This window comes from Tubulanus polymorphus, chromosome 12 (genome assembly GCF_964204645.1).
Source record: "Tubulanus polymorphus chromosome 12, tnTubPoly1.2, whole genome shotgun sequence".
Taxonomy (NCBI): Eukaryota; Metazoa; Nemertea; class Palaeonemertea; order Tubulaniformes; family Tubulanidae; genus Tubulanus; species Tubulanus polymorphus.
In genome coordinates, this window is record NC_134036.1 from 9,841,756 (window position 1) to 9,907,192 (window position 65,437).

Sequence of the window (65,437 nt, forward strand, 5' to 3'; positions counted from 1 at the left end):
TTGATTGGTTTGGTTCATCTGATTCCATCGCGCTCTTGTCTTCGTTCGAAAAAGAAGATAAACATTGTCGATTGAAGCAGCCGCTTTGAATTGAAAGCTGTCATTGATCGAATGAGAAGTCACTTACCGCTGCGGGCTCGCTGGAGGCATCACCCTCGACTTCCATCGCACTCTTGTGTTCGTTCATAACCGTCTGAAAAAGAAGATAAACATTGTCGATTGAAGCAGCCGATTTGAATAGAAAGCTGTCATTGATCGAATGAGAAGTCACTTACCGCTGCGGGCTTGCTGGAGGCTTTGCCCGTCGATTCCATCGCGTTGCCTCTTTGTTTCGATTCCAATACGCCGCAGTCCAACTACAGAAAAAAGTGAAATGTCATGCTTGCCAGAACCATTAAATCCAAGTTGTATTGAGTCGATATACACAATCCAAATGTTCTTGTGTGAAGGTGACCGTCATCCAGGTTGTAGAACCTTTCTGCTGTTTGGGGGCGATACAACATATAACAGCTTAGTTTGGTTCACGTGGCACCATCTTTGTTGCACATAGCCGTCATTATGCTCCTACGTATCAAAGTCGGCGTAATGCCTTTTTTCCAATGGTGGAACTGACATAGCTGGCTAACGGTCTAAGAAAAGAAAACATTAAATATTTTCCATTGAATTTGTAAATAAAATGTATATTTATCTTACTTGTTGATATATAATGTGTTAATCTAAAACTATGTGTAATATCTTCTGTTCGATGTAAGCAACTAATTATAGCCCATAGAAAACATTTATCATCTTCATTTTGTACATTTATAATAGCATTAGTTTTAAATGGTAATTTGATATAACTCGATGCTTCAATATCTGGTTCTTTATAATATGATACATTATTTTCATCAATTGGTTTCGATTAAGTTAACTTATTATATTTTGTGTTCTAAACATGTATAGTCATAAATATTATTTCATCAAATATTAAACCAGATCCTTCAAAATATTTCTCTTCTATTTTAGTTTTTACTTCATTATAACATTTATTTAATTTTTCATCTATATGTTGTTTAGATATAATATGTTGTGAATGAGAATTTATATTATATATTGGTTTATCTTCAGATTTTATGAATTTAACTTTAGAAGATATACTAATTTTAGGGTATTCAACATCAGTTATTATTTTTATAATATTTTTCATATTTTCTAAATGTTTTTTATTTTCTTCTAATGTTTTTCTTTTATGAAATTTAAACTCGATAGCAGCTGGGCCAATATCACTTTTAAATGCTTCGGTTATCTCTATATCTTTTTTATTATCTAATGAATTAATATAATTTCTTACATCTTCCATGTATGGTCTTTTATTGTTTAATTTATTTCTTATTCTTTTAATTGTCTTATGTTTCTTATCATTGTCATTATCAAAATAATCTTCACCTAAAATATCATTGTTCATATTTCTAATACGGCTTTTAGATTTTAAATGTTCATTATAATATCTTTTATCACTGAATGATTGATTACATGTATCACATTTGTATGTTTCTTTTTCATTCTTTAATTCATCTAATTTAGTTTCTAATATATCATCTTTATATTCTAGTTTCAATTTATTCTCTAAATGTGTTTTAGTTTTATTGTGTCTTGATTTTTGGGATTTATCTATATTGATTTTACATGTTGAACAGTAGTACTTATTTGCTTCCATTTTAATATCAAATTTTTTATTAAAATTGAACATAACACTTACCTCTCAACGCGTCCCGCCGCCACGTGTGAGTCCAACCACGTGTGAGTCCCGCCTATTTATACTACTCAACAGTGGGGAAACCCAGCTGCGTGTTGAGACTTGTAAATTATGAGGCTTGTGATTGGTTAGTGTAATAGGGAATACTCAACTGTGATTGGATAGAGTAATACTCAACTGTGATTGGATAGATTAATAGTAAAATACTCAACTGTGATTGGCTGGGAATACTCAACTGTGATTGGCTAATGTAATACTCAACTGTGATTGGCTAATGTAGTTTTCTAGATGGGCGGTTCTAGAACCAACATGTAATACGCAATACTCAACGTGTTGAGACTTGTAAATTATGAGACTTGTGATTAGATAGAGTAATAGGGGTAATAGGCTTTCATATCAAAGGTTGAGAGTTCGATAAATTTTCCAAATGTGAAATAATAATAATTTCTACTTGAATTAGGAGTGTACGCGACTAATTCAAGTAGAAATTATTGTTATTTTCACATTTGGAAAATTTCTCGACCTCTCGACCTTTGGTATGAAAGCCTATTACCCCTATTACTTACCTTGTTCGTGGTGTCGGAGATCTTCTCTGTATTTCCGCCCTCAGAGGTGTACAACCAAGAAATGTAATTGCTTTGGAAGCAGTCACCCAAAGTGAATATAAATAGCGCTGAGAACAGGTGACGGGAAATACTCATTGCGTTTGAAGAGAACTACGTGAGAATTGTTCTAACGAGTCTTGATAGGAACTGCTAACAGTGCTAGTAAGAATTTCTGAAGTCTCTCATCTCGCCATTGTTACCTATTGACTGTACATCTTCAGCCTTGAGAATTGCCGTCAATGATCGAATGATAGATTCAGTCGTTCAGTGCAGTCGTTTTAGCAAAACAGCTGTTCTATACATTTTCCAACAAGGTTATATTTTACACCTAACACGCGATAGAATTTCAATCTTGGTTAGTATTTTGACACAGCCAAAGCGATTAAACTAAAACATGAAGCAATGAACGCTTAGGGGGAATTATATCGTTACTTAGAGAATATGAAAAAAATATACGTTTTTACGCCGTCAAACTGTTCACTTTTTCAATTTTGTGCATTCGTCCAGTTTAAGCACACTGAGTGCACAAGGCAAACACAAATTATAATCCCTGCGAAACATCAAGGGCCTTTTACTCAATCCCTTCGGCCATTCGTGGTAATCGATGTATCAAGCTCATCCAGCCAATTCTTAAAGTGTGGAGTGACACAACAATCAGACAGTTCTTTGTCATATTTGGTTAGTTATCTCCACGTTAATTACCAACATCAAATTTACGCCGATGATCATCAGATCTATGAGGTGGTTCCACCAAAAACGTTACAATGTTATGTCTGAACTGCCATACCTGGCAAACAGAGGTGAAACTGACTTTATAATGACCAATTACTGATTTTTCAGAAATCGCTGGAACGAATTCTGTGCAACGTTTAGAATCTAGAAATAATTTATGATTTGTTTTAGTTAATTAACTGTGTAAATGATATACTACGCAAAATCTGATCCTAAAAATGAAACATATGAGACGCAATCCTAGCAAAAACTCTCCATCGAATTTTAACATCGTTCTCACAATTGTACATCCAACTCAAAATCGAACTTTAAGCGACCGATCCTCACCCGTCAAGGGATTCGAACCCACTACGCTAAAGCTGTTCTCCGAACCCCTTGACCTCTCGAGTCGCTGGAGTCGTAACTTGTCGACCTGAATCCGGTTGTACCAATCACAGCGCTTGTAACAAACTAAATAAGGCTTCTGTTGGTTTGTCCGTTGAATGGACCAATCAGCGAACGTTTTACCGAACAAGAAAGTATTTAGCAAATCGATATATGACGTCATGCGCAACAGCGCCAGCAATGAAATCACGCTTCATGGGGCCAGGGGCCGGTGGAAGCGAGTTCGGGAGTGATACCGGACCCCTGGCAAGCGAGGACGAAGGGACCAGGATGGAGTTTAAGACAAATTTATGGTGCCGAAACCCGGGAACGAAGTGTTGATTGTGGTGTTAGAAAAAGTTGAATACTAGAATTTGAAGAAATCGAGAGGAAAAAATGAACACGTGAGTTTTTCGAGTTAGTCTGTACTACATCCTCCCAGTCCCACTTTGTGAAAGTGAAGGAGTAAAAAAAAACAGAAAAAAAAATATCAGTCTCTTCTAAGAAAGGTAGTAGAGCAAGGTGAACCTCACAAAGAAAGCGGTCGCTGTTGGCTGAAGCTGAGGCGAAATAGGAAGACGTGAGTAAGCTACGGAAAAAGAGTTGCCACACTCACAATATTAATAGAATATTATCTTCTAAATTTGGAAAGAGCCTTGGATGAATTGCCAGAGTCTGTTCGTTCAATCGTTGACGATGCTGAAAGAAAAAAAGAAGAAATAGCGTTGGGGTTTTCCGACGAGGTTTTTGCTATGGCAACGGAAGCTATGGCTCAAAAGCACTGAATAAGTATGAATCATTCGTGACTTTTTTTCTAAAAAAAAATTTAAAATATAAAGAATAAATTGATAAATGTTATGATTATTACGATTATCATTATGATTATTATTATGATTATTATTTTGATTATTATTATGATTGTTGTTATCATTATTGTTATCATTATTATCATTATTACTATTGTTACAACTACCTACTCAATTCGCTGCACTTGCACTCTTGCACTCTAGGCACCTAGGTGCAGTGACCTGTACAGCCCCTAAGGCTCTCACTGTTACCTTCATTTAACTTAACTCGGTAACATTTTTCTGTATTGTCATTATTCAGAGAAATGTAGTTAAATGAAAAATAAAATTATTATTATTGAAAATTTTGAATCATTTTTAAACAATGTATTACTTTTTGATGCTTTATTCCTTTTTGTATCATAAATATTCAGATCTAAAATATGATTTCATTCAATGTTAGACCAGAACCCTCAAAATATCTTCCTTCAATATGACGTTTAATTCATTAAATATTTTTTTCTCTTTTATTTGTGTTTTTTAAATTATTTCGTCAAAATATGTTTGAATATTATACTCCATTTTTTCTTCTGATTTTATAAAACTTACTTTTCCAGAAATACTAATTTTTGGATATTCAACTCTGTAGCAAAGTCCATTATTTGTTCTATTATTTCGATATATTTGCTATAAACTTATATTGTTGTGCCTTAAAAAAATCTAAATATAATGGCTGCAGGACCAATTTTACAACGTAATGTTTCTAAAATTTCTATTGTATCTTTTATTTCTAGTGAATCGATATAATTTCTTACATTTTCTATATAAGGTTTATTTGAAATAGATTTAGTTTTTGAAGCTGGTTTTTTTACTTGTTGAGGTTTATCATCAAAATATTCTGTTGCTAAAATATTTTTATTTAAATTGTGTTGGTGTTTTTGTGATTCGAGATGTCTTTCATAATTCCTTTTTGCTAGAAACTTCATTACAAACATTACATTTAATTTTATCTTTTTTTCATATTTTTTAATTGTTCTTTTCTTTCATTTGAATTTTCTGGTGTTTCAAAATCTATAACATTTTTTTATGATTTGCAGTTTTTTCGTGATGAGATTTATTAGATTTATCGATGTACTTTTTACAGTATGGACAATAATATTGATTTTTATTAACATCAATTTTTCTGTCTGGTACTCACAGTCTCCCATTTGTAAGGAAAAATTACTAGTGGTGATGAGTGATTTGTCGTACTCTCGTGCTCTGGTGTGAAAACGCTATTTTTCAATTACTGCTGCTTCTTGCCAAAAGTTGAGTGGAAAATCGGACTTTAAAGAATGCCACTTCTTTCTACAACAAGGTCCGCAGTCTTGGGGGAGCAGAGTTCTATCCGAGATCTCGATTTCCATACATAACAAGTTAGTGTTATTTTTTAGTAAATTGTCAAGGTTTTAATATGATATAAGATTTGATGAGGCGGGCCACTAAAAACATGTCCTTTTCGCCGCCGAAATTCATCCAAACTTACTTGGATTTGAAGTGGATTGGGATGTTGATTTCTGTACGGTATTTCGAGAACTTAGGTGTCTAGTTTATCATAAGCTATTGGGCCCGAGTCACACTATAACCGTTGTGGTGCGGCATACGAAAAAGTGCCGGGCAAATTCGGGAGGTTTGAGGAGTATTAGTCTGGGCGGATACGGATGGCTTGAGTGCTAACGGGTTTATAATGTTTTCAGTCAGATTTCTGAGAATTTGTTTTTCATTTGATGCGAACGAACAAAAATAAATTGTGTGCGTAAATGAATATATGTCATGGCTTGCACGTAGCGTCAGTCTATTGATTCAATCAGTCCACATACCTCTGACACTTAATCGAATAATGAATTCAACTCAGATGCAGTTTATCAGTTACATTGCTATAATGCCTGTAGTGAACAGGTCTAGAGCGTACCGAACAGAGTTAATTCTCGTGAATCATGAATTCAACTAAGATACGAATTGGTCGAACGTATAGCAGTTACATCATTCTAATGTCGGTGGAGAACAGGTCTGGAACTTACCGTACTGTTTCGTTGGTCATTCTGCCTATCGTGTTTCTGTTTGGAGTCTTTGGAAATTCAGCTACTTTTCTAATAATGACGAGTCGCAGATTCCGCAGTTTATCTTACGCTAACTATCTTGTCATTTTATCAGTCTGTGATTTCCTGTTCTGTATACATTTTACACTGATGCCTGTTTTACAGTTAGTTCTCTTGAATCTAAACACTAGTCTTATATTCATCATGAATTCACTGATCAGTTGTAAGATATATGAAATATTGATGGCAGGTGCCAATTCTAGCAGTTCCTGGTTATTGGTAGCTATATCTCTAGAACGTGCGGCAGTTGTTCTCTTTCCGTTCACTTCTCGTTTGATATGCACGCCTAGATTCGCTAGATTTGCTATATTGATAATTACTACAGTGACTGTACTGATTCAACTTCCCGCTACTTTGTCGATACAATTTTCCGACCAATTTTTCGGATGTTACTATGAATTAATTGTCCAAATGAAATTTCTTACTCCACTTGGTGTCTACGCTTTTGTTTTGCCTTTATCGTTGATTCTAATATCAAATTCTATCACAATTATTCAGTTATTCAGAGGTTCAAAAATGGTTTCGTCTGATAAGAAAACTACAAAATCGAAACGTACAACAATGATGCTTGTAACTGTTTCACTCGCATTTGCAATATTCACACTTCCAACCACTGTTGTTGTATTTTTACCAATCCTTACGGAACAGAAAGAATTTCTATATGATATTTTGACACAATTCTTTATGAGTAACTATGTGGTAAACTTCTACATATATCTTTTACTTGGACGAGAAATTCGTGAATATTTCTGTATGAAAATCTGCTGTAGAAATTCAATCAAATAACCACTGATTTAAAATTTTATTCACATCGATTTACAGTAGGACATTTTGTTTGAGAATTGGAAATTAATCAAGGAATCACTGCCCTTGAAAATCGTGTCAATGAACCTATTAGTGTAAAATGGTTACTATGAACCGCAGCCTTTTAATCATTAAATATACTCCCCTTCCCCCTTATCCCCACCCCACGTAGTCATACAACTTGAAACCGTATTTACTGTGGCCTGGTAAGAGTGTGATATTCAGTTAATGAAATTCGATTGTTATACAGCTGCAAATATATAATAAAACAGTTTGGAAAATCTAAATTTTCATTCTTCGAATTGTTGAATCTTTTCATTTTCGTTGATCATTTTTGTATACAACACACAAATACAAACAGTAGTTTATCAAAGCTTTATTGTAGCTGGACGAGACATATTTCTGTGAAAATCCGCTGTAGAAATGAAGTCATGTAATCAATCATTAATCATTGATTCATAGTTTGATTGACTTCATACAACTTAAATCCGCATATTCCGGTAACACTTCAGTAAAATACAATTACCGTTAATGTGTATAACACTCCAGAACAAAAAGACATTGGAGCCATAGTTTGATCTTGCGCCTAGCCTTCACTTGTGGTTGCGTGTCACGACCGAATGCGTTTCATATAACCCGGTAGGGTAGGTAGTTTGTGTCCTTCACTCTGCCGATATCTTTCATATTCTATGAACCGTTACAATAACGGGTATTATATATTTCTATGGTTCATTTTGTAACACGCATTTCGCCATAAGCCTGCGTTTGAACACTCATGCAATGACGAGCGTGGTTGTGGTCGCGTCGTGGGGTAAGTTCGATATTTTTCTTACACTATTTCCTTGATAGTTTGAGGGTTTTCCTCCAATATCTTTCTCGTGTTTTATATTCTAGAATATTCGACGATGATATGGAAAAAGTAGATATTAAATATTCAGACGGAGTTGTAGTTGAATAGTTCTATCTGGACTGGTGAGAATGGATCAACTTGTTTGGATGCGCCTGGTGCTGAGCTGTGGACAGGACTAGCGAAATAAACTACGACCGGCGAGATGAACTTAACGTATATACATAGTTTATTTTCAGTACAGCACTATGGCATCTGATAAACAGCGGCGATTCAAATCTACAAATACACATGTTGTAAACACACTAAATATATGTTTTTGAACTGATTTTACATAATATTCCGGTACTTCTAACAGATGATTTTGACACTTAACAGGTTAACATAAGTAATAGGGAATATGGGGGTTCATACCAAAGGTCGAACGGTCGAGCTCATAAAAAAATAAATTCTCGCACACTCGAATTTACTTTTTATTTTTTACTCGCCCGCCCCTTCAACCTTTGATATGAACCCCCATATTCCCTATTACTCTTAAAATATTCATATATATGAATAACATATAAATGGATAAATTCTAAAATCAATTTAGTAACAAATATTTGATATTAAAATGGAACCAGAACAATCACAATTTATCAATATTACAAATAACACTGGTGTTATAAATATATACTACAAGCAATGTTCTAAATGTGAATTAGATAAATTAGCTATAACAGAATTTAGTAAGCGTAAGATTAGCAAAGATGGTTTTCAATATTGCTGCAAAACTTGTATTAAACTATATACCAAGCAATATCGAGCAGATAATAGAGAACATTATAATGATTATATGACAGAATATATGAGAGGAAGATATAAAACAGATCTTAATTTTAAAATGAAACAATGTTTAAGGTCTAGATTAACACAATTATTCAACAAAGAAACGCATTCAGAAACACTATCTAATTTGTTGGGTTGTACAGATGAATTTCTCAAATCATGGATAATATATCAATTCGACGATAAAATGAATATAGATAATTATGGTGAATACTTTCATATTGATCACGTGTTGCCGATTTTAAATTTGATATGAGCGGTGAATACGTTAAAAAACTAATTTTGAATTGCAAAAATTTAAGACCCTTGAAAAGAAAGAAAATATAATTGAATCTAATAAACTAGATTTACAGTTATATTTAGATCAAGTGGTTAAAGCAAAGACATTTGTTGAATTATGGAATTCAACACAGAATGAAAAACACGTTGAATCTTAAGCGTTTATAATAAGAACTCTACTCGAGTCGCTCGTGTATGTGTGTATATAGTTATCCATTATAACTGCCTATATGCAATTATACTAACATCTGTGCCACATTTTATATTCAGTTGAATGGGATGTACCTCATTTGAATATTGATCGAATGTGCTATTTCAGTTGAAAAGGATTAATCAATTACATCACAAAGGAACATCTGTTGCTTAGACAGACAGTGCCTGGGTATATTGAGCGCAGTCGCATTACAACAGCCGAACTGAACAGACGGAATATATAGAACGTATAAGATTTTTCTCTAGAAACACAATTAGGAGTTTACAGTTATAAATGTAAGTACTGTTTTTGTTGTTATTAAGACGCAGGGAAACGTTAAACATGTTTAAGTGCTGTAATTGATATTTGACAACTACAACTTCAAGTTAGTTTTATTCTACATTCTAGATATTTGGTAAAAAAATGTCATACAGATCAAGTACTCCATCTACTCCAAAACTGACGCAAGAAAGGGAGGAGCCAGAATGTATGGATGTCAACACACCATCACAAGAGACTGTAATAGATATAGAAGACAAAAATATCGAAAAACTCAGGAAACAAATGGATTATTATAAACAATTAGTGTCAACTTTGGACGAAGTAATGACAACCATACAAGAATTACCAAAAATACCAACACCAAGTTTAAAAACATTATTAGGACTTAAAGAAAATAGAATCAAATTGAACGGTTATGAACTACACGAATATTTAAAATCAAAATTAATGGATCATAGAGATTTATCGAACATTAGTGAAATAGACGCGCATTTATTTTCAGAAATTAGTGGATTACTGATAAGCGAGTATGAAAAATTGTTAACGAAACAAACAAATCATATTTGGAATTTTATAATTTTTGGGAATTCCTTGAATAAAGGGTTTGTTCTTTTCCACTCGACTCAAACTATAAATATTTCATGGGCTAATTGGGGTTAAGAAAATATACATATTAGTGTCGGGTATGAAAGAAAACTTAGATGGATTGGGAAATTATATTCATTTAAAAAATTTCAATTATTGGGTTTACCATTTGATACCGTTATTAATCATTTGACAGAAATCGAAAAAATGTTTGAAAATTACCCCGAAATCAAAGAATTCTGGTCGGAATTATATGATCCCAATGATGATTTATAACAGCAGTTGTTTTTCATACAATATAGATTTTTTGTATTAGTATTATATTTACCCTAATTGCATTTTCTATTATTCTATGTTCAGCTATTGTTAATGTCGCAGTGACAGATGTTGTATTATACTTTATTGATTCCTGCATTCCACGCATACCTTACCGCTCGGCTCCCGAGCGGCTTGGAATGTGGAAATCGATAATGATTGTAGAATAAAATATATGTGTTTATGAAATAGTAATTCCACCAGTCGTTTCTCTAATTGAATAATACGACAACGTTTTGAGATGATGACGAAGATGATGTCGATTTAATATTTATCTTATATATCTGTCTATCAATATCATTCAAAACTACAAAATAAACGAAACAGAAATTAATACATGTACATTGACCTTCACAAAGTATCACTTATGTAATATAGAAAAAATATAATCAGGAACTTACTCGTTGCCTATATATGTATTACATGATGTCTTGACCAGCATGGTTAGGAGAGTGTCTACATAATGCCCAGATCTATATATTGTAAGCCTTACATAGAAATATTGTTGACCAATGAAATGCCCAAGGCTGCGTTTTTCAAAGCGGTGATAAGCCCTATCCCGGTGATAAATCGCTATCCCGGTGTTAAATATTTTTATCACTGTGATAGTGTTTTTCAAACCTGTGTTAACTTTATCACCGGGATAAAATCAGCTATCCCAGTGATAAAGTTAACACACCTCCGACGTGGTGATAGCAACACTATCACCAGGATAAATTATCAAAATGGCTGCCATTTTTTATGATGATATCTATCAAGAACGAATTTATAGACACCCACGCCGCTATCGATATCACGAAACAGTTAAATTTGTAATTAATGATTATTTAGAAAATGAAGTGAGACAGAAATATAGCTTTAGTTCGGAAAATATCACACGAATAATAGATTTAATTCGAGAAGATATAACGTATGATACACAACGTTCCAAAGCACTTTCTGCTGAGTTACAAGTGAAGGTTGCTCTCCGATATTACGCAACGGATAGTTATTTGGATGCACTTGGTGACACATTTGGTCTTGTTAAATCAGTAATTGGAAGATGTGGGTTTCATACCAGAGGGCGAGAGGGCGAGACACCACTCATCACCGCAAGTAATTTTTTTTCCTAATAAATGGGAGAGAATGAACACCAGCCAGAAAACAATAATGTTAATAAAAATCAATATTATTGCCAATATTGTAAAAAATACATCGATACATCTCCTAAAACACGACATGAAAAAACTGCAAATCATATAAAAAATGTAATAGATTTTGAAACTCCAGAAAATTCCAATGAAAGAAAAGAAAGATTAGAAAATATGAATGTGGATGAAATAAAATGTGAAGTTTGTAATGAATTTATAGTAAAAAGGAATTATAATAGACATCTCGAATCACAAAAACACCGCCAAAATTTGAGTAATAATGTTTTAGGAAAAGATTATTTTGACGATAAACCTCAAAAAGTAAAAAACCAAATTCAAAAACTAAATCCATTTCAAATAAACCTTACATGGAAAATGTTAGAAATTATATTGATTCACTAGAAATAAAAGATACAATTGAAATCTTAGAAACATTACATAGTAAAATTGGTCCTGCAGCTATTATATTTAGATTTTTTAAAGGAACAACAATAGAAGATTATAGTAAATTTAATGAAATAATAGAAAAAATACTAGATTTGATAACAGATGTTGAATATCCAAAAATTAGTATCTCTGGGAAAGTAAGTTTTATAAAGTCAGAAGAATAAATGAATTATAATATTCAAACACACTCTGAAGAAATAATTTCAAAAACACATAAAAGAGAAGTTAGAAAAAATATTTAATGAATTTAAACGTCATATTGAAGAAAGATATTTTGAGGGTTCTGGCTTAACATTGAATGAAATTATATATTTAGATTTAAATGTTTATAATATAAAAAGAAATAAAACATCAAAAAGTAATAAAATGTTTAAAAATGATTCAAACTTTACAACAGAAAAGGATATTAAAGCATCATCTTATATTAAATTACCATTTACAACAAAAGCAGTAATAAATGTTCAAAATGAAGATAATAAATGTTTTCTATGGTCAAATATTAGTTGCTTACACCCAACAGAAGATATTACGCATAGTTTTAGAATAACAAATTACCGGAAATATGAAACATTATATAAAATTGATCAATATCCAGTAACTATAAAAATGATTCTTAAAATAGAAAAAGTTAATAATTTAAAAATAAATGTATTTGAATTAATGCAATTACCAAAGACAAAAGGTGAAAATATTAAAGATTATACATTGGAAGCTTTATATTTAACAGAACATTATGATGATGAAAATGTTATAGATTTGTTATATTACAAAAAAGATGAAAATGAACATTATATGTGGTTAAAACAAATTGATTTATTCTTTAGAACAGAAAGTGATCATCATCGTAATAATAGTAGTTGATCTATATTTGTTAACAAATCCATTTTTATATCTGTAAATTTTAATCCACAATCCCATGTTAATCCTGGTGATGAATAACAATGACAAGGATCAATATTGAAATATTTTAGGTTTACATATCTAAACCTTTCGAATATATCGGTTAATAATAATACATCTGATTTTAAATATAAATCTACTAATTGCCCATGATTTTCTATTTTGAAATGATTCCAAATATTCAATGTTCTATTATAAACTTCATCTTTAACATATTCAATTTTTAATTCATCATAAAATTGTTCTTTCAATAATTCAGTTATTTCAAAATCATTATGATTTTTATGGAAAGAATATGGAATCGCTCCTTTATATCTCATTAATTTAAAATCATCATTATTTGGGTAATATTCTTTTAATATCTTTAATTCATCATCAACTAATGATTTTGATAAGTTATCTAATGAACTATTTAAAAATCTATATGAATCTATAAATCTTAGACAACCAAATTGGAATGATATATAATTCTCAGATGTTTTAGCTAACATTCTAAATTTATAAGTTGGTATTTTATCTTTTGATCTATTTGAATTTAATATTTCTATTTCATTATTGATTTCTTCTATTTTATAACATAACTGTTTGATAAATGAATGTGCATCATATCCTGATAGATAATGAAATATAACTGGTACAAAGTTAATTTTCTTAGCTTGTAAGTTACAATTCTCATGTGCAGCGCCTCTAAACTTTCCATTCAAATGATCATGGTCTCTTACTTTTTTATCTTTATAATTAAATATCTTTTCACAATAATAACATTTATCTGCAAACGCAAATACTTCTTTATCTTCTTCTGTCATTATAATTTCTATATTTGTATTCAATAATTTACTAAATCTTATTTCATATTCAATTAATAAGTCACAAAAATGATTAATAACATTTTCATTTCTATAATCATAATATTCACTTTCAATTAGTTCTGGATAATCAGATTTAATATATAACCCGAAAGCAGCAGCTGATTGATGAACCTTTTTAATAGTATTTGTTTTTGGTGGTTCATCTGAAAAATCATTTTCATTAGAATTTAATTTCTTTCTTTTATAATTTATTTCTTTTCTATCTTGATCAGTTAGTTCTTTATTTAATGATTCAAAATCTCCATATATTACAAATGGTACTTTATTTTTGTAATCATATTTTTTGAATTCTAATATTTTATCTTTTTCATTTGGTAAAACTAATTTACAATAATCATGATTATCACATAATTGTTTATGATTTAATAATGTACTTTCATTACTAAATTTATGTAAACATTTTCTACATAGATATATTTTATTATGGTGATCACTTTCTGATTTAAAAAATAAATCGATTTGTTTAATCCACATATAATGATTCTCATAATATAATATATCTATAACATCGTTTGAATCATAATCTTTTGATAGATATAAAGGTTCTAATGTATAATGTTTTATATTGTTACCTTTTGTATTTGGTAATTTGATTAAATCAAATACATTTATCTTTATATTATTATCTCTTTCTATTTTTGGGATGTTTTTAATTCTAACAGGATACTTATCTATCTTATAATTACTTTCAAATGGTTTATAATGAGTTAATCTAAAACTATGTGTAATATCTTCTGTTGGATGTAAACAACTTATTATAGCCCATAGAAAACATTTATCATCTTCATTTTGTATATTTATTACAGCATTAGTTTTAAATGGTAGTTTAATATAACTTGATGCTTCAATATCTGGTTCTTTATAATATGATAAATTATTTTCATCAATTGGTTTTGATTTAGTTAACTTATTATATTTTGTGTTATAAACATGTAAAGTTATAAATATTATCTCATCAAATATTAAACCAGATCCTTCAAAATATTTATCTTCTATTTTAGTTTTTATTTCATTATAACATTTATTTAATTTATCATCTATATGTTGTTTAGATATAATATGTTGTGAATGAGAATTTATATTATATATTGGTTTATCTTCAGATTTTATAAACTTTACTTTAACTGATATACTAATTTTAGGATATTCAACATCTGTAATTATTTTTATAATATTTTTCATATTTTCTAAATATTTTTTATTTTCTTCTAATGTTTTACCTTTATGAAATTTAAACTCGATAGCTGCTGGACCAATATCACTTTTAAATGCTTCGGTTATCTCTATATCTTTTTTATTATCTAATGAATTAATATAATTTCTTACATCTTCAATGTATGGTCTTTTATTGTTTAATTTATTTTTTATGCTTTTAATTGTCTTCTGTTTCTTATCGTTATCATTATCAAAATAATCTTCACCTAAAATATCATTATTCTTATTTCTAATATGACTTATAGATTTTAAATGTTCTTTATAATATCTTTTATCACTGAATGATTGATTACATGTATCACATTTGTATGTTTCTTTTTCATTCTTTAATTCATCTAATTTAGTTTCTAATATATTATCTTTATATTCTAGTTTTAATTTATTCTCTAAATGTGTTCTAGTTTTATTGTGTCTTGCTTTTTGAGACTTATCTATACTTATCTTACATGTTGGGCAGTAGTATTTATTTGCTTCCATTTTAATACTAAATTTTTTATTAAAATTGATTTTAGAAGTTCAATGATTTAAATGTTATTCATTTATATGAATATTTTAAGAGTAATAGGGATAATAGGCTTTTATATCAAAGGTTGAATGGTCGAGTTTCATTAAAAACATATATTAAAAGTAATTAAAAACTATAATATATTTTCATAACCGCGTGTATTTCAGTTGAATAATAGAATAATTATTATCATTTGAATATATTTGATTATTTGAATTTGTGTATTGTAATTAAATCAATTGGTCGCGGAGCGGAGCGGTGGCGAAGCGGAGCGACCAATTGATTTAATACAATATGCATTTAAAATTATTGATATCTTAGAATAAATATTTAGTTTTGATATAAAATGCACGCGGTTATGAAAATATATTGTAGTTTTTTAATTACTTTTAATATTTTGTTTTTTAATGAGCTCGACCTTTCGACCTTTGGTATGAAAGCCTATTATCCCTATTACTAGTGCTCATGAGTGTCAAAGACATGAATGAGCGAGATGTTTTCCGTGAGGAATTACCACAGATTAAACTCATGTTGTGTCTATTCCATGTGGTGCGCAGTTTCCGGAGAGAATTTTCTACGGAGAAGATGGGGCTCTCTTCGGCGCAGCATACAGTTATTCTCGAAATTCTATCGAAATTGGCATTAGCGAAAAGTGAGGAAGAATATGATCACAGTTACAATTCGTTGTATGAACTTGGAATCAGGACTGTTAATGACTATTACAATGTCAACTGGCACCCCATACGCAGCGAATGGGTGGAATTCCACAAGAATCAGTATTCGAATTATATACTTAGAAACCATCAACCAAAAGCTTAAGTCGGTAATTACCAAAGGTTTAAGTATGGTTATGTTTTGGCGGGATTTGATGCACTGTCTGAGCACCCTTAAAATAGAACGTGACCATCATGCTGTTGCTATTGAAACCAAGGACACGGTTAGAAGCTACACATCAGATAGTGTTCTGGCAAAGTATGAAGATCTCCTCACTCCGTATGCTTTTAGATATTTGAAGAAACATATAGAATTGGCCAGTGATGAAAATATACGGTTGCCACTGATGATGACACAGTTTACAAGTTGTATTATAAGTCTGGGCATGAAACCAAAGGAGTTACAATCAGTACCTGTTCGTGTAGTTTTTACTATAGTATGTCACTGCCTTGTAGGCATATTTTAGCCTGTCGTTCTAACGTTAAGTTGAATGTCTTTGACGAAACTCTTTGTGCAATTCGATGGACTAAGAACTTTTATCGACAAAACCAGAGGGTTTTCATAACCCAACGAACAACAACTGTGCAACAGGCAAATGTTGTATGTCATACTAGTACTCAACGCAGAGTGATGTCCCAGCACGAGAAATACAGGAAAATTTCAAGTGTGATGCATAGTATTGCTGGGGTCATAACAGATATGGGAATGCGTGATTTTCATCAAGCACACAGACTTATGAAGGAAATCGAAGGCCACCTTTTATAGGGTAGAAGATTTTCTGTCACTCTGATGACTGAAGAGGGTAAGGCATTTGAGGAATTTGTCTCATTCGTGGACAGGCGGTTTTTATTTCATAAAAAATGAAAAGAATTAATTTTCAGATGCATCAAGCGGTCATGAACATGAAGACATTGATTCTCCGGTTTCTGAAGATAACAATCCTGATACAGATGCTTCTTCTGTAAGGGAACCGGTATTTAAACAGTTGTTGAAAGGTATCAGTCTTTTGATGTAAATATTTTTTAAGAACAAATAACCGTGTGCAGTGAGTGAATGAATAATTCAACTTTCTCCCATGAATCAATTCAGTAAATATACTATAGGTAAAATTGAATTTGTTTTGAGGAATACTCCTAGCCCATAGACTGTAGGATAGAGCTCTCACAAAAGAATTCGAAATTAACTGCATGTGCGTGTTTGTTCCTTATTATGCTTATTCTTCCAAGTAACAAATAAATATTATTTCAGACCGGTCTCTTCGTTATTTTGGAGGAGGTGGGAAACAAAAAAATTCTTGCAAATTTGGCTGAGGTTGCAGAGACTAAACGTCACGTTGGTAGAGAAATGCTTCGATATCGGTCACCAGATGAGAAAATGTATCAAGTGTCGAAGTGCCATGTTGCCATTGTAGAAATGATGGGTGCAACCATAGAGGATTTTGTACCAGTAGTCTTGCGACATGTGCCGGATCTAAAAGACTGCTATCCCTAATTTCCAATATAACATACTTCTATATAACAGAGAGTCCCAGACTCAGCAGTTTGGTAGACAACGGTCCATTCTAAGAGACTTGTGGGTAAAACCAGGACTAACTATACTGCAACGCCCCCTATATGTTATCCCGTAACGCGACTTTTTTGCATTTTTGGTCTTTGCGCACATTTTAGTTACCAAAATTTTCTTTCAGTATGGAAGACGATAATCTTCTTCTAACCGGCATGGATCCAGTAGAAATGCTGGAACGGATCGACTGTAAGTTATCATCGATTATTTACCATTTCGATTTTTATACATTTTCATATGCAATTTTTCTCCACTTTAGTCAAGTGAATTTTCAAACGCTCCATCAAATTGGAATAAACATATGAATACAAAGGTACATATTACTAATGTTATAGAACGTGTTGGTTTAAAAAAATTTATAGAACACCCATTTAGATATGTTAAAAAGTTTGTTTCAAATCAAAAAGTAAATGGTAAAGAATTATATAAAGATTTATTATTAGCAACACCTAATAAAGATGAATTAGATCTAACCGATGCTAATGAAATATTAGAATCAAACACTGTAAATGAAATATTAGGAGCAAACACTAATAAAGATTCTATGAAACATAAAGTAGAAAATAATGATAACTTTGATTGGATGAATAAGCATAACAATGAAACAACTATTGATGATGCGGTAAAAAGGGCGAAGAATAAGTATAAAAATAAAACAACTATTGATGTAGATTCGGTAGAGCATTTGAATAAATTGTTAGGGCCTGATAGTGAATTGGAGAGTGATAGTGAAAGTGATTAAGATATTAATTATATTTAACTCAAATAATAATATTAGTTGAAAATTGTATTAAATAATAGTAAATAAAAAAGGGGGTTTTAAGTATTTAAGGTATCTAATAGGGTATCGGGTATTAGGGTATCAGGTATTAGGGTATCTAATGGGGTATCAGGTATTAGGGTATCTAATACATAGTCATATAAATAGTTATTTTATAAATTTATATTCATAGGGAAATTGTAGCCTCAGTAATAATTTTGAACCTTTATTATTCTTTAATTTATTCATATATTCATCGTGTAATTCAGTAGGTATAATTTGATTTTCTTCCAATGATTGTTGCATAGATTTTTTATCTTTGTTATAAAATAAAACTAGAAATCTAATGTTTTCTCTAAAGTCTTTAACAATTGAATTATATTTTTGATTTAAAACCCATGTTGTTATCCCAAAATGTCTCCCAGAGAAAGCTAAATAACATAACTCACTTTCTCTCACTTTTGAATCATGTAAATTTGCGCAATCATCTACAATGAATAATGTATTTGATCCTTTATAAGTATCAATTGCTATTTTAATACAATTATCTAAATTTTCTTTTACTGTTTTAGGATTTAATATAATTAACTTTTTTATCTTAACTATATCTCTATTATATGTTTTATTCATTTCATAAGTAGGACAGAATAATATTATATTATCAAAATGATTCTTATAAATAGTTTCTAACAAGTCTAATATGAAATGTGTTTTACCACAATTGGTTACTCCAGTAACTAACATATTATGCGGTTCAAATATAAATAGATCTTTATTCATTTATTCTTTTAATTTTACTAGATAAAATCCATTCATTAAATTTATCATCGTATCATTTATATTTCACCAAAGAATACTTTTTTCCTTTAAGAGTTTTTGTTTTCAATACTTTTTCTATTTTGTATTCTATTTCATCTGGATTTGGTACAAGTGATAATTCTTGTTCATAGAAATAACCTAATATTTCTTCATCTTTTAGATCTTCTAATTTATAAACAAAAGGTTTAGTTAATATTATCTTTTTAATCTTGAATATTTCTTCTGTAAAATTTGGGGTATAACCTTTATAAAAGGTTTTTCTATATTTAGATATTCTAACGTGTTGTCCTATTTTAAATTTAGGTTCTCCGAAATCATGTGTAACAAATGCTCCATATAAATTATTCCAAACTATTTCCGAATTATCTTCTTTTCTAGCTTGTATAGGTTTCATATTTATAGAACTATGTTTAGAATTATTATAACCTTTCACTAAATCATCTAACACATCGATATATTTATATGTTTCATTAGTAGTAAAATATTTCCACATTCTAGTTTTCAATGTTTTATTAAGTCTTTCTATAATAGATGCTTTTTTATCTGAGTGAGTTGAAAAATATTTTACATCGTTATCAGATAATAGTTTTTTGAAATGTTTGTTATAAAATTCCTTACCTTCATCAAATTGTATCTTATCTGGAATAGCTTCTTTAAATATAGATTTAAAAGCATTTGTCACTTCTATACCAGTTTTATTTTTGATTGGAATTGACCATGCGTATCTACTGAATATGTCTATAACATTTAATATCCAGAAATATCCTTTGTTGTATTCTTCTAAGTTCTTCATGTCAATTAAATCTGCTTGCCATTGTTGATCGATATATGAAACCATAACTTTTCTTGTTAAATAAGTTTTATCCATTTTCTTGTGGATTTGATATGTTGGTTGATTTTGTAACCATGATTTTAATTCACTATATTTTATATCACCATTTTCTTTATCAGATTTAATTTTATTCCATAATTCTGAAACGCTAGAATATGATACTTCACTTTCTGGGTTATAATATAAATCTCTTAAATATTGTTCTTTTTTCATCTTATTTTAATCCATTAATAATAATTTAGATTTAGTTTCAATGGCTTTATGATTTGACTTATTTTCTGGTATGATAGGTTTACTGTCTGTACACGGATACTAAGTTTCCGATTGTCATTGGAATCATCTTTATCATCAGATTTGAATTTTGATTTATATATTACACCAGATAATATAATAACTGTTACTAATCCAATTGTAATATATAATTTATAATTACTTCCAGCATTAGAAGAATTAGATGGATTATCATTCGAATCAATATCAGATAAAGTCTGTGATTCATTCATATCAGTTAATTTCTTTTTCTTAGCTTTTTTTAATTCTGAAGATCTTTTACCTAATTCTCTTGCCCATTTAATTTATTCTCTGATCTAGCCTTTTTCTTAACTGCATCACTCATTTATTTTAGTTAATTTTTGTTCTGATTCATTTTCTGTTTCGACGTTTGGTTGTAGTACATCTGTTTCGTTCTTACCTGATTTATTTTCCATAGGCTTGATGTTCGAAAATGTTATGACACCAGTAGAAATTAATGTCATAACCGATCCTAATTGAAATGAAGCATAACCAACCCGTTTTTGTAATTCAGTCATAAATAAGTAGTCATTTTTCAAATCACTATATAATTTATTTTCATCATCAATTGGTATTAACTGATTACATAACTTAGAATAACATTTGACAATACCATTCGAAATAGAATCATTTATTTTAGCTAATCTTGCCTCTTCATAAATCTTAAAATATTTTATTACTTTATCTGGTTTCATAGAGTCTAATTCTTGAAAAGTAATTATTTTCCCGATAAACTGATTACATTTCCCGCCAGCAATTAATAATTCTAGATGGTGTTTACATGTTAAATAGTATTCATAATCTATATTGTTATTAACTTGAATAGAATTAGAAACAACTGTATCTTTATTATCACTTATACCTAAATCATCTAATGTCTTTTCAATATCAATACTATTCTTATTAGATTTCTTTGACATTTATATTAGAGAAAAAAAGCAAAAAAAATATTATAAGTATTCTTCAAATGATACCAGTATCTCTTTAGATTAATACTAGCTTAGTTAAAGGTAAAGAATTTTAGTATTAGTTATTGTTTTTTTAGTATTTTTTATTTGTGATATAAAGTATTCTCTTTTGAAAAGAATTGTAAAAGAAAATATTAAAAATTAAAATAGAAATAATGGCTAGTTGAAGTTATTGTTTTTTAAATACTTTTTATTAAAAATCTATTTGATATCTCACTACTTTTGTTTATCTATTAGGAGCAGTAGTTATAACTGTCCAGATAAGTCATTTCGGATCCTTGATATCAAATTCCTCAACGTATTGTTCATTATTTGGATTATTGTTCCATTGATCAATAAATGTCTTTGCCTTTGTTAACTGTTCTAAATATAACTGTAAATCTAGTTTATTAGATTTGATTTGATTTTCTTTCTTTTCTAAAGGCCTTAAATTTTTCCAACCCCAAATAAATTTTTTATTGTATTCATCATTCATGTTAAATTTAGATATTGGTAACACGTGATCAATCAGTCAGGAACACTTTCCAAAAACGGCTTATTCTGCCAATTTCGGCGTTTTCCGCCAATAACGGCAGAATAAGCCGTTTTTGGATCACTCAGTTTTAAACTGCTACTGCCAATTTAGCCGAAATCGGCGTTTTCTGCCATTTTTGGCTTGTTCTTAAAAAACGCCATTTCCGCCGTTTTCGGCTGTAACAGTTTTTAAAACTACATCGCCAGAAACGGCGTTTTTGCGTAGATAGTTTTACAGTGTGCTATTTATAGTGCATAGTTCAATGGGAATCCCTATTATGACATCATCGCTTTCTGCTGGCATACATTTGTGTATCTGCACCGAAAAATTCATCTATTGTTCCATTCCAGGCCACAAGAAAGAATTGGATATAAATGTACAGAATTTCTGATGGCAACAGTATAAATTATGTTCTTTCTGTATACCTGTACTTTATGTAATAAATATATACATACAATGTATCACAAATTGTTTCGAAAATGTTTGTTGTTTGTTGCAAATTTCGATGATATCTTACACGTGCTACAGGCTAGAGTTTACTAGAAACTACATAGAAAACTGCAAGGAAACTACAAACTTAAGTTTTCACGAAAATGTGGAAACTGGTAAACTATTGTGTGATGTGTGGTATAAAAGAAGAGCTCGCGGCGAACGCTGGAGCAGATACTATCCAGATATCACGATGTCAGTAATTAGAGTAAAATGGTCAGTGAAAGGGTATCACCACTTCAAAGTTCGACCGTCGTCGGAAACTCCTATGGACGTAATGAAGGATCACGGAAATGTATTTGACCCGTATGCGATGATAGTAAAAATGCCAAGCTTAGACAATATTCCAGCATTTTTACGCGAGACAGTAACGCGAGAAGGCGATGGGAGAAGACCATCCCAAACCGTTCGTTCAATCGCGGGCAAAACCGTCGGCAGAGTTCCCGCCAATTTATGTAAAGTTTTTTGGCGAGCCATCGATGCTGGTTACGCGGGAAAAATATACTGGTAAGTTTTGTAACTTGGATTTTCATTGAATCTTTGAAAAACTATTTGCCGTGTTCCATTGTTGAACAACCGAGATAAGTTGTAGTACTTTCGAATGTTAACTTCCGCACGAAACTTCATCTGTAAAGAATGTGTCTTAAATAGCTTGATTTCAATTAAATTTTCAGTTTTTATACGGAGAATGTAGTTTCTACAGGTCCAGCTCGATTCAGAAAGATTCCGCATGGCCGTGACGTTGCCGGTGGTGGAGTGGAGTTGGCCTGCGAGTACGTGGTGCATTTAAGAAGGGGATGCAAGGACGAAATAAGGCACTTGGCCCGACAGTATTTACGTGATGGTGACCTAGATCGAATAGGTAATATCCGCATAATAAATTCGCCTAATTGATATTCAATTTTATTGGCGTGATAATCGGACCGTGATAATCACCGTTGATCGTATAGTTTAGATTATTCGTGTACTTCAACCAAACAATTTAATTTTTAAAAGAACGTATGCTTGTTTCGAAGGTTTAATGTTATCCGTAGATATTAAGTAATTTTGTAATTAATACACAGTTCTAGCCACAACATATATAATATTTGTCCATAAATATATTTTTTTATTTGCATACTTCCTTTCAGATTTCTGAGCTTTTGGAAAATCAGACATATGGAATTTGTATATTGATAATTTTATAATGGAGAAACAGTCTATGTGAAAAATTATTAAATAAAAACCAGGTATTTGTACGTTAAATCGATGAATATATTGATTGGCTTTTTATTTTCTTATCGAAAAAGGATGTATACCTCGGTCAGTTGGTACATGTGGATGGTTAATGTAGGTCAGATCTTGCACCTTGAGATAAAACTAAAAATAAATTTTAGCATTAATGATCCTATATAAGGCAGGTGCTCAAAAAGTTGCGTAATCATGGTAATAAGCAACAAGTGAACTTTTGGCCGAGCGTGTCTGGTCAGTTAGAGATGAGAGATCAGTTACCGATAGATGTTCAGTTACCAATGGAGGATCAAGATATAGTAAATTTTTTGACGGAGGTGGACGATATTATTGCAATGCAAGCTAACGCGAACAATAATCCCGCAACAAATCTTGGGGAAAATTTTATGACATATCTCCAAGAAAGAGAAGAGGCAACGACAGTAGATACAGTTGCCGTAGAACAAATTGTGCACGACGAAAGAGAAGTAGTTGTAAGTTTTTTAATAATTGATATATTCATTAGGACGCAAGATTTAAATGAATGCGAATACGCTATTATACATCACAAGCCGAGACATATATGAACTGAGTACAATTCAATCATCAAGTTAAAAACCCTGTTAATTGCATGTGTTTGGCAATTGCATGTGTAATTAGTCTCTACATGTAAGTGAGCTAATTCTCAGCTGTACGGGAAAGGTTTAAGCGATAACGACAAAAACCTTAGTAACAGCGACTTATTAATAATTCATATGTATGAGAGTTGAGAAATTATGCTTAGCATTTAATAACCCTCAGTTATATAGTTTCAAGTTTATCCAGTGGGATATCGAACATCATTAAATGGACATGTGCCAAAATGAAATGTCAATTTCTATCTATTCACAAAAAAATATTTCTACTTTTTCCAGGCCAACATTGTAGAACCAGTCGTTAAGCTCGTCCAAAAGCCCAAGAGGACCGAAAACATAAAAGTCACGGAACTGTTAACAAAGAGGACCAACACATTAATTAAAAAGGTAAAGACACGAGCGAATTTTGCGTACGGATTTTGCGCTGCGCAAAGTTCGTATTTAACGAATTTAGCAGAAATACGGTCCCGCAGTCAAGCCATGTGTTTATCACGTGACCTCTACTCCTTTCATCATCTAGAATTGCGTCACTGACGAACTTTCTGGACGCCGCGACTATGCAGTAGTGAGTAATGGCGCATGCGCATTGACGACGAATGAAACAAAAATAGCGCCGAGTAACGCGTCCACGGAGTGCAGTTTTCGGCTGCGTCGAAAAATATCAAACATTCGGCGAACGACAAAATGCGCTCGAAACACTGGCGCACACGAGGCGAAAACTGCGCTGCGCACTTTGCTTAACTTCAACTTAATCAGCGTTTGTTGTATCGTCGGTTGTCTCCACGTTGAAACTGTTAATCACCTCCCTATCCAATAATTCATGGTAAAATTCTATGTATTTAGCCTTCGTTTTTTTTGCAACATTTTTAGCGAAGTGTTCAGCGTAGATTCCCTTAGTGTAATCATCAATTTTGTCAATTAATTCACAAATTCTCAGCTTGATTTGCGCCTTAGTAGCGTTTTCGATATTTTGTCTCGCGGCCTCTTCGCTTTTAGTCGCACAAATTATATATTGTTGCGTAGACTTATGATCTAAACAGTTCTGATAATAATTCTTTTGAGCTTTGCGTGATAATTCCGTGAAACTGTGTAGATCATCACTAAGTTGAGTGCACTTAAGTATATCCATATGATCATCAACACGCTTGTTATCCAAATAATTGTTATTTCTGAACAACATCTTGACTGAAGTAACTTCGTAGTTTGAGGTGACGTAATGTGTGCCGATGTCTTTTGTCTCGTCCGATTGGAAATTAATGCCTGCATCTTGAAAAGCCGATTTTCGTATCTTCAAAGAAATGAAATGAGAAATGTATTGTTATCATTGTTATATTAATTCGTGAAGACTATGAATATTTGATATCATATATATTGAGTGGCATTTATATTGTTTTTTAGGCTCAAGAGGTTCACGACCTTACCGGTGCAAAGGTGTCCGTGAAGGTTGAATACAAAAAGATCACCCCAAAGAAACCCGAAAAGAATAAATTCAGGGAATACAAGTCGTTTAGCGTGGAAGGCAAAGCTGTGCAAACTGACAATGTGGGAAATATAGCTACAAAGAAAAACGTTACGCCTAGACCGAAGAAAACCTCAACACCGGCACAATTGAAAAGGAAGGCCACGCATTTGCCGATAATAAATTTACCAAGCAAACGTAGAATTCTAACGGATGAAACAGTGGATATCCCGAAAAACCCGGTGAACAATCGCTGTGGTGTGTGCAACGTTATTTACTTGTCGGCAGAAGACAAGGCTCTTCAAAAAAAACACGGAAAACGTCAATGCACCTGGCTCGAATGTGACTTGCGCGGTTCGGGATGCGATTATTCGGTACACGCTATTTGCGCGGGAATTAAAGTCCCGGCTCGAGGGCCTTTGGCGTTATCATCCATCTCGGTGAAGTGTAATTTACATAAATAAATCAGGTAAAACAAACGCGAAAGAAGAGTGAAATATAAGTCCCACAATCACGAAGCCGAAAAACTTGAAATAGTTTAATTTTAAAAATGTATTAAAAATAGGATTTTAATATATCTTTAACGTAACTCTATTTCAATTTTTTCGGCTTCGTGATTGTGAGCTTATATTTCAGTGATTTGGATATTAATCATCAGGTCCCAGTTCCATAGTTGTGAGTTAACTCAGAGTTGAAATCAATTTATTTTCACTGTTTTAACTGCAGAGTCAGATTTATCTCAGAACTGTGTAACTGGATCCTGATGATCAAAACGTTTATGTGTAAATATTTGGTACGATTAGAAGACAGTTTTGATGGTGTAATTAGGGTGATAAACACATTCGCTTATGAGTTTGATTATGGCTTGTTATGTGGTGAACAAAATAAACTGATTTTATATAAATATGTACATACCTCTTCTAGTTTGTCGAGATTACGAAAAATATTTCGCCACTGTGTGCAGTTGGGTACTCCAGCAGGGGTCCAGGCTTTGGCTTTTTTGTTGACTTCTTCTAAGAGGGCATCACCTCCCTGATAGTGCCCGTGGTTGTTTAGCCTTGAGTGCGAAAAGCAAGTACCGATGATGGACTTGATTTCATGTGGCATTGTTTCGAGAACTAGTGCATTGTTGAACATAATCCAACTGTACTTTGGGTTATTACGAGCGTAGAACATGGGTAGAAACCGTTCATATCCCGCAGTCATAAATTTAGCATTCCCTTTTCTGACTCCTCTTCGAAATAGCATGATTCCGTGTAAAAATGTGTATGTCATTTGCAACATGTAATTATAATTTACGTTTTCCATGTTTTCCTGCCACTGCCAAAACATGTCTGCAGTGGGAACAGTGCCATTTTCAACGCACTCGGAGACAAAAGGTAAAAGCAGTTCATCCCTCAGTGCAAATTAAGTAATTTCTAGCACACTAAACAGCTTGTGGTGGTCCGATCCCTTTTTGATGAATTCTTTTGCTTTTGCCGATACGAAACCAAGTTTTGTCACCACCTCCGACATCATTACGTCCCAATTTAATTTGATGAAAGCCTTGCATGCTGCCATTTCTAAATGCAAGAGTCCAGGTAACAAGAGAATCCAGTCGAACTCATGCGTCGGTACAATATCATACATGGCTGAACACGGATGTTCCGTGAAATTATTTTCACCGTAAAACGAATTCTTGCATCTATCGCAATGCAATACATTCTTAATTAAATGACTTACGATCCAAAATATGGCACCGTCCACTTCTAGGATCAGCCACGAGCGCACGTTCCCGCCATATCGTCGAATCCCCGCTCGAAAGCCGATGTTACGTATCAGCTCCGCTATACTTTCAAAGCTGTTTGGATTCAACATTTCGGGTTCGCCGGTCACAACAGTTACAGAACGCTCAATCAGTGGAATGCTAGTCGTAAACTCGTCATTTGGCGAGACTGCGAAATCGAGTTCTTCGACTAACTTTTTGTCTATCGTTAAACGAATGAGTTCGCCACCGCAATTCGTGCAGCTTCTCACAGTTGCATCATTTTCCGCTCCACATCCAGAACAACGTCTTGTACTTTCGCTCACGCGTACTGCCTCGGTTAATCGTTCCACATTGTCCAGTCCTGCTTTAATTTCCGAAAACAACTTTTCAAGTCGAGCAGTAATTACACAATCCTGCGAATATCTGAACTCGTCGCCTGTTTCGTCAGCGCGATTTTTTATTCGCTCTTTGACGTCATCTTTGACTTCCGAGAAGAGCCAATTTCCAGGTTTCAAGTCTTCCCGCTATTGGATGTCGCATTTCTCATCCATTACAATGTATATACTGGACGTTATGACACTAACCGGCGTTTTATTCCCAGCTTTTACAGCATACATTTTTCCGACAACTTGTTCGTTGTCGAACACAAATTTAACGAGTCCACGGGGTACCGGTGGCTCGGTATCAGCCTGGCGTTTTATCCATGTATTCATATACGTATATGAGCCACCGCCGGATGCCGAGCGCAATTGCATTAATGTTTTACTCTGAGACAAGCTAAATGCCACGAGATTTTCGCGAAAAGACGCGGGAAGCACCATCCGAGAGTTAATCTGCGCATATATCCCCTCGATCATGCGTGTCAAGGTTAAACATTGTTTCGTTGTTGGTTCCCCAGTAAAACCACATAATCCTGAGCATAAACGTAGTCCGGTGGCCTTGCTTCAAGCCATTTTCGCGGGTTATAATCTCTGAGTTTGTTGATATCTGAACACAATTTCTCTTTGTAGAGTTTTGTACAGTTTTGTACAGTCCTTGGCAATATCTGTCTCTAGTAATTTAACTGTTTCGGAAACCGGATTAGAGAAAACTTCATCGGTTTGAGGGGAACCTTTTCCTCCGACACTTCGAACTCTCTTCACGCCAACACCTTTGTCGAAATACTTAACGCATGTCTCGCATATGAACGAACTTTTTCCGCGAAAATTTTCACTGTCTCTGATCGAATCCGTCACACTTTTTTTCAACTTTTTTCCGTCCAATTTTATCAACGCAGCTTCTTCGTTACTGTCGTGGAGAGTGCAGCCACAATATCCGTGCTTACGCTTCGGCATTTTGAAATGAGTCTAAATATGGCTCTATTGATTTTGAGTGGTTTAACATCATGGGCCACCAATTCATTCAATCACTATCCATCACATGTCCAATTTGCTAGGAGGCATCAAAGATGTTAATCACCTTCAATTAACAGTCTACTAATATACCAATCAACCCTTCCATGCTTTATTAGACCACACACACATATATATATATATATATATATATATATATATATATATATATATATATATATATATTTTGACATTACCCGAGATACGCGCCTGCATCTTAAAACCGACATAGGGGGTTTTGATTTGAGGCCCAGTTATGCGTCGTATACATATATATACATATATGACGCATTCTCGAATATGACCCATTTCAAAATGGCGCAAGGATATCACTATCACTGACGCGGAGGGCTATACTTGAAGATCGCATCAGTATTCATTTCCGACAAGATTTAACAGAAATTAGCCAAAATTCAGTACAATGATAATATTAAATTATTTTTTCATTTTACTACATTACAAAATTATTTTCACAATCAAAATATGTTTTATTTATCGGTTTTATGTGTTTTTAAAGAAGACTTCGAGATTTTCGTGGTGGTTTAAATTGAGGGCCCGACTGTCTCTGTGATCAGTGAAGCAAGGGCTTTATGCTTGACATTCACGGTCTTGTTAGTTAACCGAAGTAATAGTAGACATTTCCGATTGAATCACACGTAGACGTAGCGCATTCGTCTAGATAATATTGGCTTGTGCGATAAGTGATGTTGTAACATATTCAACGAAAACATTCTACATGATCTACTCAAAAGAAGACTTCAATCCATTCGGAATACGCAGATGTACCAGCATACACGTGAAAACGAATACGAAAGAAAGTATGATAATTATTTCTGCACTTCGATTTCATAGACATGGACATCTTTTATGTACTTGCATTTCCGATTTCAAAATTCAAATCCCTTGTTTATCTTCTGGCGTGTAGTGGATATCAAAAGGGATGCAGCCAATACATGAACCACCTGTTCTATTTCATATTTTCAGCTTCATGATATTTTGATCTTAAAATGGGGATTCATCCTGTTATTCATTTGATTGGTAGATATCATTTGATTTGTTGGATTTGGTGTCCCTTACAAACCTACCAAGGTTTGATTTTGATATCGGTTGTTGTGTGATTGTGTCGGGCAATTTTGAGATTGAAAGTTGATTAACTATATATTTATCTCACGCCTATACGGCCTACCAAGGTTGAACTCAAGCGTTAGTCGAAAACTCACGCCCCCATGTACTTTACGGTAAATGATCGCAAAAAAGTTCCGTCATGTTTGGAAACAGGTATCATTTCTAGCCTAAAATAAGACATGAATCATAAAATGTGGCCAACATGTGGTGTACTGCAGAATAGCATGATTATTGCTTCTTTTGCTCTACATATTCCTTATAACAAATGTTCTTCTAGTAAAACAATACAACTAAAACAGGTATGCAGATCTTCCTGCTCAATTATAATTGTTCACAGACCTAAGTTTGTCCATTTGAAAAAAAAATATAGAATATTTATGCTTAAATTGAATATCTTCAAAAGCGAAAATCCATTGATGATTATAGGACTCCTGAACTGACCCACAGTCAAGTATATATGTATATATATATATTTAAATATATATATGAGCTCGAATAATATACAGAAATCATGTCAGTTCACTCAAGGTGAATACCGGTATACACAATGATTCCTAGAACATAATTATCCATTTGAGTGCAACACTTTTTCACAAGAATTTCTCCAAAAATTAAAGAAAATCCATTTGGGTAAAAAAACCAATGGCTCCTAGTATATAATGACGCACGGAAACATATCTGTTCATGCTCAAAAATGTATAAATAGGTAGATCTATCCTCAGAACCGGAATCTCTCGTCGAAGTTAACTGAAAAACAAGTTTGAGACCTAACTGTTCGCCAATATACAACTTCTAATTATAATAATTAATGGGTCCTTAGGTAGAGTAAGTATAACTCGATCAGCGATAGATTCATAAAGGAATTTCTTTACGGTAGGAAATGAAAATGTTCTATGAGAGCCAGCGTCGTTTATCTATCACGTGATCTAACACGTGTCTTATCACTTGTTGAACTCCGCCCACTGAGTAACCTCGTGGCGATTAAGTCCGTCTGAGTTTCCTAGACGCATACGTTTTATTTCAATCGTGGCAGTTAGAATTGTGGTCCTCGATCATTCGTTTATACACAGGCTAATAGTTCTAATCCTTTCCTAATTAAGGATTCGAATCCAATCGCGTTGACATACAGTTCTTGGTTTTCGTGGCGCAACTACTTTGCCCGGTCGATCATCCATTCAAGAGATGTCTGCCATCTGACATCGATTATGATGTGGCTTTTATTCATATTGGCTGTAACGGCAAACCTAGTTCTGTGTTTTATTCTCACGGAGCAAGGGGTATCATAAATGTATGTTTGTTTTAAGTTTGTGAAAGGCCGATTTACATATAAATTTCATTCTAAAAAAAGTACAATTGGATAATAATAATCGGCCATAATCCATCACAATAACGACGGATCGTTCTGAGCAGGTATATTAGGTATTTGATCAACCTGAACTAAAGTCTGATTTCCCGCAGATGCAATTTACCGACAAAATCGGCAATCCCCAAGGATGGTGTTAAATCGATGTATGACTGTATGTTAATTTGATATGAGTATATAATAAATGACTCTCACAATCAAATGACTCGTTGTATAACTAATATGTATATACATACATTTTTACCCCAACGTCAGCCAATTTTGAAATGAATATCTTATTATTCAAAGCCTATTCAAGATGAGTATATCAAATAACTGATCACATAGGATGACTCGTGATCTAGTATGAGTACACTAAATAAGTACACTTAACTCGTACTACACTGACTCCTAACATTGAATTACACGTTGTATATGTAACAGGCCTACTTATACATATTTTCCCCAAAAACCAACATAAACCTAATTGGATTGAGTATATAACGTATAAAACGACTCAGGATCACTCGTCGTATATCTGCTACATATATTTCTCCCATATTCATCATTGGCAAACTTGACCCACGTTCATCCATGGATGTATAAACTAGCGGGGTCGACCTTTACGCTCAGCAAACGGAAAAACAAGGTATCACCTTTTTAGCCCAAGGTGAGCCAATTGATGAGTAGATTTAATGAATCTGCGCACAGGGTATACCTACTATATATAAATCTCCCCGAGCCCGCGTCAGTCTATTTGAAATGTATCTATATCAATTTGAAGTGTCTATATCTAAACTATAAGAGACAAACAGCGAAACATTGTCACGGGTTGACGTCGTCTGTGCGCTTTGGTTGGTGAAGGACCGGTGTTAAAATATCCATGAAATACCCGACAATGTGTTATCCAGTTTCTCCCGTCCAGTACAGGGGTTCACAAAATATCTTAGGAAAATGGACTCAAATGTTTTTCCAATAAATTACTTCGATTTAAAAGAAACATAAAAAGTAAATTCATCCAAATCAAGTGAAATCTTCAAATCAAATAAATGGGACCATATTTTATAGCAAAATAATCAACTTAACTCAATCATGATATAACACAGGACGGGTACATAGCTTGGCCGCGTGTATGTCTAGGGTAGCATTTTGCCGATACGATAATAGATATATTTATTGACCGTATAAAATGACTGCGTTTTGTCACTACGCGCAAGCTGATTAAAAAACATTTACAGAAAGATTTGGTGAGCGTCGGCTGTTGCTTGGTTACAGTATAGTGTGCTTGACCAGACACAGGGTGGTGACCCAAAGTCACCTCGTGCCAGTCACACAGACCAGGACTGAAATTGGTAAATCTCCGACCGCTTGGTTTAAACAGTGATTTTATTATCTACACATTACTATATATAATATAATAGATAAAATGATAAAGTATGGTATTTGGCGGGCAACGAAAGACCAATGAGATTACTAGAATGAAATGTACATACTCATATGTAGTATGAGTATGACTCTTTGCAATATGTCTGGCCAGCACAAGCTCGCAATATCAGATAAATATGGTATATCACGAGAGTATGCGCGACACTGACTAAGAATATAATGGGGATTGCTGTATCTATCTTCGCACTGTTGAAATGAGTATTAAATGACTCCTAGCATAGATATACTCCTTGTATTTTACTTTAAATTGTGGCTAACACGTATCGTCAGCCAATTTAAGGCATATTAAATGGCTTATAGTTTAGAATGACTCTACCCCAGCGTATTTGGTATGAGTACCGGTATTTAAGATGGGTAGGATAGGACGACCCATATAGTTCATACATATTTTCTCCAACCAACGTCAGCCTGATGGAATCTTCTCAAACATATATTGGTAGTTTCGCTTATGTCACCTGCATCATTCGCTTGAAATCTTTGTCGGATACTGGAGATTGAGGGTCTCGGATAAGCTCCTTAATAACACATGGTAGTGGGGCCTTAAGTACGGTAACGTCCATAGTATGTTGCCAGAAGTCAGTCAATCCTTGCTATACATGCTCATGCTTTACGCTGCTATCAAGTTGAGTATTGGTAGGGAGTGGATAAACTTTGGGATAGATCTGCACACATCCTTTAGGAAATCCTTCTACACTGCCTGATGCTTCATTTTAAAATTATTGATCGATAAAACTATTAGACTTATATCACGAGTTATGGTGGAAACAGCATGTTTATTTTTATTTATATATAATTAAGTGTACATGTCTTCAAGTACAATTAGAAAAAATATTTTCAATTACAAACATAATATGTGATCGTGTGACTGGTGCAACTTGGTGATGGTGCTTTGTTCGATACTCATTGAAAATTCCAACCTATGACCTCATATTTCGCGAGCATATGAGATCCTTCGATTACCATTTGTCTTAAAATCTTACCGTTCAGAGTATGCATACAGAAGCTAGTTATATTTATTTAACTTTGCCAAACACATAAGTCAGAGTGGAGTCAGTAACTCAAATGTTCGATAAAGATAAATGGCAGACAGATACCGTAGTAACAATGAACTTTCAATTGTTACCGTGTCAACTATCTACTGGTTTGCCCTAACCAACTTTTGATTAACTGACCCCAGATTACAAAGTACATTAATTCTGATTATATATTTTAAACACATTACACAGGTGGTCCAACTTAACCCTTGTGATAATCTATAAAATATTATTAACCATAATCTCTTAACTTCTTCAGAATTACAGAGCAAATAGCAGAATAAACATTACAGTCATAATTTCCGCAATAATAAATGGGTTCAAGTCTTTGTGTAAGTGTATTCATCCAAAAGAGATACATTCATGAAAGGTATATAATATGAAAAACAAGGGGTCCAGACACTGCCCAATCAAGAAGATTCCAATTGCAATCTGACAATTTTATATGCAACACCCCAGATGAACATACACTGAACTAATCTTTTGCCACTGTAAACCACCAAACATTTAACACAATATGGTAAAATTGTTTAACCGCAAAACAACTAAACATTAAAGGAATTATGAATGAACAATCTTAAAGTGAGTAAATTAGCTATATGACATAATCACAACATGATCAACAGTCCGAGTGTATCAAAACAAATGACATTCTGCATGATAATGGACAACATTCTAAAGGTTGTGTAAACAGAATAGAAGTTGGACAAAGTAGCCTCTGCTCGATATAATTTCAAAAAGGTCCATAAAACGCGTTTCTTCGGTTTTGCTCCATCACTTCTTCCCTAGAAAAAAATATGATAATTTCAAATATGAGTATGACAAAATGAAGCCCATTCAATTTTAATACGCATTGTACTTTTCCAAAGAAAAACAATTTTCTGATGTAGCAGCACACATCTGGGAGTCGTATTCAAATGTTTCGATATCGGCAATAATTGAAGGAATGAACAACAATATGTTGATTTTAGGGATTATCAGGATGATCACCATGTGAATCATTCAATAGTACGGGTCATTTTCATGTACTCCTCCCAAATGTACAACTCAAATAGACTGAGGTTGTAATTTAAGAAATTAAACTTATATAGGAATACTGTATATATTGAGAATAATTCTATAGTAAGGGTCATTTTATACACTCATTTCAAATGGAATGAATTTGGTTTATGGAAAGTAATACACGTAAAAACTAAACCGTGAAGTAGGGATCAGTTCTATAGTAAGGGTCATTTTTATATGTTTTATATACTACGTGAAGTAGGGGTCAGTTGATTAATAATCATCTCAAAAGGACTGACTTGGTTTTAAATAGTAATATTCATGTAGAAATACTACACTTGGAATTATTTTATAGTAGGGGTCATTTTTATTACAATGTTTACTCATACCAACTTTGGTTTTTGAAGAGTAATATTTCTATAGGAATACTTTACTGCCAGTCGTTCTACATTAAGGTACATAATTTATATAGAAATATTGTGAATCATTATACGGAAGGGTTTATGTGTAGAAACAAAAGCCAGTGAATATTACCATTTTGTGACTTAAAATCACCAGCTTAGCCCAGGCTCATGATAGCTGGTGAATCGGTGACAATCTTCTGGTCAAAAATGGGAAGTAGTACGTAAATGGTCAATATCCAATTGGTAAATAAAATGAGGGCTCAATAAGGATACTGTAATGACTTACCAATTTCTTTACTGACACTTTTTACTTCAAATTTACATCTCGAAAATAAAGGCAAATCCTTAGTCCAAACTATTCGTTTCGATCTCCTCCTTGATGTTCACTTTAAAAATAACCAAATTACAGATTAGGCACAGGCCTAAATGATAAGAATTTACAAAGAAAATAACAAAATTGCATAGACTGGGGCATCAATGTCCTAAATGTGTTGACTGAATTTGCTGCTTGAAGATCCCTATTTATACAGAAATACTATATTTACATTTATTCTATACAAGGTGTCACCTTTATGTGCTCATCACAAACAGACTGACTTAGGTATTTTAAGATACCATGGCACGCTTTATTGTGAATTATTCTAGACGGAGGTTGTTTTTCTGCAATCATCTCCTTTGAGATGACTCTGGTTCTCGAAGATTAATGTTTAACACTATTCTCTGGATCATATTATTCTAAGGGTCATTTTTATATAATCATCTGGATTAAACTGACTGTGGTTTTTGGAAATAACATATATTGAGAATGACTATTCTGCGAGTCATTCCACACAATGTGTCATTGCATATTCTTCTCAAATAAAGTGACCCCGGTTATGGTAATTAATTTTTGCACACTTGACTGAGATTCAATCTATCGTAGGAGCCATTTTTATACTCATCTGAAATAGACTGACTTTGATTTTGAAGATAAATATTTATACACTATTCTGAAATTAATTCTATGGTAGGACACATCCTTATACTTATCTCAAATAGACTGACTTTGGTTTTTGGTGATTAATATTCGCACACTTTACTGAGATTCAATCTACAGGAGGAGTAGTTTTTATATTCATCTCAAATAGACTGTTTTCTTTAAAGGTTGTAACTTATACACTATAGGCCTAATTGAATTCATTCTATGGAAGGACACATTCTTATACAACTTATCTTCTTATACTATCTCAAATAGGTCTAGATTGACTTTGGTTTTTGATGATCAATATTTATACACTACAGCTACAGTTTATCTCAAATAGACTGGTTTTTGGATTAATATTTATACAGTAATACTGTATAGTATTTTTCATACTGTATGAAAAAGACTTAGGAGTCGTTTTAACACTTATCACAAACAAACTGACTTAGGTATTTGAAGATACCATGGCACGCTTTATTGTGAATTATTCTAGAAGGAGGTTGTTTTTCTGCAATCATCTCCTTTGAGATGACTGGTTCTCGAAGATTTATGTTTAACACTATTCTCTGGATCATATTATTCTAAGGGTCATTTTTTTATATAATCATCTCAATTGAACTGAGGTTTTTGGTAATCAATATTCACACACTTTACTGAGATTCAATCAATAATTGAATTCATTCTATGCTAGGACACATTCTCATACATATCTCAAATAGGTCTAGATTGACTTCGGTTTTTGATGATTGATACTTATACAGCATGAAAAAGACTTAATCGATAGGAGTCGTTTTTACATTTATCTCAAATAGACTGACTTTGGTTCTAAAGATAAATATTTATACACAATACTGAAATTAATTAATTCTATGATTGGACACATTCTTATACTAATCTCAAATAGACTGTTTCTTTAAAGATTATAACTTATACACTATAATTGAATCCATTCCATGGTAGGACACATTCTTATACTTATCTTATATAGGCCTAAATTGACTTTGGCTTTAGATAATTAATATTTATACACTATAAAAAAGACTTAATCCATAGTAGGAGTCGTTTCTATACTCAACTCAAATAAACTGACTTTTGTTTTTGATGATTAATATTTATACACAATAAAAAGGCTTAATCGATAGTAGTAGTCATTTCTATACTCATCTCAAATAAACTGATTTTTGTTTTTGATAACTTATATTTATACACTTTTAAAAAGACTTATAGAAGTAGTCACTTCTATAATCATCTCAAATAAACTGACTGGTTATTGATAAATAACGTTTATACACTATAAAAATGGCTTAATGTATAGTAGGAGTCATTTCTATACTCATCTCAAATAAACTGACCGTTGGTTTTTGATAACTGATATTTATACACTATAAAAAAGCTCAATCTATAATAGGAGTCGTTTCTATACTCATCTCACATAGACTGATTTTCATTTTTGATGACTTAGGCCTAAAGTTATACACTATAAAAAGCTTAATCTATAGTAGGAGTTGTTTCTATACTCATGTCGAATACGCTGATTTGGTTTTTTATTACAAATAGTTATACACTATAATAAGGCTTAATCTATAGTTGGAGTTGTTTCTATACTCATCTGAAATAAACTGACTTTAGTTTTTGATGACTAATAGACACAATAAAGAGGCTTAATCTATAATAGTAGTTGTTTCTATACTCATCTTAAATAAACTGACTGTTGGTTTTTGATAATCCATATTCAACACTATAATCAAGCTTAATCTATAGTAGGAAATGTTTCCATACTCATCTGAAATAAACTGTCTTTGGTTTTTGATAATTAGTATTCATTAACTATACAAAAGACTTAATCTATGGAAGCAGTCGTTTCTATACTTATCTCAAATAAACTGACTGTTGGTTTTTTGATGTCTAATAGACACAATAAAGAGGCTTAATCTATAGGAGTAGTTGTTTCTATTATCATCTCAAATAAACTGACTTGGTTTTCAATAATTAATATTTATATGCTATAAAAAAGCTTAATCTATAGAAAGAAGCGTTCCTATACTCATGTCAAATACACTGATTTGGTTATTGATGACAAATAGTTATACTCTATAAAAAGGCTTAATCTATTGAAGAAGTTGTTTCTATACATATCTCAAATAAACTGACTGCTGGTTTTGATAACTAATACTTATTCACTATAAAAATGCTTAATCTATAGTAGGAGTCATTTCTATTCTCATCTCAAATAGACTGATTTTGGTTTTTGATAATTAATACTTATACACTATTAAAAGACTTAATCTATAGTAGGAGTTGTTTCTATACTCATCTCAAATATACTGACTATGGCTTTTATAATTAATACTTATAGACTATAAAAAGGCTACTGGTTTTGATAACTAATATTTATACACTTAAAGCTTAATCTATAGTAAGAGTCGTTCCTATACTCATCTCAAATTGACTGATTTAGGTTTTTGATAATTAATACTTATACACCATAAAAAGGCTTAATCTATAGAAGAAATTGTTTCTATACTCATCACAAATAAACTGACTTTAGTTTTTGATGACTAATAGACACAATGAAAAAGCTTACATCTCAAATAAACTAACTGTTGGTTTTCGAAAAATTAATATTTATACACTATCAAAAATGCTTAATCTATAGAAAGAGTCATTCCTATACTCTTGTAAAATACACGGATTTGGTTTCTATGACACACAGTTATACACTATAAAAAGGCTTAATCTATAGTACAAGTTGTTTCTATACATATCTCAAATAAACTGACTGCTGGTTTTGATAACTAATATTTATACACTATAAAAAGGCTTAACCTATAGTAGGAGTCATTTCTATTCTCATCTCAAATAGACTGATTTTGGTTTTTGATAATTAATACTTATACACATTAAAAGACTTAATCTATAATAGGAGTTGTTTCTATACTCATCTCAAATAAACTGACTATGGCTTTTTATAATTAATACTTATACACTATAAAAAGGCTTAATCTATAGTAGGAGTTGTTTCTATACATATCTCAAATAAACTGACTACTGGTTTTGATAACTAATATTTATACACTTTAAAAAAGCTTAATCTATAGTAAGAGTCGTTTCTATACTCATCTCAAATTGACTGATTTAGGTTTTTGATAATTAATACTTATACCCCATAAAAAGAATTAATCTATAGTAGGAGTTGTTTCTATACTCATCTTAAATAAACTGACTGTTGGTTTTTGATAATTAATATTCATCACTATAATCAAGCTTAATCTATAGAAGAAGTTGTTTCTATACTCATCACAAATAAACTGACTTAAGTTTATGATGACTAATAGACACAATGAAAAAGCTTACATCTCAAATAAACTGACTGTTGGTTTTCGAAAATTAATATTTATACACTATAAAAAGCTTAATCTATAGAAAGAGTCATTCCTATACTCATGTAAAATACACGGATTTGGTTTTTGATGACAAACAGTTATACACTATAAAAAGGCTTAATCTATAGTAGAAGTTGTTTCTATACATATCTCAAATAAACTGACTGCTGGTTTTGATAACTAATATCTATACACTATAAAAAAGCTTAATCTATAGTGGGAGTCATTTCTATTCTCATCTCAAATAGACTGATTTTGGTTTTTGATAATTAATACTTATACACATTAAAAGACTTAATCTATAGTAGGAGTTGTTTCTATACTCATCTCAAATAAACTGACTATGGCTTTTTATAATTAATACTTATACACTTTAAAAAGGCTTAATCTATAGTAGGAGTTGTTTCTATACATATCTCAAATAAACTGACTACTGGTTTTGATAACTAATATTTATACACTTTAAAAAAGCTTAATCTATAGCAGGAGTCGTTTCTATACTCATCTCAAATTGACTGATTTAGGTTTTTGATAATTAATACTTATACACCATAAAAAGGCTTAATCTATAGAAGAAATTGTTTCTATACTCATCACAAATAAACTGACTTTAGTTTATGATGACTAATAGACACAATGAAAAAGCTTACATCTCAAATAAACTGACTGTTGGTTTTTCGAAAATTAATATTTATACACTATAAAAAAAGCTTAATCTATAGAAAGAGTCATTCCTATACTCATGTAAAATACACGGATTTGGTTTTTGATGACAAACTGTTATACACTATAAAAAGGCTTAATCTATAGTAGAAGTTGTTTCAATGCATATCTCAAATAAACTGACTGCTGGTTTTGATAACTAATATTTATACACTATAAAAAAGCTTAATCTATAGTAGGAGTCATTTCTATTCTCATCTCAAATAGACTGATTTTGGTTTTTTATAATTAATACTTATACACCATAAAAATACTTAATCCATAGTAGGAGTTGTTTCTATACTCATCTTAAATATACTGACTATGGCTTTTTATAATTAATACTTATACACTATTAAAAAGGCTTTATCTATAGTAGGAGTTGTTTCTATACATATCTCAAATTAACTGACTGCTGGTTTTGATAACTAATATTTATACATTATATAAAAGCTTAATCTATAGTAGGAGTCATTTCTATTCTCATCTCAAATAGACTGATTTTGGTTTTTGATAATTAATACTTATACACTATTAATAGACTTAATATATATTAGGAGTTGTTTCTATACTCATCTCAAATAGACTGATTTTGGTTTTTCATAATTAATACTTATACACCATAAAAATACTTAATCCATAGTAGGAGTTGTTTCTATACTCATCTTAAATATACTGACCGTTGGTTGTTGATAATTAATATTCAACACTATAATCAAGCTTAATCTATAGAAGGAGTATAACTATACTCATCTCAAATAAACTGACTGTTGGTTTTCGAAAAAATTTATGTTTATACACTATTAAAAAAGCTTAATCTATAGAAAGAGTCATTCCTATACTCATGTAAAATACACTGAATTGGTTTTTGATGACGAATAGTTATACACTATAAAAAGGCTTAATCTATAGTAGGAGTTGTTTCTATACTCATCTCAAATAAACTGACTATGGCTTTTTATAATTAATACCTATACACTATAAAAAGGCTTAATCTATAGTAGGAGTTGTTTCTATACATATCTCAAATAAACTGACTACTGGTTTTGATAACTAATATTTATACACTTTAAAAAAGCTTAATCTATAGTAAGAGTCGTTTCTATACTCATCTCAAATTGACTGATTTAGGTTTTTGATAATTAATACTTATACACCATAAAAAGGCTTAATCTATAGAAGAAGTTGTTTCTATACTCATCACAAATAAACTGACTTTAGTTTATGATGACTAATCGACACAATGAAAAAGCTTACATCTCAAATAAACTGACTGTTGGTTTTTCGAAAATTAATATTTATACACTATAAAAAAGCTTAATCTATAGAAAGAGTCATTCCTATACTCATGTAAAATACACGGATTTGGTTTTTGATGACAAACAGTTATACACTATAAAAAGGCTTAATCTATAGTAGAAGTTGTTTCTATACATATCTCAAATAAACTGACTGCTGGTTTTGATAACTAATATCTATACACTATAAAAAGCTTAATCTATAGTGGGAGTCATTTCTATTCTCATCTCAAATAGACTGATTTTGGTTTTTGATAATTAATACTTATACACTATTAAAAGACTTAATCTATAGTAGGAGTTGTTTCTATACTCATCTCAAATAAACTGACTATGGCTTTTTATAATTAATACTTATACACTTTAAAAAGGCTTAATCTATAGTAGGAGTTGTTTCTATACATATCTCAAATAAACTGACTACTGGTTTTGATAACTAATATTTATACACTTTAAAAAAGCTTAATCTATAGTAAGAGTCGTTCCTATACTCATCTCAAATTGACTGATTTAGGTTTTTGATAATTAATACTTATACACCATAAAAAGGCTTAATCTATAGAAGAAATTGTTTCTATACTCATCACAAATAAACTGACTTTAGTTTTTGATGACTAATAGACACAATGAAAAAGCTTACATCTCAAATAAACTAACTGTTGGTTTTCGAAAAATTAATATTTATACACTATCAAAAATGCTTAATCTATAGAAAGAGTCATTCCTATACTCTTGTAAAATACACGGATTTGGTTTTTGATGACACACAGTTATACACTATAAAAAGGCTTAATCTATAGTACAAGTTGTTTCTATACATATCTCAAATAAACTGACTGCTGGTTTTGATAACTAATATTTATACACTATAAAAAGGCTTAACCTATAGTAGGAGTCATTTCTATTCTCATCTCAAATAGACTGATTTTGGTTTTTGATAATTAATACTTATACACATTAAAAGACTTAATCTATAATAGGAGTTGTTTCTATACTCATCTCAAATAAACTGACTATGGCTTTTTATAATTAATACTTATACACTATAAAAAGGCTTAATCTATAGTAGGAGTTGTTTCTATACATATCTCAAATAAACTGACTACTGGTTTTGATAACTAATATTTATACACTTTAAAAAAGCTTAATCTATAGTAAGAGTCGTTTCTATACTCATCTCAAATTGACTGATTTAGGTTTTTGATAATTAATACTTATACCCCATAAAAAGAATTAATCTATAGTAGGAGTTGTTTCTATACTCATCTTAAATAAACTGACTGTTGGTTTTTGATAATTAATATTCATCACTATAATCAAGCTTAATCTATAGAAGAAGTTGTTTCTATACTCATCACAAATAAACTGACTTAAGTTTATGATGACTAATAGACACAATGAAAAAGCTTACATCTCAAATAAACTGACTGTTGGTTTTCGAAAATTAATATTTATACACTATAAAAAGCTTAATCTATAGAAAGAGTCATTCCTATACTCATGTAAAATACACGGATTTGGTTTTTGATGACAAACAGTTATACACTATAAAAAGGCTTAATCTATAGTAGAAGTTGTTTCTATACATATCTCAAATAAACTGACTGCTGGTTTTGATAACTAATATCTATACACTATAAAAAAGCTTAATCTATAGTGGGAGTCATTTCTATTCTCATCTCAAATAGACTGATTTTGGTTTTTGATAATTAATACTTTTACACTATTAAAAGACTTAATCTATAGTAGGAGTTGTTTCTATACTCATCTCAAATAAACTGACTATGGCTTTTTATAATTAATACTTATACACTTTAAAAAGGCTTAATCTATAGTAGGAGTTGTTTCTATACATATCTCAAATAAACTGACTACTGGTTTTGATAACTAATATTTATACACTTTAAAAAAGCTTAATCTATAGCAGGAGTCGTTTCTATACTCATCTCAAATTGACTGATTTAGGTTTTTGATAATTAATACTTATACACCATAAAAAGGCTTAATCTATAGAAGAAATTGTTTCTATACTCATCACAAATAAACTGACTTTAGTTTATGATGACTAATAGACACAATGAAAAAGCTTACATCTCAAATAAACTGACTGTTGGTTTTTCGAAAATTAATATTTATACACTATAAAAAAAGCTTAATCTATAGAAAGAGTCATTCCTATACTCATGTAAAATACACGGATTTGGTTTTTGATGACAAACTGTTATACACTATAAAAAGGCTTAATCTATAGTAGAAGTTGTTTCAATGCATATCTCAAATAAACTGACTGCTGGTTTTGATAACTAATATTTATACACTATAAAAAAGCTTAATCTATAGTAGGAGTCATTTCTATTCTCATCTCAAATAGACTGATTTTGGTTTTTTATAATTAATACTTATACACCATAAAAATACTTAATCCATAGTAGGAGTTGTTTCTATACTCATCTTAAATATACTGACTATGGCTTTTTATAATTAATACTTATACACTATTAAAAAGGCTTTATCTATAGTAGGAGTTGTTTCTATACATATCTCAAATTAACTGACTGCTGGTTTTGATAACTAATATTTATACATTATATAAAAGCTTAATCTATAGTAGGAGTCATTTCTATTCTCATCTCAAATAGACTGATTTTGGTTTTTGATAATTAATACTTATACACTATTAATAGACTTAATATATATTAGGAGTTGTTTCTATACTCATCTCAAATAGACTGATTTTGGTTTTTCATAATTAATACTTATACACCATAAAAATACTTAATCCATAGTAGGAGTTGTTTCTATACTCATCTTAAATATACTGACCGTTGGTTGTTGATAATTAATATTCAACACTATAATCAAGCTTAATCTATAGAAGGAGTATAACTATACTCATCTCAAATAAACTGACTGTTGGTTTTCGAAAAAATTTATGTTTATACACTATTAAAAAAGCTTAATCTATAGAAAGAGTCATTCCTATACTCATGTAAAATACACTGAATTGGTTTTTGATGACGAATAGTTATACACTATAAAAAGGCTTAATCTATAGTAGGAGTTGTTTCTATGCATATCTCAAATAAACTGACTGCTGGTTTTGATAACTAACATTTATTCACTATAAAAATGCTTAATCTATAGTAGGAGTCATTTCTATACATATCTCAAATAGACTGATTTTGGTTTTTGATAATTAATACTTATACACTATTAAAAGACTTAATCTATAGTCGGAGTTGTTTCCATACTCATCTCAAATAAACTGACTATGGCTTTTTATAATTAATACTTATACACTATAAAAAGGCTTTATCTATAGTAGGAGTTGTTTCTATACATATCTCAAATAAACTGACTAGTGGTTATGATAACTAATATTTATACACTAAAAAAAAGCTTAATCTAAAGTAGGAGTCGTTTCTATACTCATCTAGAATAGACTTATTTTGGTTTTTGATAATTAATACTCATACACCATAAAAAGACTTAATCTATAGTAGGAGTTGTTTCTATACTCATCTTAAATAAACTGGCTGTTGGTTTTTGATAACTTAATATTTATTCACTATAAAGATGCTTAATCTATAGTAGGAGTCATTTCTATACTCATCTCAAATAGACTGATTTTGGTTTTTGATAATTAATACTTATACACTAAAAGACTTAATCTATAGTAGGAGTTGTTTCTATACTCATCTCAAATAAACTGACTATGGCTTTTTATAATTAATACTTATACACTATAAAAGGCTTTATCTATAGTAGGAGTTTTTTTCTATACATATCTCAAATAAACTGACTGCTGGTTTTGATAACTAATATTTATACACTATAAAAAAGCTTAATCTATAGTAGGAGTAGTTTCTATACTCATCTCAAATAGACTGATTTTGGTTTTTGATAATGAATACTTATACACCATAAAAAGACTTAATCTATAGTAGGAGTTGTTTCTATACATATCTCAAATAAACTGACTACTGGTTTTGATAACTAATATTTATACACTTTAAAAAAGCTTAATCTATAGCAGGAGTCGTTTCTATACTCATCTCAAATTGACTGATTTAGGTTTTTGATAATTAATACTTATACACCATAAAAAGGCTTAATCTATAGAAGAAATTGTTTCTATACTCATCACAAATAAACTGACTTTAGTTTTTGATGACTAATAGACACAATGAAAAAGCTTACATCTCAAATAAACTGACTGTTGGTTTTTCGAAAATTAATATTTATACACTATAAAAAAAGCTTAATCTATAGAAAGAGTCATTCCTATACTCATGTAAAATACACGGATTTGGTTTTTGATGACAAACTGTTATACACTATAAAAAGGCTTAATCTATAGTAGAAGTTGTTTCTATGCATATCTCAAATAAACTGACTGCTGGTTTTGATAACTAATATTTATACACTATAAAAAAGCTTAATCTATAGTAGGAGTCATTTCTATTCTCATCTCAAATAGACTGATTTTGGTTTTTGATAATTAATACTTATACACCATAAAAATACTTAATCCATAGTAGGAGTTGTTTCTATACTCATCTTAAATATACTGACTATGGCTTTTTATAATTAATACTTATACACTATTAAAAAGGCTTTATCTATAGTAGGAGTTGTTTCTATACATATCTCAAATTAACTGACTGCTGGTTTTGATAACTAATATTTATACACTGTAAAAAAGCTTAATCTATAGCAGGAGTCGTTTCTATACTCATCTCAAATTGACTGACTATGGCTTTTTATAATTAATACTTATACACTATAAAAAGGCTTTATCTATAGTAGAAGTTGTTTCTATACATATCTCAAATAAACTGACTGCTGGTTTTGATAACTAATATTTATACATTATATAAAAGCTTAATCTATAGTAGGAGTCATTTCTATTCTCATCTCAAATAGACTGATTTTGGTTTTTGATAATTAATACTTATACACTATTAATAGACTTAATATATATTAGGAGTTGTTTCTATACTCATCTCAAATAGACTGATTTTGGTTTTTCATAATTAATACTTTAACCATAAAAAAATACTTAATCCATAGTAGGAGTTGTTTCTATACTCATCTTAAATATACTGACCGTTGGTTGTTGATAATTAATATTCAACACTATAATCAAGCTTAATCTATAGAAGGAGTATAACTATACTCATCTCAAATAAACTGACTGTTGGTTTTCGAAAAAATTTATGTTTATATCAAATAAACTGACTGTTGGTTTTCGAAAAAATTTATGTTTATACACTATTAAAAAAGCTAAATCTATAGAAAGAGTCATTCCTATACTCATGTAAAATACACTGAATTGGTTTTTGATGACGAATAGTTATACACTATAAAAAGGCTTAATCTATAGTAGGAGTTGTTTCTATGCATATCTCAAATAAACTGACTGCTGGTTTTGATAACTAACATTTATTCACTATAAAAATGCTTAATCTATAGTAGGAGTCATTTCTATACATATCTCAAATAGACTGATTTTGGTTTTTGATAATTAATACTTATACACTAAAAGACTTAATCTATAGTAGGAGTTGTTTCTGTACTTATCTCAAATAAACTGAGTATGGCTTTTTATAATTAATACTTATACACTATAAAAGGCTTTATCTATAGTAGGAGTTGTTTCTATACATATCTCAAATAAACTGACTGCTGGTTTTGATAACTAACATTTATACACCATAAAAAGACTTAATCTATAGTAGGAGTCGTTTCTATACTCATCTAAAATAGACTGATTTTTGGTTTTTGATGACTAATAGACACAATAATGAGGCTTAATCTATACTTGTAGTTGTTTCTATACTCATCTCAAATAAACTGACTTTAGTTTTTGATGACTAATAGACACAATAAAAAGCTTACTCTATAGTAGGAGTCGTTTCTATACTAATCTCAAATAAACTGACTTTAGTTTTTGATGACTAATAGACACAATAAAGAGGCTTAATCTATAGGAGTAGTTGTTTCTATACTCATCTCAAATAAACTGACTTAAGTTTTTGATGACTAATAGACACAATGAAAAAGCTTACTCTATAGTAGGAGTCGTTTCTATACTCATCTTAAATAAACTGACTATGGCTTTTTATAATTAATACTTATACTCTATAAAAAGGCTTAATCTATAGTAGGAGTTGTTTCTATACATATCTCAAATAAACTGACTACTGGTTATGATAACTAATATTTATACACTAAAAAAAAAGCTTAATCTAAAGTAGGAGTCGTTTCTATACTCATCTAGAATAGACTTATTTTGGTTTTTGATAATTAATACTCATACACCATAAAAAGACTTAATCTATAGTAGGAGTTGTTTCTATACTCATCTTAAATAAAATGGCTGTTGGTTTTTGATAACTAATATTTATTCACTATAAAAATGCTTAATCTATAGTAGGAGTCATTTCTATACTCATCTCAAATAGACTGATTTTGGTTTTTGATAATTAATACTTATACACTAAAAGACTTAATCTATTGTAGGAGTTGTTTCTATACTCATCTCAAATAAACTGAGTATGGCTTTTTATAATTAATACTTATACACTATAAAGCGCTTTATCTATAGTAGGAGTTGTTTCTATACATATCTCAAATAAACTGACTGCTGGTTTTGATAACTAATATTTATACACTATAAAAAAGCTTAATCTATAGTAGGAGTCGTTTCTATACTCATCTCAAATAAACTGACTTTAGTTTTTGATGACTAATAGACACAATGAAAAAGCTTACTCTATAGTAAGAGTTGTTTCTATACTCATCTTAAATAAACTGAGTATGGCTTTTTATAATTAATACTTATACACTATAAAAGGCTTTATCTATAGTAGGAGTTGTTTCTATACATATCTCAAATAAACTGACTGCTGGTTTTGATAACTAATATTTATACACTATAAAAATGCTTAATCTATAGTAGGAGTCATTTCTATACTCATCTCAAATAGACTGATTTTGGTTTTTGATAATTAATACTTATACACTAAAAGACTTAATCTATAGTAGGAGTTGTTTCTGTACTTATCTCAAATAAACTGAGTATGGCTTTTTATAATTAATACTTATACACTATAAAAGGCTTTATCTATAGTAGGAGTTGTTTCTATACATATCTCAAATAAACTGACTGCTGGTTTTGATAACTAACATTTATACACCATAAAAAGACTTAATCTATAGTAGGAGTCGTTTCTATACTCATCTCAAATAGACTGATTTTTGGTTTTTGATGACTAATAGACACAATAATGAGGCTTAATCTATAGTTGTAGTTGTTTCTATACTCATCTCAAATAAACTGACTTTAGTTTTGATGACTTATAGACACAATAAAAAGCTTACTCTATAGTAGGAGTCGTTTCTATACTAATCTCAAATAAACTGACTTTAGTTTTTGATGACTAATAGACACAATAAAGAGGCTTAATCTATAGGAGTAGTTGTTTCTATACTCATCTCAAATAAACTGACTTAAGTTTTTGATGACTAATAGACACAATGAAAAAGCTTACTCTATAGTAGGAGTCGTTTCTATACGTATCTCAACTTGACTGACTTTGGTGTTTCATGGTTAATAATTATGCCCTATGAGAAAATGTCATTTTTATATAATCATCTCAAATGGTCTGAATTTTGTTTTTGGGGAGTAAAACATGAAACACTATACTGTGAAGTAGGGGTCAGTTGATTAATGATCATCTCAAAAGGACTGACTTGGTTTTAAATAGTAATATTCATGTTGAAATACTACACTTGGAATTATTTTATAGTAGGGGTCATTTTTATATACAATGTATACTCATACCAACTTTGGTTTTTGAAGAGTAATATTTCTATAGGAATACTTTACTGCCAGTCGTTCTACATTAAGATACATAATTTATATAGAAATATTGTGAATCGTTATACGGAAGGGTTTAAATGTAGAAACAAAAGCCATGTATTTGACCGTTTTATGACTTAAAATCACCTGCTTAGCCCAGGCTCATGATAGCTGGTGAATCAGTGACAATCTTCTGGTCAAAAATGGGAAGTAGTACTAAAATGGTCGATATCCAATTGGTCAAAAAAACCGAGGGCTCAATAAGGATACTGTAATGACTTACCAATTTCTTTACTGACAACTTTTACTTCAAATTTACATCTTGAAAATAAAGACAAATCCTTTGCGCAAACTATTCGTTTCGATCTCCTCCTTGTTGTTCACTCTGAAAATAACCAAATTACTTATTAGGCACAGGCCTAAATGATAAGAATTTACAAAGATAACAAAGAAAATAACAAAATTGCATAGACTGGGGCATCAATATCCTAAATATAAAATGGACTGAATTTGCTGCTTGAAGATGCCTATTTATATAGAAAAACTATATTTACATTTATTCTTTAAAAGGTGTCACCTTTATGTACTCATCACAAACAGACTGACTTAGGTATTTGAAGATACCGTGACACGCTTTATTGTGAATTATTCTAGACGGAGGTTGTTTTTCTACAATCATCTCCTTTGAGATGACTGGTTCTCGAAGATTTATGTTTAACACTATTCTCTGAATCATATTATTCTAAGGGTCATTTTTATATAATCATCTCGATAAAACTGACTGTGGTTATTGGAAATAACATATATTGAGAATGACTATTCTGCGAGTCATTCTACACAATGTGTCGTTGCATATTCTTCTCAAATAAAGTGACTCCGGTTATGGTAATTAATATTTGCACACCTTTACTGAGATTCAATCTATCGTAGGAGCCATTTTTATACTCATCTGAAATAGACTGACTTTGATTTTGAAGATAAATATTTATACACTATTCTGAAATTAATTCTATGGTAGAACACATCCTTATACTTATCTCAAATAGACTGACTTTGGTTTTTGGTGATTAATATTCGCACACTTTACTGAGATTCAATCTACAGGAGTAGTAGTTTTTATATTCATCTCAAATAGACTGTTTTCTTTAAAGATTGTAACTTATACACTATAGGCCTAATTGAATTCATTCTATGGAAGGACACATTCTTATACAACTTATCTTCTTATACTTATCTCAAATAGGTCTAGATTGACTTTGGTTTTTGATGATCAATATTTATACACTACAGCTACAGTTTAACTCAAATAGACTGGTTTTTATGATTAATATTTATACAGAAGGAAAAAAGACTTAATCTATTGTAGGAGTCATTTTTACACTTATTTCAAATAGACTGACTTTGGTTTTAAAGATAAATATTTATACGCTATACTGAAATTAATTAATTCTATGGTTGGACACATTCTTATACTAATCTCAAATAGACTGTTTTTTTTAAGATTATAACTAATACACTATAATTGAATCCATTCCATGGTAGGACACATTCTTATACTTATATTAAAAAGGCCTAGATTGACTTTGGTTTTTGATGATCCATATTTATACACTATCAAAAGACTAAATCTATAGTAGGAGTCGTTTCTATACATATCTCAACTAGACTGAGTTTGGTATTTTATAGTTAATATTTATACACTATGAAAAAGGTCATTTTATATACTCATCTCAAATGGTCTGAATTTGGTTTCTGGAGAGTAAAACATGACACACTATACTGTGAAGTAGGGGTCAGTTGATTAATAATCATCTCAAAAGGACTGACTTGGTTTTAAATAGTAATATACATGTAGAAATACTACACTTGGAATTATTTTATAGTAGGGGTCATTTTTATATACAATGTATACTCATACCAACTTTGGTTTTTGAAGAGTAATATTTCTATAGGAATACTTTACTGCCAGTCGTTCTACATTAAGATACATAATTTATATAGAAATATTGTGAATCGTTATACGGAAGGGTTTAAATGTAGAAACAAAAGCCATGTATTTGACCGTTTTATGACTTAAAATCACCTGCTTAGCCCAGGCTCATGATAGCTGGTGAATCAGTGACAATCTTCTGGTCAAAAATGGGAAGTAGTACTAAAATGGTCGATATCCAATTGGTCAAAAAAACCGAGGGCTCAATAAGGATACTGTAATGACTTACCAATTTCTTTACTGACAACTTTTACTTCAAATTTACATCTTGAAAATAAAGACAAATCCTTTGCGCAAACTATTCGTTTCGATCTCCTCCTTGTTGTTCACTCTGAAAATAACCAAATTACTTATTAGGCACAGGCCTAAATGATAAGAATTTACAAAGATAACAAAGAAAATAACAAAATTGCATAGACTGGGGCATCAATATCCTAAATATAAAATGGACTGAATTTGCTGCTTGAAGATGCCTATTTATATAGAAAAACTATATTTACATTTATTCTTTAAAAGGTGTCACCTTTATGTACTCATCACAAACAGACTGACTTAGGTATTTGAAGATACCGTGACACGCTTTATTGTGAATTATTCTAGACGGAGGTTGTTTTTCTACAATCATCTCCTTTGAGATGACTGGTTCTCGAAGATTTATGTTTAACACTATTCTCTGAATCATATTATTCTAAGGGTCATTTTTATATAATCATCTCGATAAAACTGACTGTGGTTATTGGAAATAACATATATTGAGAATGACTATTCTGCGAGTCATTCAACACAATGTGTCGTTGCATATTCTTCTCAAATAAAGTGACTCCGGTTATGGTAATTAATATTTGCACACCTTTACTGAGATTCAATCTATCGTAGGAGCCATTTTTATACTCATCTGAAATAGACTGACTTTGATTTTGAAGATAAATATTTATACACTATTCTGAAATTAATTCTATGGTAGAACACATCCTTATACTTATCTCAAATAGACTGACTTTGGTTTTTGGTGATTAATATTCGCACACTTTACTGAGATTCAATCTACAGGAGTAGTAGTTTTTATATTCATCTCAAATAGACTGTTTTCTTTAAAGATTGTAACTTATACACTATAGGCCTAATTGAATTCATTCTATGGAAGGACACATTCTTATACAACTTATCTTCTTATACTTATCTCAAATAGGTCTAGATTGACTTTGGTTTTTGATGATCAATATTTATACACTACAGCTACAGTTTAACTCAAATAGACTGAAATAAACAAATAAACAAAAGCCATGTATTTGACCGTTTTATGACTTAAAATCACCTGCTTAGCCCAGGCTCATGATAGCTGGTGAATCGGTGACAATCTTCTGGTCAAAAATGGGAAGTAGTACTAAAATGGTCGATATCCAATTGGTCAAAAAAAACCGAGGGCTCAATAAGGATACTGTAATGACTTACCAATTTTTTTACTGACACCTTTTACTTCAAATTTACATCTTGAAAATAAAGACAAATCCTTTGCGCAAACTATTCGTTTCGATCTCCTCCTTGTTGTTCACTCTGAAAATAACCAAATTACTGATTAGGCACAGGCCTAAATGATAAGAATTTACAAAGATAACAAAGAAATTAACAAAATTGCATAGACTGGGGCATCAATATCCTAAATATAAAATAGACTGAATTTGCTGCTTGAAGATACCTATTTATATAGAAATACTATATTTACATTTATTCTATACAAGGTGTCACCTTTATGTGCTCACCACAAACAGACTGACTTAGGTATTTGAAGATACCATGACACGCTTTATTGTGAATTATTCTAGACGGAGGTTGTTTTTCTGCAATCATCTCCTTTGAGATGACTCTTGTTCTTGAAGATTTATGTTTAACACTATTCTCTGGATCATATTATTCTAAGGGTCATTTTTTATAATCATCTCAATTGAACTGTGGTTTTTGGTAATTAATATTCGCACACTTTACTGAGATTCAATCTAAGGAGTAGTTTTTATAGTACACTATAATTGAATTCATTCCATGCTAGGACACATTCTTATACTTATCCCAAATAGATCTGGATTGACTTTGGTTTTTGATGATTGATACTTATACAGCATGAAAAAGACTTAATCTATAGTAGGAGTCGTTTTTACAATTATCTCAAATAGACTGACTTTGGTTTTAAAGATAAATATTTATACACAATACTGAAATTAATTAATTCTATGATTGGACACATTCTTATACTAATCTCAAATAAACTGTTTTTTAAAGATTATAACTTATACACTATAATTGAATCCATTCCATGGTAGGACACATTCTTATACTTATCTTATATAGGCCTAGATTGACTGTGGCTTTAGATAATTAATATCTATACAATATTAAAAAGACTAAGTCCATAGTAGGAGTCGTTTCTATACTCAACTCAAATAAACTGACTTTGGTTTTTGATGATTAATATTTATACACAATAAAAAGGCTTAATCGATAGTAGTAGTCGTTTCTATACTCATCTCAAATAAACTGATTTCGGTTTTTGATAACTAATATTTATACACTTTTTAAAAAAGCTTATTCTATAGTAGGAGTCGTTTCTATAATACCTAACTCAAATAAACCGATTTTGGTTTTTGATAACTAATATTTATTTATACAGTTTAAAGACTTAGTCTATAAAAGGATTCGTTTCCATACTCATCTGAAATAAACTGTCTTTGGTTTTTGATAATTAATATTCATACACTATACAAAAGACTTAATCTATGGAAGCAGTCGTTTCTATACTCATCTCAAATAAACTGACTGTTGGTTTTAGATAACTAATATTTTTACACTATAAAAAACTTAATCTATAATAGGAGTCATTTCTATACTCATCTTACATAGACTGATTTTCGTTTTTGATGACTTAGGCCTATAGTTATACACTATAAAAAGGGTTAATCTATAGTAGGAGTTGTTTCTATACTCATCTCAAATAAACTGACTTTAGTTTTTGATGACTAATAGACACAATGAAAAAGCTTGCTCTATAGTAGGAGTCGTTTCTATACTAATCTCAAATAAACTGACTTTTGGTTTTTGATGACTAATAGACACAATAAAGAGGCTTAATCTATAGGAGTAGTTGTTTCTATTCTCATCTCAAATAAACTGACTGTTGGTTTTTGATAACTAATATTTATACCCTATAAAAAAGCTTAATCTATAATAGGAGTCGTATCTATAATCATCTCGCATAGACTGATTTTCGTTTTTGATGACTTAGGCCTATAGTTATACACTATAAAAAGCTTAATCTATAGTATGAGTTGTTTCTATACTCATGTCAAATACACTTATTTGGTTTTTTATGACAAATATTTATACACTATAAAAAGGCTTAATCTATAGTAGGAGTTGTTTCTATACTCATCTCAAATAAACTGACTTTAGTTTTTGATGACTAATAGACACAATAAAGAGGTTTAATCTATAGAAAGAATCGTTCCTATACTCATGTCAAATACACTGATTTGGTTCTTGATGACAAATAGTTAAACACTATAAAAAGGCTTAATCTATAGTAGTTGTTGTTTCTATACATATCTCAAATAAACTGACTGCTGGATTTGAAAACTAATATCTATTCACTATAAAAAAGCTTAATCTACAGTAGGAGTCATTTCTATACTCATCTCAAATAGACTGATTTTGGATTTTGATAATTCATGCTTATACACTATTAAAAGACTTAATCTATAGTAGGATTTGTTTCTATACTCATCTAAAATAAACTGACTTTGGATTTCGATAACGAATACTTATATACTATAAAAATACCTAATCTATAGTAGGAGTTGTTTCTATACTCATCTCAAAAAAACTGACTATGGCTTTTTATTATTAATATTCAACACTATAATCAAGCTTAATCTATAGAAGGAGACGCTTCTATACTCATCTCAAATAAACTGACTTTTAGTTTTTGATGACTAATAGACACAATTAAGAGGCTTAATCTATAGTTGTAGTTGTTTCTATACTCATCTCAAATAAACTGACTTTAGTTTTTGATGACTAATAGACACAATGAAAAAGCTTACTCCATAGTAGGAGTCGTTTCTATACTAATCTCAAATAAACTGACTTATGGTTTTTTGATAGACACAATAAAGAGGCTTAATCTATAGGAGTAGTTGTTTCTATTCTCATCTCAAATAAACTGACTGTTGGTTTTCGATAATTAATATTTATACACTATAAAAAAGCTTAATCTATAGAAAGAATCGTTCCTTTACTCATGTCAAATACACTGATTTGGTTTTTGATGACAAATAGTTATACACTATAAAAAGGCTTAATCTATAGCAGGAGTTGTTTCTATACATATCTCAAATACCGGTACGGTAAACTGACTGCTGGTTTTGATAACTAATATTTATTCACTATAAAAAAGCTTAATCTATAGTAGGAGTCATTTCTACACTCATCTCAAATAGAGTGATTTTGGTTTTTGATAATTAATACTTATACACTATTAAAAGACTTACTCTATAGTAGGAGTCGTTTCTATACTCATCTCAAATAGACTGATTTTGGTTTTTGATAATTAATACTTATACACTATTAAAAGACTTACTCTATAGTAGGAGTCGTTTCTATACTAATCTCAAATAAACTGACTGTTGGTTTTCGATAATCAATATTTATACACTATAAAAAAGCTTAATCTATAGAAAGAGTCGTTTCAATACTCATCTCAAATACACTGATTTGGTTTTCGATGACAAATAGTTATACACTATAAAAAGGCTTAATCTATAGTAGGAGTTGTTTCTTTACATATCTCAAATAAACTGACTGCTGGTTTTGATAACTAATATTTATACACTATAAAAAAGCTTAATCTATAGTAGGAGTCGTTTCTATACTCATCTCAAATAGACTGATTTTGGTTTTCGATAATGAATACTTATACACTATTAAAAGACTTAATCTATAGTAGGAGTTGTTTCTATACTCATCTCAAATAAACTGAGTATGGCTTTTTATAATTAATACTTATACACTATAAAAAGGCTTTATCTATAGTAGGAGTTGTTTATATACTAATCTCAAATAAACTGACTGTTGGTTTTTGATAACTAATATTTATACACTACAAAAAAGCTTAACCTATAGTAGGAGTTCTTTCTAATCTCATTTCAAATAAACTGACTTTCAAATAAACTGGTTTTTTATAATTAATACTTATACACTCACAGGGGTTTGGCGATGGGCTTGAATTTTATTTCCGGGTTGTTGATAATCTCGCGGGAATGGCGCTAAATATGAACTGCGAATAAATTCAAAATATCACGGAAATACCTTGTGTTTATATTGTTTATTAATACGCTATAAAGTTTCGATAAACAATTGGTTGTTAAGAATCATTATCAGACGGTCGTCACGCTTTACTAAATAAAATCACAAGGGATGAAACACATGGCTAATTAGCATATCCAGGTCATCCATCCGATTTGAGAAAAAGCTATTTTTCCTTGACTTTGCACAATTGTCAATTATATTTTCTGTAGTGCAAATAAAAATTCCTTCACAGGGGTTGGAGAATGGATAATGCTCTAATGAATGATTTGTATGAATATATGCTCAGTTGCACAAAGAGCCTTTCATCTGGAAACCATGTCATTTAAATTCGCTCCATTTGTTTAGTAATAGACTCAGCCTATGGCTGGCCTAAAAAAGACTTAATCTCGAAAGAGTCGCTTCTACACTCATCTCAAATAAACTGACTAAAGGTTTTTGATAATTAATATTCAAACACTATAACTAGGGGTCCAGGGACACCATGTCCACTTAGAAAGTGGTTTTAATTGCTCAACTATCTAACAATTTCAATATTCAACACCCCCTGGTGACCATATTCAAAAACCAATGACCTCAAAACTCACCAATCATAGAACATGTCAGCAGCTACGATTTTGTAATTGATTGTGATAACAAAATAAGCCTCATTACCAATATACTAGGCCTATGGAAATACTAGGAGTCATTTCTATACTAGTATAAAATGCGTATAACTAAAAAAAAACTTTAGGACTCAGTAACGACTTACCTATTTCATGGCTGACAACTTGCACGTCGAAATTGTGTTTTGGGAGAGGTGACAAGACCTTTTCCCTTCCGATCTTTTTGATCTCCTCATTGTTTATTCTGAAAATGTAAAAAAAATTGATTTAGCATAGGCGCCTTAATGATAACGATGGAAATTACAAAATTGCATTGAGCTTCATGATGGTCAATCTTCATATAGGCCTACATGTAGGCCTACCAATATAGGCCGAAGTGCACAACATTGTTCATACAGAAGGAAATCAAATGAGACTTCCTCATAGTTACTTATCAAACTGCCAGAGCCATGAGAGCAGATACTGTGCTTAATTGAAACCATAATCTTAGAACATGTCACAAGCTTACAATTTAACAATTGATTGTGGAAACAAAATTGTGATCGAAATTCAACAGAGGTCATTTTCAAGACTGATGACACTTAAGATGGTGGCCAATTGCACGATAATTGACTGATTGCAAAAGCGCTCTAATATGATCTCTTCTCAAAGAATATCCATTACGGTGCAGATTCTAATAAAAAATGCAAAACCACTAGGAAGCTGCTGTCTCAGCATTCAGAGCAAAATTGACCTTTTTGGGCAAATGACCACCACCACACATCCACTCGACTCAATTTGCCTTATGCTGATGGGCCTTGGGGGGATACAATTATCGCTGAAAGATTAAGACAAACGATGAATCGATTTCAACATTTGCCTTGAAAACATCAAAAATGTTTAAAAAGTGCTGATTTCAGTGAACAAAATGGCCACCAGTTGGCCATCTTGTTTCTGACCGTGCCAATTTTTTCGACTGAAGATGTACTTACGGTAGGCCTAGATGCATGTTGAATTTCAATTCCTAAACGATCAATTGAAACTTCTTCCAATTCTTAAATAGCTGGAGTCCAACTATTGACCCGCATAGGCCTAAGCACAAACGAAAACTTTAAGTGAACGCAATAAACTCAAGTCCAAGTGGTCTAAAAACTACTGAAAAGTGCGGATTTCGGCAAACAACAATGGCTGCCAGTCGCCCATCTTGAATATGATCGGGCCAGTTTTTAGGCTGCAGATGGTGTCGGTTCAACTCCGGATTAGGTCAATATAGTTATGTCATGGTGGGTTTTCTTTTATGAAGTGAGTGGTTCGGTTCCTGATTTTCGAACGATTCTGCTCCTCGACAATGTCTTCAATCTAATTGTCGACCGATTCTACCTGTCGACCAATTCTACTGTCGACAATGTCTACAATCTGATTGTCGACCAATTCTAGCCTATCCGTCGACAGTGTCTACAATCTGACTGTCGTCCGATTCTACTCATCGACAATGTCAACAATCCTGATTGACTGTTAATCAAATGATTGCAGACAGTGTTGACGAGTAGAATTGGTCGACAAATTTTGGCTGATTCTACTCATCGACATTGTCTACAATCCTGATTCTTACCAATTCTTCTCGTCGACACTGTCTGCAATCCTGACTGTAAATCAATTTCTGTGTGTAAGGCTGTGTGTGTGTGTGTGTGTGGATTAACCTTATAGGGTCTATAAAGTGGCTGGGATCGAGGGTCACCTACCTCCATCAGTTGATTTTCACAATCAGGGTTGTAAACATTGTCGACGAGTAGAATTGGTCGTCAATCAGGATTGTAGACATTTTCGTCGAGTACAATCAGTCACCAATCAGATTAATGAATAGACAAGAACGATCAGCCGACAAACAGGATTTTAGAACTAGGCCTAGGGCTAGGCCTATTTAAGATAGACTTGACTTCGACTGTAGGCCTATTTCGATGCTTATGCCTACCCAGAAAATTAAGTGATAGGCCTATAGGTATCCCAAAAAGATCACTGCCAATCGAAAACAAATAGACTTTAGGTTACAATAATGGGATCCGATACGGCAAGCAACATTGCGGCTTACTTGATAGCCGGTACCCACTCTCTCACTCTCTTCTCTACTTTACTAGATAGAATTAGATTGAGGATAATCTCTTCTTCTTACCAAAAAAGGCCTCGGCGAATTCGGCCCTAAATGGGGAATAATTGCTTTCTCAAGGTACCACGGACCACCGGTTCGGATGAAAGACGTTTTTACATTACATGAATAAGAAGAGACACTTCTAACCTACCTGCGATTAGGCCTACCAACGAAATTTAGCAAAATTCAGGGAGAACAGCTGCCGCCATTATCAACGGTTTGGTGATCAATTCAATTCAATTCACCGGCTCTGATTCGAGTTATCCGACTTCGTTCTTAGGTGCTACATTTTCTTCACACCGCTTTGTTGGAAAACGTAGATCGTTGTAGGGTAATTTAGACGCTGAAAACTTTTTAGAACTGCGTGAGTGACAGCTTAATTTTAGAACTATTTTCATAGCGCATGACGACCTACTAGAGTAGTGCGCCGCCAAGTTCGAGATTCGGCCGCTAGAGGCACCACCGCACGATGCGATGTATATATTTTCGGTATGAAACTCGATTACGCGAACTACCCTAAAACGAATCTGCCATCTATCTTAAGATGATTTAAGTCAAAATCTGGTGCGCGTTCTTTTGGCTGACGCGCTATAAAAATCTGGCGCACAACAAAGGTTTTAAATTGAAAAATAGCGCGTATCTCGGAAATATGAAAGTATATATATATATATATATATATATATATATATATATATATATATATATGTATGTATGTATGTATGTATGTATGTATGTATGTATGTATGTATGTATGTATGTATGTATGTATGTATGTATGTATGTATGTATGTATGTATGTATGTATGTATGTATGTATGTATGTATGTATGTATATATATATATATATATATATATATATATATATATATATATATATATATATATATATATATATATATATATATATATATATATATATATATATATATATATATATATATATATATATATATATATATATATATATATATATATACTGAAAACTATGCTTTTACGGGGTGATTCCCTTTGCACCTACTTAAGTGGTTCATTTTTGAAACCTACCAATGGGGCGTATATTGGTATATATATTACCATATTATACACACCCCACCAAACAAATTTGCATATATTTGCATATTGCATATATACACCCCGCTAAGTCCATTCAATACCATTCATACACCGCAAGGAGGGCAGTTCACTCGTACATGTATTGGCATGTATTATACCCCACTGAACTAATACACAACCCACGAGAAAAATAAGCTTTATATATACATTTTGTTATGTTTAATTGGCTGGGTGGCTGATATTTTCAAAAAATTGTTCATAAACATGGGATCATATGTATATTTGATCGCGTTATCTTCACATTAATTTCCGATTACGATGTTCTTTAACAGATGCTTGTAGACAGGAAGCCTAGAGATATATAAATGAGATTAGTTTCGAACGTCATCAATAACGCCTACAATTGACCTGAACGAAACCTTCTGGGTGCTACTTAAAACTTAATGAATTCTAAAGGTCAACCACGAGTCATTATAATTTCAAATTTGATGTCCAGACGTGCTTGGGCCCTACGGGAAGCAGAGAACAGTCATCGTTGACCTGTCAAACTTTCTAGGTACCGGTACCTTCTAAGTCGAAGAAATATCATAGTCCATTCAAAAGTGCATTTCGAGAGGTTGACACCTGCCATCGCCGACACCAGAAGCCTCCTAATTGAGACATCCCTTTACAGGGTCACAATTTCTTCAAATGTCTCTCAATCTTAGCCTCATCAAAATTGAGTCAGTGTTCCATACAATGATTGGCTATTTCAGTTATCAATGATTCAGTACCTGCTGGTTTTTTTGGAGCTGATGATTTAAGGTTTACCTTATAAATGTTTGGGAGGTTTATCTGTGGCCGATATAGGACGTGGAACCCGAGACTTGATAGATAAATACGTATATTCACTTGTGGGGTGTATACAACTGATAATTTTAACATTTAACTATATCCTATGGGGTGAATTATTTATAGGCACAGGCCTTTGTACACAAGCATCCAGTCACTTAAGGGTGTTTAAAACGGTCATTGCATTTAGTTGTATCACTCTGACCTATATATACATGTTTGGGAGATTTATCTGTGGCCGAGATAGGACATGGAACCCGAGACTTGATAGATAGGTACGCATAGTCACTTGTGGGGTGTATACAACTGATAATTTTAACATTTAACTATATCGTATGGGGTGAATTATCTATAGGCACAGGCCTTTGTACACAAGCATCCAGTCACTTAAGGGTGTTTAAAACGGTCATTGCATTTAGTTTTATCACTCTGACCTCTATATAGACGCTTCCACTCCTACATACCTTGAGGTTTGACCCCAGAACTATTCCAAATTGATTTTGTCAGCTGCATCGAAATTGATGGGTAGTTTACTGATTTTAACCCTCCAATAGTGTAAAGTGGATACAAAACGATGGTTTATTTGAACTGTAAGTTTCACTGGTCATATAAAGACCAAATAGATGTAAATATTCAAAATATTAAGAGAAATATACCATAGAAAATTGATGCCAGGTGAGAATTACTAGACTCGAGTAATTTGAAAATGTGTATGGTATGAGCTCAATTCTAGTACACATCCTCCATGGAGTTTGGTCCTAGTGTATATTCTCTGTGAGTTCAACCCTAGAGCATACCTGGGGAGTTCGATCCTGTTGCACACTGGAGGTTCAATCCTAATATGTATCCGTAAGTTCCTATTGGTTGATAAAAATGTTGGAGGGAATAGACACAGGTGGAGAGAGTGGACACAAATGGAGAGAATAGAAATGCTGAGATATACATGAAAATGAAATATATTTGTTAACAAACTTATTTCCATTCAGCCTACATCGCTTCTTTCAAAAAATCTTACAAATCGAATATCAGAGTCCTACATCTTTTGCTTCCCGGATATGTAATTATGCACTCTCGAACGAATCTGCGCCAATGTACGTTGATTTTTAAGCTCCAAAACCAGTTTTTGGAGTTCGCTGCTTGGGGGCATTTTCTTTTCATCCACATAATGCCTTAACCTGGTGAAGAAAAGACGATTTTCTTCTTCTGACCACCTTCTCCTGACCACGCCTAAAATATAGATTTGTGGAATGATAAAAAGTGTTCATACACATTTTTTTTCATATCGTTTATTGACTTAGTAAGAGTGTGGAGTGTGGTCGTACCAATTTTAGATGACAGCTTCTCTTTAGGTGGACCACTCGCTTTTGCTGGAGAAACGCTTGAATCTGAAAATGTGCAAAGAAACGTTTTATTACATACTATACGGGAACAACCGATCCGATAGAGAGTTTTACAATTTGATAACCACAAGTATTTGAAGATATTAATTTCAATTTTAACATACCAGCTTCCACTAAGTTGGGTTCGTCAAATTCTGGCATAGCAGTTTTTGAACCTGAAAATGAATAAAATTTATACAACAATCAGTTAACTCAATAATAACCGTCGTCATCATGGATCTAATACAATGCAAAAAGCAGCTCAGCGGTTTGCAGTGTATTACACAAGTTGCGATGGCACAAGCGTTTTGGCCCAAGCTAAATTTCAGCACGGAACAGATAATTGCAACTTGTTCCGGAAACAACTCACTTCGCTTTATTTGAGCATTGTGTAGTATCGATCAAGTGGTTTGCGTGTGAGTGTGCTATCTAATTATGCACAGGACAAATATGACTAGGGGCGGATCCGTGACAATTTGGCCCAGGTCAAGTCGCCTCCCTGTAATAGCGGCTTTAGCCATAATTTCTGTATATTCAAAAAACTCTTCCGCGGGGTATTCCGGAAGTATTATATGAGTTGGTAAATCTAGTCATTATTTTGCAACGGTTGTTTTAAACATATTTCCTATACCGAAATTAGGGGTTTAAAGGACTGAATACAATATACAATTGTTTACAACAGTTAATGTCCAAGATCTTTAAGTGGCTTATTGATAAACTAGGGGTCCAGGGACACTATGCCCACTTGGGGGGTGGTTTCAAATGCTTAACAATCTAACAATTTCAATATTCAACACCCCCTGGTATCCATCGAACAAACGAACGAATGGATGGATGGACGAAAAGTGAATGCAATAGCCCGCTGGGACTTAAGTCCCAAGTGGGCTAAAAAATCATATCTATAGGATCTACTAATGCTTGCGGGAGAATTATCACTAAATGGCCATAATACAGGTATGTCATTTTAAAATACTGCAACAAAATTGCCAGCTTTTCATTAGAACTTTCTTCGGCCTGATATTTTCTACCTCCCTGATGAATGATAATATACATGGCATATTTTATAGCCTTACTTTTTACTAATGGGGTCAATCATATTTAAGTGACATATACCGATTGACCAAATATCCTAGTAAATTACCAACTGTTAACAACTGATGATATCTAAGATTTATCCACACTTGTGGGGTGACTATTTATAGGTGGCTTAAATATATAAGAATAGTCACTTGTAGGTCTCATAGCATTCACAGGATTAACCTACATGTGGGAAAGAAATATCTATTATGGCCTTTATAGCCAGACTCGATATCGGCCACAATTGTAAGTTATTAACAACTACTATTGTTTAGTATTTGGAGAGAGCATACCAATTTCAGACGACTGTTTTGAACGCTTGAATCGCTGAATGCTTGAATCTGAAAATGTACAAAGAAATGTTTTAAAACGTACTGGGAAACATATAATCAATCCGCTACACAGTCGTACAATTTGTTTGTCCACAAGTTTTTTTAACATACCAGCTTCCACGAAGTTTGGCTCTACCAATTCGGAAGTAGCAGCGTTTGAACCTGAAAATAATTATGTAAATTGACACATCAATCAGAGTTAAATTATAATTGTCAATTGATGAAAATAACAATAGTAATAATGACAATGGTGGTTTGCAGCTAGTGCTTAGCATGGTGCACAATTTCTGCATATTCTGGGAAATCCCTAAGGGAAGTAATACTTAGGCAACTGAACCTAGTCATTTTAGGCTAGGGTTTTTTAACATATTTTCTATGCCAAGATAAGGGATTTAAAGTAAGAATGTATACAATGACCTATAAGTGACATGCACATTGTTTACAACAGCTAATGTCCAAGATTTACTTTCACTTTGCGGTGTGAACTATCTAAAGGTGGTTTAATGATTTTTAAAAACTCATATTTAGGGCCTATAGGGTTAACTTATACTTGTGGAATGAATTTTTCATAAATAACTTTTACTTGGTAATTGATAATATTTGAGATTTACCTAGACTTGCGGGGTGAATTAATCATAATTGGTCTATGTTGATAGGTCAATTATCTTCGAGATTTATGGGTTGTTTAAACTGATAATGCTAATTTATCTATAGTTGTAGGGTCAATTATCTGGCAATGAAGGTATTGCCCAAGAAAATTATGAGCAACATTGGGCATTGAACCATTCTAATCGAAGAAAACACTTGCAACCTTCCTCCTAGAACATAAGTCTCCATTATAAACAATTATATCATAGAAAAATAAATCATGTACTCACAACCTGGAAGTGGATTGCTGTGCATGGTTTTTGCCAATTTGGCAGAAGGTTCACCATCCGACGAGTCATCTGGTGCCGACCAACGATCACTGTATTGCAGAGGCATGGGAAGAGCTAAAAAGTCGCAAAAGTAAAAATGTATAGTATGTATGGTATGATCCATATTATGGTTAACATTCTTTAACAGTTTCGACATTGCCACTTACAATCGATTTGGATCTCATCTAACGTTTTCCCTCTGAAGGACTTCAGTTGCCCATTTTCAATCGCGATCAGCAGACGGGCAACTTTGGACTTCTCTAT

The 65,437-nt window shown here is 31.8% G+C and overlaps 1 protein-coding gene and 1 long non-coding RNA gene across 2 annotated transcripts in view; both read right to left on the reverse strand.

Moving 5' to 3' along the window:
* Positions 1–34,255: 34,255 nt before the first annotated feature.
* Positions 34,256–60,022, reverse strand: LOC141914109 (uncharacterized). Its single transcript, XR_012620703.1, has 7 exons — positions 59,736–60,022; positions 57,606–57,703; positions 52,955–53,056; positions 51,732–51,833; positions 49,796–49,897; positions 35,588–35,687; positions 34,256–34,680 (listed from the first exon to the last, which is right to left on the reverse strand). It is a non-coding gene; the product is annotated as an uncharacterized LOC141914109 (long non-coding RNA).
* Positions 60,023–62,449: 2,427 nt separating this feature from the next.
* LOC141913965 (uncharacterized) overlaps positions 62,450–65,437 on the reverse strand; it is a 3,652-nt gene continuing 664 nt past the window's right edge. The window contains exons 3-9 of the mRNA XM_074805196.1: positions 65,341–65,437; positions 65,135–65,248; positions 64,368–64,418; positions 64,218–64,265; positions 62,973–63,023; positions 62,791–62,853; positions 62,450–62,695 (exon numbers count right to left, since the gene is read on the reverse strand). The exon at positions 65,341–65,437 is cut by the window's right edge and continues 99 nt beyond it. Of these exons, the coding sequence (XP_074661297.1) occupies positions 62,502–62,695; positions 62,791–62,853; positions 62,973–63,023; positions 64,218–64,265; positions 64,368–64,418; positions 65,135–65,248; positions 65,341–65,437 (618 nt within the window). The 3' untranslated portion in view covers positions 62,450–62,501. The remainder of the gene's footprint in view (positions 62,696–62,790; positions 62,854–62,972; positions 63,024–64,217; positions 64,266–64,367; positions 64,419–65,134; positions 65,249–65,340) is intronic.